Genomic DNA, 72,089 nt, shown 5'->3' with positions numbered 1-72,089 from the left:
CTTAGTAAAGTCATCACTCATGGTTCGCTCTCATAGCTTCTCCCATCATTCTTTTGCAGATGATATTAAATTAGTTTTCTCTATTCCACCCTCTGACAACCAGATACCCTTATGAATCACTGCATGTCTGGCAAGCATTTCTGCCCGTATAAACACATAATCTGAAGCCCAATTGATCAAAAACCAAGTTGTTGTTCATCCTGGCCAAGAACCACCCTTGCCAAGAACTCAACATCTCACCCACAAGGAAAGCCAAAAATATTGGTGTCACACTGGACAACGGCCTATAATCAAAAATACTCCCCTTTTCAGCAGTAATTGATTCTCACTAGGTTGTATTTTGCACAGGAAGCACTTCTCTAGCAGGTTCTAGTCAAAACACATGCTTGTCGTCTGTTGATCTCGGTGGTCTCAAATGTGATCCAAAAGTACTTTTGTAAGTCGCTTTGGATAAACTAAATGGATAAACGAAATAAACGAAATGCCTTAAATGTAACTGGTATATTTCCACAACATGTTAAAAAGATGAAGTGATACACTAGCTCCAATGACTTATAAACTGTTGGGGAAATTTACTTATAAAAGTAATGTGTTTAAATATTATGTTACTTTGTATAAAAAATGAATTAATGATTAATGTTTTACGTTACTTTTGTGTTACTTTTTCTCACCTGGGCTAGGCTTGCCTGCTTGTTTTTTTCTTTTTATTTTTAAGTTTTGGCAAATGTTACAAAAAAAGTAAAAAATAAATTAAAAAAATATATTTTTCTAAAGTAATTTATGCTTAGTATGGTGGAATGGGACCATTGAAAGTCAACAGCAAAGACACTGGTTAATGAAATAAGATTAAATACGTAAAGTATATGTATTTAACATTTAATTATTGCAGTTTTGCATAATATTCTGAGTTTGCATATGTTTTTTTCATTTTGAGAAATACTGAATTTTGTGCTAAAATTTGTTTTGTGCAAGTGAGATGAGTAAATGCATGCTCATATTTAGTCTAGAACTACAATAAGCATCACACAGCGCACACAACGCCTCTGCACTTGCTCCCAATTTCTCTCAACATGGGGACAAGAGAGGTCTCGGTCAAAAAATGGGAAAACAAAGTAACTTAAAAATTTAAAAGCAATGTGTTACTTTACTCGTCACTTGAAAAAAGTCATCTGAATACATAGCACGTTACTTGTAATGTGTTACCCCCAATACTGCTTATAGAATACATTTACTGAACTTCCCTGCAAATAAATGAAGTGCAATAGTGTGCTTTATTTGTGCTTAATTACTGTTTATGTGTAATCTAATTGTACTTCTGCAGACATTTTGCACAATTTTTTTTAAATGTCTCAATACGTTGTGACTTTCTGATTGTTAATTTTTAATTGGACATTCTTATTTTTGTTGATAAATGGGTTTCAAAAATTCACCCTGGAACAACTCATACAAACATTTAATTGAATTTGTCAATTTGTCAAGTTTTATTGCATGTTTATTATGTAACTGGCTTCTTAATTATGTTTATAACAGATCGGCCAAGTTTCTCCTCAGAGCAATGTAAAGAATGATAAAAAGAAGAGGTTTTACGAAGAACTGTTTATCACTACATATTGACAATATAACTGAAAAATTTAAGATTGATGTGCCTTCAGTGCATGACATTTTGTGTATAATACTGTTTTTCACTGCAGTTGCATGTATAAATTACCCTGGCAGTGTCTAAGACTGCATGATCTGAAGCATTTGATCTCGTACGTGATCTTGTGTTACAAGATCTTATATATATTTTTTTTTTATTAAAAACAATAACTTGTTACTTAATAATTGCACAGCAAAGCTGAAGTCATCATGATGTCACATTGATTTTACATGTTTTGTTTTTTACATTTCAGAAGCTTGACACAACGTGCTCATGCTGCAGAATAAATGATGCATTAAAGGCACAATACTGCAATTCTCTGAACTAGTACATGAATAATGCATTGCTATTTCAGATAAAGTACAAAATTCCAAGCAGGCCTATTTTTAATGTCTCTGAAAGCTTAAAAAAGACTGAGCATAAAGATTTTCCAGTTTTAAGTTCTTCAAAGATTTTCTAGCATTTAAATATGTTCAGTAATTTCTATTTACAGGTGAACTATGTCATTTCTGTGCGACTAGAGGTATCAAACAAAATAACTGCAAAAATAATTACTGTTTTCAAACAAAATTGCTTGGCTTCCCCTTACACTTAGTTATTTAAGAGATATAGATTTTTGGCAGAGGAAGTCTTGGATTATTTTTGGCCAGGGCTGCCAACTCTCAAGCATTCAGCGTGAAACTCATGCAATATATACTGTTCTCACGCCACATATCCATTTTCTCACGCAGTGAAAAAAACAAGCAGAGAGGACACTGACAATGTGCCGACAGACAAGACAGAGCAGGAAACAAACCGCTTTTATGTGCACGTGAACCAACTATCTCCTCTTAACTACAGTAGTTATAGCATGGAATAAACATCAGAGAGGCTATGTTGAAAGATACAGTGCATCTTACTGAAATGTATCTTCTCATGTTATCCCTCAATCAGTGTTTCATCTGCGGGAAGACATCAAAACAGCTTGTAAATAATGTCATGTAACCAGTCACGTTTCAAAAGCGGACACTCAACTGAGACTGCCCTGCTCTGGGTAATTGAAGCTCTGAGATTGGCAAGAGCAGCTTCCAAATCCTCAGTACTCATCCTGCTGGATCTGTCTGCTGCGTTTGACACAGTTAACCACCAGATCCTTCTGTCAATCCTAAAGACGAGGGGCATCTCGGGAAGCGCACTCTAATGGTTCAAGTCATACCTCTCAGGTAGGTCCTTCAGGGTGTCGTGGAGGGGTGAAGTGTCTAAGGCGCAACACCTAGCTACTGTGGTACCTCAGGGCTCAGTGCTTGGACCACTTCTCTTCTCCATCTACATGACATCACTAGGATCTGTCATTCAGAAACATGGCTTTTCCTATCACTGTTACGCTAATGACACACAACTCTACCTCTCATTCCAGCCTGATGATCCGACGGCAGCTGCTCGCCTCTCAGCCTGCCTGACAGACATTTCTGGCTGGATGAAGGACCGCCACCTTCAACTAAAACTTGCGAAGACGGAGGTGCTTGTGGTCCCGGCCAAACCAACACTTCTTCGCAACTTCTCCATTCAGCATGGTTCATCAACCGTAACTCCATCAAGGTCAGCCAGGAACCTTGGAGTTGTGATTGATGATCAATTGAACTTCACAGACCACATTGCTAGAACTGTCCAGTCCTGCAGATTTGCCTTATACAAAATTAGGAGGATCAGGCCCTTCCTATCAGAGCATGCTACACAACTCCTTGTCCAAGTGCTTGTTCTATCCAGACTGGACTATTGTAATGCTCTCCTGGCTGGTCTTCCAGCTTGCACTGTCAAACCTCTGCAACTGATCCAGAATGCTGCAGCAAGAGTGGTCTTTACTGAGCCGAAGAGAGCACACCTCACTCCTCTCCTCACTAAATTGCATAGGTTGCCAGTTGCCGCTCGCATCAAATTCAAGTCACTGACGTTTGCCTACAGAGCAACCACTTGCTCTGCTCCCCCTTCAGACCTACGTGCCATCCAGAAACTTGCGCTCTGCAGGTGAACGTCGTCTTGTGGTGCCATCTCAAAGAGGCACAAAATCTTTTTTTCTCTGACCTTTACCTTGACTGTTCCCTGCTGGTGGAATGATCTGCCCCACTCAACTCGGGCTGCTGAGTCCGTAGCCATTTTCAAGAAACGGCTGAAGACGCATCTTTTTCGGCAACACTTGATCCATCACTTTTCTCTTCTATTATATATCTATTTATAAAAAAATAAAAAATAAAACACTTAAATATTGTCCTATTGTTAGTTTAACTGCTTCTATTGTTCTCATTTGCAAGTTGCTTTGGATAAAAGCGTCTGCTAAATGAATAAATGTAAATGTAATGTTACATTTACCTCAGGAAAGCCATTCAATGACCATAGAATATTTAGCTAGAAAAATATTTATTATTTTGCACAATATATGCACTATATTACATATTCATTCTATTTTTACTCGAATAGCATTTCAATATATAGCCTATACTGTATATATAACTTTATTTTTTATATAATGTTATATATTCCGATCCATTCCTCCAATATAATTTTCACTCCAAGCTGAACTCAAAAGTTAATTATTATCATATAGCAGTGTTCAAATGAATATAAAATGTAAAAAGCAACTGATCTGCATCCTCACAACAGCTCAATAACTACCTGGTGATAGTAACACCATTTAGCCTTAACTATATTCACAATATAATTATTTGATTCACCGCTCATTCATACAGCATTATAATCAATTTGATCCAATAAAATATAATAAAAACATTTGAGAGCAAAGGAGAATTGTTATTTAAAGAAAATCTGACTGTTGGTCAGCAAATAAAAGAGTTTAAACTCTCAATACACTTGTATATTTAATACATTGTACATCTGAACATTTCATATCTGCAAAACATGAGAGAAAGGTTGCTTCACAACTCATCAGTAATTGTAGAAGCGCAGTTTCACTAACTTTACTCGCAAGCTCTCAGAATCATGAGAATACATGTCATTTAAAATAACTCTAAAATGTGGAATGTAGTATGGTAAAAAAATAAGAAAAGAAAAGAAAAGAAAAGAAAAGAAAAGAAAAGAAAAGAAAAGAAAAGAAAAGAAAAGAAAAGAAAAGAAAAGAAAGAAGGTAGGCTAAAGATTAAGTAGGTGTGTCCAAACATTAGACTTGTGAGAACTGCATTTACAGAAATCACCAGAGACATAAGTTTCTAGTCTTATCTTCCATCACTTTCATTATTCGTCTCGTGTCTCAATGCCTGTTGGCGGTCTATGGATGTAAATCAAGTTTGCATTCTCCTTTATGAATAACATTGAATCACCACAGCATCTGTGATGCAAATGAGCCTGCAGATTCATAAAGTGTCATATGTAAATATCAGCATGGTTAAATGGTCATAAATCCACTGCAGCAGTTTCAAAATTTATGGTCAATTGGGATTGCGCGTGCAATTGCTTCTTTGAAGGTGCTGATAGACAGTTGTCCAGAAGGATTACTTTATTGGATTTTTTTTAAGGAATACTGTATTTTGCTTGTCTGCTACACTGGAAATATACAGATCCCCAACATCACTTGTTTTTGCATGTCATTTGTGTTTCTGAGTGTGCTTAGCTTTCTATTTTGGTATATGTGACTGGTTTCTGAAGTTTGATTTTGAATAGAGCATTTTTTTTATGTTCTCAGTGTCTAATTTCCATCCATCCATCCATACACACACACACACACACACACACACACACACACACACACACACACACACACACACACACACACGCACACACACACACACACACACACACACACACACACACATACACACACACATATATATATATACACATATACACTGAACAAAATTATAAACACAACACTTTTGTTTTTGCCCCCATTTTTCATGAGCTGAACTCAAAGATCTAAGACTTTTTCTATGTACACAAAAGGCCTACATCTCTCAAATATTGTTCACAAACCTGTCTAAATCTGTGTTAGTGAGCACTTTTCCTTTGCCGAGATTATCTACCCACCTCACAGGTGTGGCATATCAAGATGCTGATTAGACAGCATGATTATTGCACAGGTGTGCCTTAGGCTGGCCACAATAAAAGGCCACTCTAAAATGTGCAGTTTTACTGTATTGTGGGGTTCCCCCCGGACTGTTGGTCCACTCCTCTTCAATGGCTGTGCGAAGTTGCTGGATATTGGCAGGATCTGGAACACGCTGTCGTATACGCCGATCCAGAGAATCCTAAACATGCTCAATGGGTGACATGTCCAATGAGTATCCTGGCCTGGAGTATGCAAGAACTGGGATGTTTTCAGCTTCCAGGAATTGAGCACAGATGCTTGCAACATGGGGCCGTGCATTATCATGCTGCAACATGAGGTGATGGTCGTGTATGAATGGCACAACAATGGGCCTCAGGATCTCGTCACGGTATCTCTGTGCATTCAAAATGCCATCAATAAAATGCACTTGTGTTCGCTGTCCATAACATACTCCTGCCCATCGAGACCCTGATGAGGACAACGAGCATGCAGATGAGCTTCCCTAAGGCGGTTTCTGACAGTTTGTGCAGAAATTCTTTGGTTATGCAAACCGATTGTTGCAGCAGCTGTCCGGGTGGCTGGTCTCAGAAGATCTTGGAGGTGAAGATGCTGGATGTGGAGGACCTGGGCTGGTGTGGTTACACGTGGTCTGTGGTTGTGAGGGCGGTTGGATGTACTGCCAAATTCTCTGAAAGACCTTTGGAGCTGCTGCAACAATCAGTTTGCATAACCAAAGAATTTCTGTACAAACTGTCAGAAACCATCTCAGGAAAGCACATCTGCCTGCTCGTTGTCCTCATCAGGGTCTCGACCTGACTGCAGTTTGTCGTCGTAACCGACCTGAGTGGGCACATTTTTCAAGAAACATCCTCCTTGCTCATCCAAAAACAAACTCCAGCATATTCAGTTGTCAGACACGGATTCTACGGTCAGATAAAACTTAAAAAGTGCCCCATGCCCAAGGTTACATATGCCGCTGGAACAGAATCCGACAGCACTGTGTTCAGCTGTCGAAATCTGTTCACCCACCCTGATGATGAGAGATGTTCATGTATTGGCTTAAAATATGCTTATTCTATTATGTGTGTGGATAGAGCTTAACCAGCATCAATTTGATAAATAATAGAACCTCAGAGTGTCAGAAAAATGGGGGGAACAGAATCCGACAGCAAACAAACCAGCTGTCGGAATCCGTTCCCCCACTCCCATAATGAGAGGAGTTGATGTAATGGCTTAAAAAATGCTGAATCTATTTTGTGTGGATGCAGCTTAACTGCCATCAGTTTAAAGAATTTTTTTTTTTTTTTTTTTTTGCCTTTTATTATGATAAAACAGTTTAGGATCAGGAAAGTTGGACGAGCCAGGACTTGAACTCGGGTCGCCCACAGCTCAAAAAAAATTAATGTCTGTGCACTGCCCACTAGGCTAATGAGAATAGTTCTTCAGGTGTATTTAATACACATTAGAACCTCATTGTGTAAGAAACATAGGGGGAACAGAATCCGACGGCAAACTAACCAGCTGTCGGAATCCGTTCCCCCACTCCCATTATGAGAGGTGTTGATGTAATGGCTTGAAAAATGCTGATTCTATTTTGTGTGGATGGAGCTTAACTGGCATCAGTTTAAAGAATATTTTTTTGCCTTTTATTATGATAAGACAGTAGGATCAAGAAAGTTGGACGAGCCGGGACTTGAACTCGGGTCACCCAAAGCTCAAAAATAATAATTGTTTGTGCACTGTCCACTTGGCTAATGAGACTTGTTCTTCAGGTGTATTTAATACACATTAGAACCTCATTGTGTAAGAAACATAGGCGGAACAGAATCCGACGGCAAAATGTCCAGCTGTCGAAATCCGGTCCCCCAACCCGATAATGAGAGATGTTGATGTACTGGCTTAAAATATGCTTATTCTATTCTGTGTGTGGATGAAGCTTAACCACCATCAATTTGATAAATAACAGAACCTCAGTGTGTCAGAAATATGGGGGGAACAGAATCCGACGGCAAACAAACCAGCTGTCGGAATCCGTTCCCCCACTCCCATAATGAGAGCTGTTGATGTAATGGCTTAAAAAATGCTGATTCTATTTTGTGTGTGAATGGAGCTTAACTGGCATCAGTTTAAAGAATATTTTTGTTGCCTTTTATTATTATAAGACAGTAGGATCAAGAAACTTGGACGAGCCGGGACTTGAACTCTCGTTGCCCAAAGCTCAAAAATATGAATGTCTGTGCACTGTCCACTAGGTTAATTAGGCTGGTTGTTAACTTCTATTAAATACATATTAGAACCATATTGTGTAAGAAACATAGGGGGAACAGAATCCGACGGCAAATTGTTCAGCTGTCGAAATCCGTTCCCCCACCCCAATGATGAGAGCTGTTGATGTATTGGCTTAAAATATGCTTATTCTGTTCGGTGTGTGGATGGAGTTTAACCAGCATCAATTTGATAAATAATAGAACCTCAATGTGTCAGAAATATGGGGGGAACAGAATCCAACGGCAAACAAACCAACTGTCGGAATCCGTTCCCCCACTCCCATAATGAGAGGTGTTGATGTAATGGCTTAAAAAATGCTGATTCTATTTTGTGTGGATGGAGCTTAACTGGCATCAGCTTAAAGATTTTTTTTTTTTTTTTTTGCCTTTTATTATGATAAGACATTTTTGGATCAGGAAAGTTGGACGAGCCAGGACTTGAACTCGGGTCGCCCAAAGCAAAAAAAAAAAAGTATGACTGTGCGCTGTCCACTAGGCTAATTAGGTTAGTTATTAGCTTCTATTTCATATATATTAAAATCTCATTGTGTAAGAAACATAGGGGGAACAGAATCCGACAGCAAATTGTCCAGCTGTCGAAATCCGTTACCCCACTCTGATGATGAGAGATGTTGATGTATTGGCTTAAAATATGCTTATTCTATTCTGTGTGTGGATGGAGCTTAACCAGCATCAATTTGATAAATAATAGAACCTCAGTGTGTCAGAAATATGGGGGGAACAGAATCCGACAGCAAACAAACCAGATGTCGGAATCTGTTCCCCCACTCCCATAATGAGAGGTGTTGATGTAATGGCTTAAAAAATGCTGATTCTATTTTGTGTGTGGATGGAGCTCAACTTGCATCAGTTTAAAGAATTTTTTTTGCCTTTTATTATGATAAGACAGTAGGATCAAGAAAGTTGGACAAGCCGGGATTTGAACTCGGGTCGCCCAAAGCTCAAAAATAATAATTGTTTGTGCACTGTCCACTTGGCTAATGAGACAAGTTCTTCAAGTGTATTTAATACACATTAGAACCTCATTGTGTAAGAAACATAGGGGGAACAGAATCCGACGGCAAATTGTCCAGCTGTCAAAATCCGTTCCCCCACCCCGATGATGAGAGATGTTGATGTATTGGCTTAAAATATGATTATTCTATTCTGTGTGTGGATGAAGCTTAACCACCATCAATTTGATAAACAACAGAACCTCAGTGTGTCAGAAATATGAGGGGAACAGAATCCGACAGCAAACAAACCAGCTGTCGGAATCCGTTCCCCCACTCCCATAATGAGAGCTGTTGATGTAATGGCTTAAAAAATGCTGATTCTATTTTGTGTGTGAATGGAGCTTAACTGGCATCAGTTTAAAGAATATTTTTGTTGCCTTTTATTATTATAAGACAGTAGGATCAAGAAACTTGGACGAGCCGGGACTTGAACTCGGGACTTGAACCTCATTGTGTAAGAAACATGGGGGAACAGAATCCGACGGCAAATTGTCCAACTGTCGAAATCCGTTCCCCCACCCCGATGATGAGAGATGTTGATGTATTGGCGTAAAATATGCTTATTCTATTCTGTGTGTGGATGGAGCTTAACCAGCATCAATTTGATAAATATTAGGACCTCAGTGTATCAGAAATATGGGGGGAACAGAATGCAACGGCAAACAAACCAGCTGTGGGAATCCGTTCCCCCACTCCCATAATGAGAGATGTTGATGTAATGGCTTAAAAATGCTGATTTTATTTTTGTTTGTGGATGGAACTTAACTTGCATCAGTTTATAGAATATATTTGTTTGCCTTTTATTATGATAAGACAGTTTACTATCAAGAAAGTTTGACGAAACGGGACTTGAACTCGGGTCGCCCAAAGCTAAAAAAAAGATTGCTAGGGCACTGACCACTTGGCTATTGAGCTGTGTAATTAGCTGTAAAGTGATAAATATTAGAACCTCATTGTGTAAGAAACATAGGGGGAACAGAATTCGACGGCAAAAAAAACAGCTGTCGGAATCCGTTCCCCCTCTCCCATTATGAGAGGTGTTGATGTAATGGCTTAAAAAATGATGATTTTATTTTTGTTTGTGGATGGAGCTTAACTTGCATCAGTTTAAAGAATATATTTGTTTGCCTTTTATTATGATAGGACAGTATACTATCAAGAAAGTTTGACGAAACAGGACTTGAACTCGGGTCGCCCAAAGCTTAAAAAAAAGATTGCCAGGGCACTGACCACTTGGCTATTGGGCTGTGTAATTAGCTGTAAAGTGATAAGTATTAGAACCTCATTGTGTAAGAAACATAGGGGGAACAGAATTCGACGGCAAAAAAAACAGCTGTCGGAATCCGTTCCCCCTCTCCCATTATGAGAGGTGTTGATGTAATGGCTTAAAAAATGATGATTTTATTTTTGTGTGTGGATGGAGCTTAACTTGCATCAGTTTAAATAATATATTTTTTGCCTTTTATTATGATAGGACAGTATACTATCAAGAAAGTTTGACGAAACGGGACTTGAACTCGGGTTGACCAAAGCTAAAAAAAAAATATTGTCAGGACACTGACCACTTGGCTATTGGCCTCTGTATTTAGCTGTAAAGTGATAAATATTAGAACCTCATTGTGTAAGAAACATAGGGGGAACAGAATTCGACGGCAAAAAAAACAGCTGTCGAAATCCGTTCCCCCACTCCCATTATGAGAGATGTTGATGTAATGGCTTAAAAATGCTGATTTTTATTTTTTTTGTGTGTGTGGAGCTTAACTTGCATCAGTTTATAGAATATATTTGTTTGCCTTTTATTATGATAGGACAGTATACTATCAAGAAAGTTTGACGAAACGGGACTTGAACTCGGGTTGACCAAAGCTAAAAAAAAAATATTGTCAGGACACTGACCACTTGGCTATTGGGCTGTGTATTTAGCTGTAAAGTGATAAATATTAGAACCTCATTGTGTAAGAAACATAGGGGGAACAGAATTCGACGGCAAAAAAAACAGCTGTCGAAATCCGTTCCCCCACTCCCATTATGAGAGATGTTGATGTAATGGCTTAAAAATGCTGTTTTTATTTTTGTTTGTGGATGGAGCTTAACTTGCATCAGTTTAAAAAATATATTTGTTTGCCTTTTATTATGATAAGACAGTATACTATCAAGAAAGTTTGACGAAACGGGACTTGAACTCGGGTCGCCCAAAGCTAAAAAAAAGATTGCCAGGGCACTGACCACTTGGCTATTGGGCTGTGTAATTGGCTGTAAAGTGAAAAATATTAGAACCTCATTGTGTAAGAAACATAGGGGGAACAGAATTCGACGGCAAAAAAAACAGCTGTCGGAATCCGTTCCCCCTCTCCCATTATGAGAGATGTTGATGTAATGGTTTAAAAATGCTGATTTTATTTTTGTTTGTGGATGGAGCTTAACTTGCATCAGTTTATAGAATATATTTGTTTGCCTTTTATCATAATAAGACAGTATACTATCAAGAAAGTTTGACGAAACGGGACTTGAACTCGGGTCGCCCAAAGCTAAAAAAAAGATTGCCAGGGAACTGACCACTTGGCTATTGGGCTGTGTCATTAGCTGTAAAGTGATAAGTATTAGAACCTCATTGTGTAAGAAACATAGGGGGAACAGAATTCGACGGCAAAAAAAAACAGCTGTCGGAATCCGTTCCCCCACTCCCATTATGAGAGGTGTTGATGTATTGGCTTAAAAATGCTGATTTTATTTTTTTTTTTGTGGATGGAGCTTAACTTGCATCAGTTTAAAGAATATATTTGTTTGCCTTTTATTATGACAGGACAGTATACTATCAATAAAGTTTGACGAAACGGGACATGAACTCGGGTCGCCCAAAGCTAAAAAAAAGATTGCCAGGGCACTGACCACTTGGCTATTGGGCTGTGTAATTAGCCGTAAAGTGAAAAATATTAGAACCTCATTGTGTAAGAAACATAGGGGGAACAGAATTCGACGGCAAAAAAAACAGCTGTCGAAATCCGTTCCCCCACTCCCATTATGAGAGATGTTGATGTAATGGCTTAAAAATGCTGATTTTATTTATTTTTTTTTGTGGATGGAGCTTAACTTGCATCAGTTTATAGAATATATTTGTTTGCCTTTTATTATGATAGGACAGTATACTATCAATAAAGTTTGACGAAACGGGACATGAACTCGGGTCGCCCAAAGCTAAAAAAAAGATTGCCAGGGAACTGACCACTTGGCTATTGGGCTGTGTCATTAGCTGTAAAGTGATAAGTATTAGAACCTCATTGTGTAAGAAACATAGGGGGAACAGAATTCGACGGCAAAAAAAAACAGCTGTCGGAATCCGTTCCCCCACTCCCATTATGAGAGGTGTTGATGTATTGGCTTAAAAAATGATGATTTTATTTTTGTGTGTGGATGGAGCTTAACTTGCATCAGTTTAAATAATATATTTTTGCCTTTTATTATGATAGGACAGTATACTATCAAGAAAGTTTGACGAAACGGGACTTGAACTCGGGTTGACCAAAGCTAAAAAAAAAAATATTGTCAGGGCACTGACCACTTGGCTATTGGACTGTATATTTAGCTGTAAAGTGATAAATATTAGAACCTCATTGTGTAAGAAACATAGGGGGAACAGAATTAGACGGCAAAAAAAAACAGCTGTCGAAATCCGTTCCCCCACTCCCATTATGAGAGATGTTGATGTAATGGCTTAAAAATGCTGATTTTATTTTTGTTTGTGGATGGAACTTAACTTAACAGCTGTCGGAATCCGTTCCCCCTCTCCCATTATGAGAGGTGTTGATGTAATGGCTTAAAAATGCTGATTTTATTTTTTTTTTGTGGATGGAGCTTAACTTGCATCAGTTTAAAGAATATATTTGTTTGCCTTTTATTATGATAGGACAGTATACTATCAAGAAAGTTTGACGAAACGGGACATGAACTCGGGTCGCCCAAAGCTAAAAAAAAGATTGCCAGGGCACTGACCACTTGGCTATTGGGCTGTGTAATTAGCCGTAAAGTGAAAAATATTAGAACCTCATTGTGTAAGAAACATAGGGGGAACAGAATTCGACGGCAAAAAAAAAAGCTGTCGAAATCCGTTCCCCCACTCCCATTATGAGAGATGTTGATGTAATGGCTTAAAAATGCTGATTTTATTTTTTTTTTTTTGTGGATGGAGCTTAACTTGCATCAGTTTATAGAATATATTTGTTTGCCTTTTATTATGATAGGACAGTATACTATCAAGAAAGTTTGACGAAACGGGACTTGAACTCGGGTCGCCCAAAGCTAAAAAAAAAATATTGTCATGACACTGACCACTTGGCTATTGGGCTGTGTATTTAGCTGTAAAGTGATAAATATTAGAACCCTTATTGTGTAAGAAACATAGGGGGAACAGAATTCGACGGCAAAAAAAAAAACAGCTGTCGAAATCCGTTCCCCCACTCCCATTATGAGAGATGTTGATGTAATGGCTTAAAATTGCTGATTTTATTTTTGTTTGTGGATGGAGCTTAACTTGCATCAGTTTAAAAAATATATTTGTTTGCCTTTTATTATGATAAGACAGTATACTATCAAGAAAGTTTGACGAAACGGGACTTGAACTTGGGTCGCCCAAAGCTAAAAAAAAAGATTGCCAGGGAACTGACCACTTGGCTATTGGGCTGTGTCATTAGCTGTAAAGTGATAAGTATTAGAACCTCATTGTGTAAGAAACATAGGGGGAACAGAATTCGACGGCAAAAAAAAAACAGCTGTCGAAATCCGTTCCCCCACTCCCATTATGAGAGATGTTGATGTAATGGCTTAAAAATGCTGATTTTATTTTTGTTTGTGGATGGAGCTTAACTTGCATCAGTTTAAAGAATATATTTGTTTGCCTTTTATTATGATAGGACAGTATACTATCAAGAAAGTTTGACGAAACGGGACTTGAACTCGGGTCGCCCAAAGCTAAAAAAAAGATTGCCAGGGAACTGACCACTTGGCTATTGGGCTGTGTAATTAGCTGTAAAGTGATAAGTATTAGAACCTCATTGTGTAAGAAACATAGGGGGAACAGAATTCGACGGCAAAAAAAACAGCTGTCGGAATCCGTTCCCCCTCTCCCATTATGAGAGGTGTTGATGTAATGGCTTAAAAATGCTGATTTTATTTTTTTTTTTGTGGATGGAGCTTAACTTGCATCAGTTTAAAGAATATATTTTTTGCCTTTTATTATGATAGGACAGTATACTATCAAGAAAGTTTGACGAAACGGGACTTGAACTCAGGTTGACCAAAGCTAAAAAAAATATTGTCAGGGCACTGACCACTTGGCTATTGGGCTGTATATTTAGCTGTAAAGTGATAAATATTAGAACCTCATTGTGTAAGAAACATAGGGGGAACAGAATTCGACGGCAAAAAAAACAGCTGTCGAAATCCGTTCCCCCACTCCCATTATGAGAGATGTTGATGTAATGGCTTAAAAATGCTGTTTTTATTTTTGTTTGTGGATGGAGCTTAACTTGCATCAGTTTAAAAAATATATTTGTTTGCCTTTTATTATGATAAGACAGTATACTATCAAGAAAGTTTGACGAAACGGGACTTGAACTCGGGTCGCCCAAAGCTAAAAAAAAGATTGCCAGGGCACTGACCACTTGGCTATTGGGCTGTGTAATTGGCTGTAAAGTGAAAAATATTAGAACCTCATTGTGTAAGAAACATAGGGGGAACAGAATTCGACGGCAAAAAAAACAGCTGTCGGAATCCGTTCCCCCTCTCCCATTATGAGAGGTGTTGATGTAATGGCTTAAAAAATGATGATTTTATTTTTGTGTGTGGATGGAGCTTAACTTGCGTCAGTTTAAATAATATATTTTTTGCCTTTTATTATGATAGGACAGTATACTATCAAGAAAGTTTGACGAAACGGGACTTGAACTCGGGTCGCCCAAAGCTAAAAAAAAAATATTGTCAGGGCACTGACCACTTGGCTATTGGGCTGTATATTTAGCTGTAAAGTGATAAATATTAGAACCTCATTGTGTAAGAAACATAGGGGGAACAGAAATCGACGGCAAAAAAAACAGCTGTCGAAATCCGTTCCCCCACTCCCATTATGAGAGATGTTGATGTAATGGCTTAAAAATGCTGATTTTTATTTTGTGTGTGTGTGTGGAGCTTAACTTGCATCAGTTTATAGAATATATTTGTTTGCCTTTTATTATGATAGGACAGTATACTATCAAGAAAGTTTGACGAAACGGGACTTGAACTCGGGTCGCCCAAAGCTAAAAAAAAATTGCCAGGGAAATGACCACTTGGCTATTGGGCTGTGTAATTAGCTGTAAAGTGATAAGTATTAGAACCTCATTGTGTAAGAAACATAGGGGGAACAGAATTCGACGGCAAAAAAAACAGCTGTCGGAATCCGTTCCCCCTCTCCCATTATGAGAGGTGTTGATGTAATGGCTTAAAAAATGATGATTTTATTTTTGTGTGTGGATGGAGCTTAACTTGCATCAGTTTAAATAATATATTTTTTGCCTTTTATTATGATAGGACAGTATACTATCAAGAAAGTTTGACGAAACGGGACTTGAACTCGGGTTGACCAAAGCTAAAAAAAAAATTTTTTCAGGGCACTGACCACTTGGCTATTGGGCTGTACATTTAGCTGTAAAGTGATAAATATTAGAACCTCATTGTGTAAGAAACATAGGGGGAACAGAATTAGACGGCAAAAAAAACAGCTGTCGAAATCCGTTCCCCCACTCCCATTATGAGAGATGTTGATGTAATGGCTTAAAAATGCTGATTTTTTTTTTGTTTGTGGATGGAGCTTAACTTGCATCAGTTTAAAGAATATATTTGTTTGCCTTTTATTATGATAGGACAGTATACTATCAAGAAAGTTTGACGAAACGGGACTTGAACTCGGGTCGCCCAAAGCTAAAAAAAAGATTGCCAGGGAACTGACCACTTGGCTATTGGACTGTGTAATTAGCTGTAAAGTGATAAGTATTAGAACCTCATTGTGTAAGAAACATAGGGGGAACAGAATTCGACGGCAAAAAAAACAGCTGTCGGAATCCGTTCCCCCTCTCCCATTATGAGAGGTGTTGATGTAATGGCTTAAAAATGCTGATTTTATTTTTTTTTTTGTGGATGGAGCTTAACTTGCATCAGTTTAAAGAATATATTTGTTTGCCTTTTATTATGATAGGACAGTATACTATCAAGAAAGTTTGACGAAACGGGACTTGAACTCGGGTCGCCCAAAGCTAAAAAAAAGATTGCAAGGGAACTGACCACTTGGCTATTGGGCTGTGTAATTAGCTGTAAAGTGATAAGTATTAGAACCTCATTGTGTAAGAAACATAGGGGGAACAGAATTCGACGGCAAAAAAAACAGCTGTCGGAATCCGTTCCCCCTCTCCCATTATGAGAGGTGTTGATGTAATGGCTTAAAAATGCTGATTTTATTTTTTTTTTTGTGGATGGAGCTTAACTTGCATCAGTTTAAAGAATATATTTGTTTGCCTTTTATTATGATAGGACAGTATACTATCAAGAAAGTTTGACGAAACGGGACTTGAACTCGGGTCGCCCAAAGCTAAAAAAAAGATTGCCAGGGCACTGACCACTTGGCTATTGGGCTGTGTAATTAGCCGTAAAGTGAAAAATATTAGAACCTCATTGTGTAAGAAACATAGGGGGAACAGAATTCGAGGGCAAAAAAAAACAGCTGTCGAAATCCATTCCCCCACTCCCATTATGAGAGATGTTGATGTAATGGCTTAAAAATGCTGATTTTATTTTTGTTTGTGGATGGAGCTTAACTTGCATCAGTTTAAAAAATATATTTGTTTGCCTTTTATTATGATAAGACAGTATACTATCAAGAAAGTTTGACGAAACGGGACTTGAACTCGGGTCGCCCAAAGCTAAAAAAAAGATTGCCAGGGCACTGACCACTTGGCTATTGGGCTGTATAATTAACTGTAAAGTGAAGTATATTAGAACCTAATTGTGTAAGAAACATATAGGGAACAGAATTCGACGGCAAAAAAAAACAGCTGTCGAAATCCGTTCCCCCACTCCCATTATGAGAGATGTTGATGTAATGGTTTAAAAATGCTGATTTTATTTTTGTTTGTGGATGGAGCTTAACTTGCATCAGTTTATAGAATATATTTGTTTGCCTTTTATCATAATAAGACAGTATACTATCAAGAAAGTTTGACGAAACGGGACTTGAACTCGGGTCGCCCAAAGCTAAAAAAAAGATTGCCAGGGAACTGACCACTTGGCTATTGGGCTGTGTCATTAGCTGTAAAGTGATAAGTATTAGAACCTCATTGTGTAAGAAACATAGGGGGAACAGAATTCGACGGCAAAAAAAAACAGCTGTCGGAATCCGTTCCCCCACTCCCATTATGAGAGGTGTTGATGTATTGGCTTAAAAATGCTGATTTTATTTTTTTTTTTGTGGATGGAGCTTAACTTGCATCAGTTTAAAGAATATATTTGTTTGCCTTTTATTATGACAGGACAGTATACTATCAATAAAGTTTGACGAAACGGGACATGAACTCGGGTCGCCCAAAGCTAAAAAAAAGATTGCCAGGGCACTGACCACTTGGCTATTGGGCTGTGTAATTAGCCGTAAAGTGAAAAATATTAGAACCTCATTGTGTAAGAAACATAGGGGGAACAGAATTCGACGGCAAAAAAAACAGCTGTCGAAATCCGTTCCCCCACTCCCATTATGAGAGATGTTGATGTAATGGCTTAAAAATGCTGATTTTATTTATTTTTTTTTGTGGATGGAGCTTAACTTGCATCAGTTTATAGAATATATTTGTTTGCCTTTTATTATGATAGGACAGTATACTATCAAGAAAGTTTGACGAAACGGGACTTGAACTCGGGTCGCCCAAAGCTAAAAAAAAAATATTGTCAGGACACTGACCACTTGGCTATTGGGCTGTGTATTTAGCTGTAAAGTGATAAATATTAGAACCCTTATTGTGTAAGAAACATAGGGGAAACAGAATTCGACGGCAAAAAAAAAAACAGCTGTCGAAATCCGTTCCCCCACTCCCATTATGAGAGATGTTGATGTAATGGCTTAAAATTGCTGATTTTATTTTTGTTTGTGGATGGAGCTTAACTTGCATCAGTTTAAAAAATATATTTGTTTGGCTTTTATTATGATAAGACAGTATACTATCAAGAAAGTTTGACGAAACGGGACTTGAACTCGGGTCGCCCAAAGCTAAAAAAAAGATTGCCAGGGAACTGACCACTTGGCTATTGGGCTGTGTCATTAGCTGTAAAGTGATAAGTATTAGAACCTCATTGTGTAAGAAACATAGGGGGAACAGAATTCGACGGCAAAAAAAAAACAGCTGTCGAAATCCGTTCCCCCACTCCCATTATGAGAGATGTTGATGTAATGGCTTAAAAATGCTGATTTTATTTTTGTTTGTGGATGGAGCTTAACTTGCATCAGTTTAAAGAATATATTTGTTTGCCTTTTATTATGATAGGACAGTATACTATCAAGAAAGTTTGACGAAACGGGACTTGAACTCGGGTCGCCCAAAGCTAAAAAAAAGATTGCCAGGGCACTGACCACTTGGCTATTGGGCTCTTTATTTAGCTGTAAAGTGATAAGTATTAGAACCTCATTGTGTAAGAAACATAGGGGGGACAGAATTCGACTGCAAAAAAAACAGCTGTCGGAATCCGTTCCCCCTCTCCCATTATGAGAGGTGTTGATGTAATGGCTTAAAAAATGATGATTTTATTTTTGTTTGTGGATGGAGCTTAACTTGCATCAGTTTAAAAAATATATTTGTTTGCCTTTTATTATGATAAGACAGTATACTATCAAGAAAGTTTGACGAAACGGGACTTGAACTCGGGTTGCCCAAAGCTAAAAAAAAGATTGCCAGGGCACTGACCACTTGGCTATTGGGCTGTATAATTAACTGTAAAGTGAAGTATATTAGAACCTAATTGTGTAAGAAACATAGAGGGAACAGAATTCGACGGCAAAAAAAAACAGCTGTCGAAATCCGTTCCCCCACTCCCATTATGAGAGATGTTGATGTAATGGCTTAAAAATGCTGATTTTATTTTTGTTTGTGGATGGAGCTTAACTTGCATCAGTTTATAGAATATATTTGTTTGCCTTTTATCATGATAAGACAGTATACTATCAAGAAAGTTTGACGAAACGGGACTTGAACTCGGGTCGCCCAAAGCTAAAAAAAAGATTGCCAGGGAACTGACCACTTGGCTATTGGGCTGTGTCATTAGCTGTAAAGTGATAAGTATTAGAACCTCATTGTGTAAGAAACATAGGGGGAACAGAATTCGACGGCAAAAAAAAACAGCTGTCGGAATCCGTTCCCCCACTCCCATTATGAGAGGTGTTGATGTATTGGCTTAAAAAATGATGATTTTATTTTTGTGTGTGGATGGAGCTTAACTTGCATCAGTTTAAATAATATATTTTTGCCTTTTATTATGATAGGACAGTATACTATCAAGAAAGTTTGACGAAACGGGACTTGAACTCGGGTTGACCAAAGCTAAAAAAAAAAATATTGTCAGGGCACTGACCACTTGGCTATTGGACTGTATATTTAGCTGTAAAGTGATAAATATTAGAACCTCATTGTGTAAGAAACATAGGGGGAACAGAATTAGACGGCAAAAAAAAACAGCTGTCGAAATCCGTTCCCCCACTCCCATTATGAGAGATGTTGATGTAATGGCTTAAAAATGCTGATTTTATTTTTGTTTGTGGATGGAACTTAACTTAACAGCTGTCGGAATCCGTTCCCCCTCTCCCATTATGAGAGGTGTTGATGTAATGGCTTAAAAATGCTGATTTTATTTTTTTTTTGTGGATGGAGCTTAACTTGCATCAGTTTAAAGAATATATTTGTTTGCCTTTTATTATGATAGGACAGTATACTATCAAGAAAGTTTGACGAAACGGGACATGAACTCGGGTCGCCCAAAGCTAAAAAAAAGATTGCCAGGGCACTGACCACTTGGCTATTGGGCTGTGTAATTAGCCGTAAAGTGAAAAATATTAGAACCTCATTGTGTAAGAAACATAGGGGGAACAGAATTCGACGGCAAAAAAAAAAGCTGTCGAAATCCGTTCCCCCACTCCCATTATGAGAGATGTTGATGTAATGGCTTAAAAATGCTGATTTTATTTTTTTTTTTTTGTGGATGGAGCTTAACTTGCATCAGTTTATAGAATATATTTGTTTGCCTTTTATTATGATAGGACAGTATACTATCAAGAAAGTTTGACGAAACGGGACTTGAACTCGGGTCGCCCAAAGCTAAAAAAAAAATATTGTCATGACACTGACCACTTGGCTATTGGGCTGTGTATTTAGCTGTAAAGTGATAAATATTAGAACCCTTATTGTGTAAGAAACATAGGGGGAACAGAATTCGACGGCAAAAAAAAAAACAGCTGTCGAAATCCGTTCCCCCACTCCCATTATGAGAGATGTTGATGTAATGGCTTAAAATTGCTGATTTTATTTTTGTTTGTGGATGGAGCTTAACTTGCATCAGTTTAAAAAATATATTTGTTTGCCTTTTATTATGATAAGACAGTATACTATCAAGAAAGTTTGACGAAACGGGACTTGAACTTGGGTCGCCCAAAGCTAAAAAAAAAGATTGCCAGGGAACTGACCACTTGGCTATTGGGCTGTGTCATTAGCTGTAAAGTGATAAGTATTAGAACCTCATTGTGTAAGAAACATAGGGGGAACAGAATTCGACGGCAAAAAAAAAACAGCTGTCGAAATCCGTTCCCCCACTCCCATTATGAGAGATGTTGATGTAATGGCTTAAAAATGCTGATTTTATTTTTGTTTGTGGATGGAGCTTAACTTGCATCAGTTTAAAGAATATATTTGTTTGCCTTTTATTATGATAGGACAGTATACTATCAAGAAAGTTTGACGAAACGGGACTTGAACTCGGGTCGCCCAAAGCTAAAAAAAAGATTGCCAGGGAACTGACCACTTGGCTATTGGGCTGTGTAATTAGCTGTAAAGTGATAAGTATTAGAACCTCATTGTGTAAGAAACATAGGGGGAACAGAATTCGACGGCAAAAAAAACAGCTGTCGGAATCCGTTCCCCCTCTCCCATTATGAGAGGTGTTGATGTAATGGCTTAAAAATGCTGATTTTATTTTTTTTTTTGTGGATGGAGCTTAACTTGCATCAGTTTAAAGAATATATTTTTTGCCTTTTATTATGATAGGACAGTATACTATCAAGAAAGTTTGACGAAACGGGACTTGAACTCAGGTTGACCAAAGCTAAAAAAAATATTGTCAGGGCACTGACCACTTGGCTATTGGGCTGTATATTTAGCTGTAAAGTGATAAATATTAGAACCTCATTGTGTAAGAAACATAGGGGGAACAGAATTCGACGGCAAATAAAAACAGCTGTCGAAATCCGTTCCCCCACTCCCATTATGAGAGATGTTGATGTAATGGCTTAAAAATGCTGTTGTTTTTTTTTTTTTGTGGATGGAGCTTAACTTGCATCAGTTTATAGAATATATTTGTTTGCCTTTTATTATGATAGGACAGTATACTATCAAGAAAGTTTGACGAAACGGGACTTGAACTCGGGTCGCCCAAAGCCAAAAAGAAGATTGCCAGGGCACTGACCACTTGGCTGTTGGGCTGTGTAATTAGCTGTAAAGTGATAAGTATTAGAACCTCATTGTGTAAGAAACATAGGGGGAACAGAATTCGACGGCAAAAAAAACAGCTGTCGGAATCCGTTCCCCCTCTCCCATTATGAGAGGTGTTGATGTAATGGCTTAAAAAATTATGATTTTATTTTTGTGTGTGGATGGAGCTTAACTTGCATCAGTTTAAATAATATATTTTTTGCCTTTTATTATGATAGGACAGTATACTATCAAGAAAGTTTGACGAAACGGGACTTGAACTCGGGTTGACCAAAGCTAAAAAAAAAATATTGTCAGGGCACTGACGACTTGGCTATTGGGCTCTGTATTTAGCTGTAAAGTGATCAATATTAGAACCTCATTGTGTAAGAAACATAGGGGGAACAGAATTCGACGGCAAAAAAAACAGCTGTCGAAATCCGTTCCCCCACTCCCATTATGAGAGATGTTGATGTAATGGCTTAAAAATGCTGATTTTATTTTTGTTTGTGGATGGAGCTTAACTTGCATCATTTTAAAGAATATATTTTTTTGCCTTTTATTATGATAGGACAGTATACTATCAAGAAAGTTTGACGAAACGGGACTTGAACTCGGGTTGCCCAAAGCTAAAAAAAAGATTGCCAGGGCACTGACCACTTGGCTATTTGGCTGTGTAATCAGCTGTAAAGTGAAAAATATTAGAACCTCATTGTGTAAGAAACATAGGGGGAACAGAATTCGACGGCAAAAAAAACAGCTGTCGGAATCCGTTCCCCCACTCCCATTATGAGAGATGTTGATGTAATGGCTTAAAAATGCTGATTTTATTTTTGTTTGTGGATGGAGCTTAACTTGCATCAGTTTAAAGAATATATTTGTTTGCCTTTTATTATGATAGGACAGTATACTATCAAGAAAGTTTGACGAAACGGGACTTGAACTCGGGTCGCCCAAACCTAAAAAAAATATTGCCAGGGAACTGACCACTTGGCTATCGGGCTGTGTAATTAGCTGTAAAGTGATAAGTATTAGAACCTCATTGTGTAAGAAACATAGGGGGAACAGAATTCGACGGCAAAAAAAAAACAGCTGTCGAAATCCGTTCCCCCACTCCCATTATGAGAGATGTTGATGTAATGGCTTAAAAATGCTGATTTTATTTTTGTTTGTGGATGGAGCTTAACTTGCATAAGTTTAAAGAATATATTTGTTTGCCTTTTATTATGATAGGACAGTATACTATCAAGAAAGTTTGACGAAACGGGACTTGAACTCGGGTCGCCCAAAGCTAAAAAAAAGATTGCCAGGGAACTGACCACTTGGCTATTGGGCTGTGTAATTAGCTGTAAAGTGATAAGTATTAGAACATCATTGTGTAAGAAACATAGGGGGAACAGAATTCGACGGCAAAAAAAACAGCTGTCGGAATCCGTTCCCCCTCTCCCATTATGAGAGGTGTTGATGTAATGGCTTAAAAATGCTGATTTTATTTTTTTTTTTGTGGATGGAGCTTAACTTGCATCAGTTTAAAGAATATATTTTTTGCCTTTTATTATGATAGGACAGTATACTATCAAGAAAGTTTGACGAAACGGGACTTGAACTCGGGTTGACCAAAGCTAAAAAAAAAATATTGTCAGGGCACTGACCACTTGGCTATTGGGCTCTTTATTTAGCTGTAAAGTGATAAATATTAGAACCTCATTGTGTAAGAAACATAGGGGGAACAGAATTCGACGGCAAAAAAAACAGCTGTCGAAATCCGTTCCCCCACTCCCATTATGAGAGATGTTGATGTAATGGCTTAAAAATGCTGATTTTATTTTTGTTTGTGGATGGAGCTTAACTTGCATCAGTTTAAAGAATATATTTGTTTGCCTTTTATTATGATAGGACAGTATACTATATCAAGAAAGTTTGACGAAACGGGACTTGAACTCAGGTTGACCAAAGCTAAAAAAAATATTGTCAGGGCACTGACCACTTGGCTATTGGGCTGTATATTTAGCTGTAAAGTGATAAATATTAGAACCTCATTGTGTAAGAAACATAGGGGGAACAGAATTCGACGGCAAAAAAAACAGCTGTCGAAATCCGTTCCCCCACTCCCATTATGAGAGATGTTGATGTAATGGCTTAAAAATGCTGATTTTTTTTTTTTTTTTGTGGATGGAGCTTAACTTGCATCAGTTTATAGAATATATTTGTTTGCCTTTTATTATGATAGGACAGTATACTATCAAGAAAGTTTGACGAAACGGGACTTGAACTCGGGTCGCCCAAAGCCAAAAAGAAGATTGCCAGGGCACTGACCACTTGGCTATTGGGCTGTGTAATTAGCTGTAAAGTGATAAGTATTAGAACCTCATTGTGTAAGAAACATAGGGGGAACAGAATTCGACGGCAAAAAAAACAGCTGTCGGAATCCGTTCCCCCTCTCCCATTATGAGAGGTGTTGATGTAATGGCTTAAAAAATTATGATTTTATTTTTGTGTGTGGATGGAGCTTAACTTGCATCAGTTTAAATAATATATTTTTTGCCTTTTATTATGATAGGACAGTATACTATCAAGAAAGTTTGACGAAACGGGACTTGAACTCGGGTTGACCAAAGCTAAAAAAAAAATATTGTCAGGGCACTAACGACTTGGCTATTGGGCTCTGTATTTAGCTGTAAAGTGATAAATATTAGAACCTCATTGTGTAAGAAACATAGGGGGAACAGAATTCGACGGCAAAAAAAACAGCTGTCGAAATCCGTTCCCCCACTCCCATTATGAGAGATGTTGATGTAATGGCTTAAAAATGCTGATTTTATTTTTGTTTGTGGATGGAGCTTAACTTGCATCATTTTAAAGAATATATTTTTTTGCCTTTTATTATGATAGGACAGTATACTATCAAGAAAGTTTGACGAAACGGGACTTGAACTCGGGTCGCCCAAAGCTAAAAAAAAGATTGCCAGGGCACTGACCACTTGGCTATTTGGCTGTGTAATCAGCTGTAAAGTGAAAAATATTAGAACCTCATTGTGTAAGAAACATAGGGGGAACAGAATTCGACGGCAAAAAAAACAGCTGTCGGAATCCGTTCCCCCACTCCCATTATGAGAGATGTTGATGTAATGGCTTAAAAATGCTGATTTTATTTTTGTTTGTGGATGGAGCTTAACTTGCATCAGTTTAAAGAATATATTTGTTTGCCTTTTATTATGATAGGACAGTATACTATCAAGAAAGTTTGACGAAACGGGACTTGAACTCGGGTCGCCCAAACCTAAAAAAAATATTGCCAGGGAACTGACCACTTGGCTATTGGGCTGTGTAATTAGCTGTAAAGTGATAAGTATTAGAACCTCATTGTGTAAGAAACATAGGGGGAACAGAATTCGACGGCAAAAAAAACAGCTGTCGGAATCCGTTCCCCCTCTCCCATTATGAGAGGTGTTGATGTAATGGCTTAAAAATGCTGATTTTTTTTTTTTTTTTGTGGATGGAGCTTAACTTGCATCAGTTTAAATAATATATTTGTTTGCCTTTTATTATGATAGGACAGTATACTATCAAGAAAGTTTGACGAAACGGGACTTGAACTCGGGTCGCCCAAAGCTAAAAAAAATATTGCCAGGGCACTGACCACTCGGCTATTGGGCTGTGTAATTAGCTGTAAAGTGATAAGTATTAGAACCTCATTGTGTAAGAAACATAGGGGGAACAGAATTCGACGGCAAAAAAAACAGCTGTCGGAATCCATTCCCCCTCTCCCATTATGAGAGGTGTTGCTGTAATGGCTTAAAAAATGATGATTTTATTTTTGTTTGTGGATGGAGCTTAACTTGCATCAGTTAAAATAATATATTTGTTTGCCTTTTATTATGATAGGACAGTATACTATCAAGAAAGTTTGACGAAACGGGACTTGAACTCGGGTTGACCAAAGCTAAAAAAAAAATATTGTCAGGGCACTGACCACTTGGCTATTGGGCTCTTTATTTAGCTGTAAAGTGATAAATATTAGAACCTCATTGTGTAAGAAACATAGGGGGAACAGAATTCGACGGCAAAAAAAACAGCTGTCGAAATCTGTTCCCCCACTCCCATTATGAGAGATGTTGATGTAATGGCTTAAAAATGCTGATTTTATTTTTGTTTGTGGATGGAGCTTAACTTGCATCAGTTTAAAGAATATATTTGTTTGCCTTTTATTATGATAGGACAGTATACTATATCAAGAAAGTTTGACGAAACGGGACTTGAACTCGGGTCGCCCAAAGCTTAAAAAAAGATTGCCAGGGCACTGACCACTTGGCTATTGGGCTGTGTCATTAGCTGTAAAGTGATAAGTATTAGAACCTCATTGTGTAAGAAACATAGGGGGAACAGAATTCGACGGAAAAAAAACAGCTGTCGGAATCCGTTCCCCCTCTCCCATTATGAGAGGTGTTGATGTAATGGCTTAAAAATGCTGATTTTTTTTTTTTTTTTTTGTGGATGGAGCTTAACTTGCATCAGTTTAAAGAATATATTTGTTTGCCTTTTATTATGATAGGACAGTATACTATCAAGAAAGTTTGACGAAACGGGACTTGAACTCGGGTCGCCCAAAGCTAAAAAAAAGATTGCCAGGGAACTGACCACTCGGCTATTGGGCTGTGTAATTAGCTGTAAAGTGATAAGTATTAGAACCTCATTGTGTAAGAAACATAGGGGGAACAGAATTCGACGGCAAAAAAAACAGCTGTCGGAATCCGTTCCCCCTCTCCCATTATGAGAGGTGTTGCTGTAATGGCTTAAAAAATGATGATTTTATTTTTGTTTGTGGATGGAGCTTAACTTGCATCAGTTTAAATAATATATTTGTTTGCCTTTTATTATGATAGGACAGTATACTATCAAGAAAGTTTGATGAAACGGGACTTGAACTCGGGTCGCCCAAAGCTAAAAAAAAATTGCCAGGGAACTGACCACTTGGCTATTGGGCTGTGTAATTAGCTGTAAAGTGATAAGTATTAGAACCTCATTGTGTAAGAAACATAGGGGGAACAGAATTCGACGGCAAAAAAAACAGCTGTCGGAATCCGTTCCCCCTCTCCCATTATGAGAGGTGTTGATGTAATGGCTTAAAAAATTATGATTTTATTTTTGTGTGTGGATGGAGCTTAACTTGCATCAGTTTAAATAATATATTTTTTGCCTTTTATTATGATAGGACAGTATACTATCAAGAAAGTTTGACGAAACGGGACTTGAACTCGGGTCGCCCAAAGCTAAAAAAAAGATTGCCAGGGCACTGACCACTTGGCTATTGGGCTGCATGTTCAGCTGTAAAGAAATAAATATTAGAACCTCATTGTGTAAGAAACATAGGGGGAACAGAATTCGACGGCAAAAAAAAACAGCTGTCGAAATCCGTTCCCCCACTCCCATTATGAGAGATGTTGATGTAATGGCTTAAAAATGCTGATTTTATTTTTGTTTGTGGATGGAGCTTAACTTGCATCAGTTTAAAGAATATATTTGTTTGACTTTTATTATGATAGGACAGTATACTATCAAGAAAGTTTGACGAAACGGGACTTGAACTCGGGTCGCCCAAAGCTAAAAAAAAGATTGCCAGGGCACTGACGACTTGGCTATTGGGCTCTGTATTTAGCTGTAAAGTGATAAATATTAGAACCTCATTGTGTAAGAAACATAGGGGGAACAGAATTCGACGGCAAAAAAAACAGCTGTCGAAATCCGTTCCCCCACTCCCATTATGAGAGATGTTGATGTAATGGCTTAAAAATGCTGATTTTATTTTTGTTTGTGGATGGAGCTTAACTTGCATCATTTTAAAGAATATATTTGTTTGACTTTTATTATGATAGGACAGTATACTATCAAGAAAGTTTGACGAAACGGGACTTGAACTCGGGTCGCCCAAAGCTAAAAAAAAAATATTGTCAGGGCACTGACGACTTGGCTATTGGGCTCTTTATTTAGCTGTAAAGTGATAAATATTAGAACCTCATTGTGTAAGAAACATAGGGGGAACAGAATTCGACGGCAAAAAAAACAGCTGTCGAAATCCGTTCCCCCACTCCCATTATGAGAGATGTTGATGTAATGGCTTAAAAATGCTGATTTTATTTTTGTTTGTGGATGGAGCTTAACTTGCATCATTTTAAAGAATATATTTTTTTGCCTTTTATTATGATAGGACAGTATACTATCAAGAAAGTTTGACGAAACGGGACTTGAACTCGGGTCGCCCAAAGCTAAAAAAAAGATTGCCAGGGCACTGACCACTTGGCTATTTGGCTGTGTAATTAGCTGTAAAGTGAAAAATATTAGAACCTCATTGTGTAAGAAACATAGGGGGAACAGAATTCGACGGCAAAAAAAACAGCTGTCGGAATCCGTTCCCCCACTCCCATTATGAGAGATGTTGATGTAATGGCTTAAAAATGCTGATTTTATTTTTGTTTGTGGATGGAGCTTAACTTGCATCAGTTTAAAGAATATATTTGTTTGCCTTTTATTATGATAGGACAGTATACTATCAAGAAAGTTTGACGAAACGGGACTTGAACTCGGGTCGCCCAAAGCTAAAAAAAAGATTGCCAGGGCACTGACCACTTGGCTATTGGGCTGTGTCATTAGCTGTAAAGTGATAAGTATTAGAACCTCATTGTGTAAGAAACATAGGGGGAACAGAATTCGACGGCAAAAAAAACAGCTGTCGGAATCCGTTCCCCTTCTCCCATTATGAGAGGTGTTGATGTAATGGCTTAAAAATGATGATTTTTTTTTTTTTTTTTGTGGATGGAGCTTAACTTGCATCAGTTTAAAGAATATATTTGTTTGCCTTTTATTATGATAGGACAGTATACTATCAAGAAAGTTTGACGAAACGGGACTTGAACTCGGGTCGCCCAAAGCTAAAAAAAAGATTGCCAGGGAACTGACCACTCGGCTATTGGGCTGTGTAATTAGCTGTAAAGTGATAAGTATTAGAACCTCATTGTGTAAGAAACATAGGGGGAACAGAATTCGACGGCAGAAAAAACAGCTGTCGGAATCCGTTCCCCCTCTCCCATTATGAGAGGTGTTGCTGTAATGGCTTAAAAAATGCTGATTTTATTTTTGTTTGTGGATGGAGCTTAACTTGCATCAGTTTAAATAATATATTTGTTTGCCTTTTATTATGATAGGACAGTATACTATCAAGAAAGTTTGATGAAACGGGACTTGAACTCGGGTCGCCCAAAGCTAAAAAAAAAATGCCAGGGAACTGACCACTTGGCTATTGGGCTGTGTAATTAGCTGTAAAGTGATAAGTATTAGAACCTCATTGTGTAAGAAACATAGGGGGAACAGAATTCGACGGCAAAAAAAACAGCTGTCGGAATCCGTTCCCCCTCTCCCATTATGAGAGGTGTTGATGTAATGGCTTAAAAAATTATGATTTTATTTTTGTGTGTGGATGGAGCTTAACTTGCATCAGTTTAAATAATATATTTTTTGCCTTTTATTATGATAGGACAGTATACTATCAAGAAAGTTTGACGAAACGGGACTTGAACTCGGGTCGCCCAAAGCTAAAAAAAAGATTGCCAGGGCACTGACCACTTGGCTATTGGGCTGCATGTTCAGCTGTAAAGAAATAAATATTAGAACCTCATTGTGTAAGAAACATAGGGGGAACAGAATTCGACGGCAAAAAAAACAGCTGTCGAAATCCGTTCCCCCACTCCCATTATGAGAGATGTTGATGTAATGGCTTAAAAATGCTGATTTTATTTTTGTTTGTGGATGGAGCTTAACTTGCATCAGTTTAAAGAATATATTTGTTTGACTTTTATTATGATAGGACAGTATACTATCAAGAAAGTTTGACGAAACGGGACTTGAACTCGGGTCGCCCAAAGCTAAAAAAAAGATTGCCAGGGCACTGACGACTTGGCTATTGGGCTCTGTATTTAGCTGTAAAGTGATAAATATTAGAACCTCATTGTGTAAGAAACATAGGGGGAACAGAATTCGACGGCAAAAAAAACAGCTGTCGAAATCCGTTCCCCCACTCCCATTATGAGAGATGTTGATGTAATGGCTTAAAAATGCTGATTTTATTTTTGTTTGTGGATGGAGCTTAACTTGCATCATTTTAAAGAATATATTTGTTTGACTTTTATTATGATAGGACAGTATACTATCAAGAAAGTTTGACGAAACGGGACTTGAACTCGGGTCGCCCAAAGCTAAAAAAAAAATATTGTCAGGGCACTGACGACTTGGCTATTGGGCTCTTTATTTAGCTGTAAAGTGATAAATATTAGAACCTCATTGTGTAAGAAACATAGGGGGAACAGAATTCGACGGCAAAAAAAACAGCTGTCGAAATCCGTTCCCCCACTCCCATTATGAGAGATGTTGATGTAATGGCTTAAAAATGCTGATTTTATTTTTGTTTGTGGATGGAGCTTAACTTGCATCATTTTAAAGAATATATTTTTTTGCCTTTTATTATGATAGGACAGTATACTATCAAGAAAGTTTGACGAAACGGGACTTGAACTCGGGTCGCCCAAAGCTAAAAAAAAGATTGCCAGGGCACTGACCACTTGGCTATTTGGCTGTGTAATTAGCTGTAAAGTGAAAAATATTAGAACCTCATTGTGTAAGAAACATAGGGGGAACAGAATTCGACGGCAAAAAAAACAGCTGTCGGAATCCGTTCCCCCACTCCCATTATGAGAGATGTTGATGGAATGGCTTAAAAATGCTGATTTTATTTTTGTTTGTGGATGGAGCTTAACTTGCATCAGTTTAAAGAATATATTTGTTTGCCTTTTATTATGATAGGACAGTATACTATCAAGAAAGTTTGACGAAACGGGACTTGAACTCGGGTCGCCCAAAGCTAAAAAAAATATTGCCAGGGCACTGACCACTCGGCTATTGGGCTGTGTAATTAGCTGTAAAGTGATAAGTATTAGAACCTCATTGTGTAAGAAACATAGGGGGAACAGAATTCGACGGCAAAAAAAACAGCTGTCGGAATCCATTCCCCCTCTCCCATTATGAGAGGTGTTGCTGTAATGGCTTAAAAAATGATGATTTTATTTTTGTTTGTGGATGGAGCTTAACTTGCATCAGTTTAAATAATATATTTGTTTGCCTTTTATTATGATAGGACAGTATACTATCAAGAAAGTTTGACGAAACGGGACTTGAACTCGGGTCGCCCAAAGCTAAAAAAAAATTGCCAGGGAACTGACCACTTGGCTATTGGGCTGTGTCATTAGCTGTAAAGTGATAAGTATTAGAACCTCATTGTGTAAGAAACATAGGGGGAACAGAATTCGACAGCAAAAAAAACAGCTGTCGGAATCCGTTCCCCCTCTCCCATTATGAGAGGTGTTGCTGTAATGGCTTAAAAAATGATGATTTTATTTTTGTTTGTGGATGGAGCTTAACTTGCATCAGTTTAAATAATATATTTTTTGCCTTTTATTATGATAGGACAGTATACTATCAAGAAAGTTTGACGAAACGGGACTTGAACTCGGGTTGACCAAAGCTAAAAAAAAAATATTGTCAGGGCACTGACCACTTGGCTATTGGGCTCTTTATTTAGCTGTAAAGTGATAAATATTAGAACCTCATTGTGTAAGAAACATAGGGGGAACAGAATTCGACGGCAAAAAAAACAGCTGTCGGAATCCGTTCCCCCTCTCCCATTATGAGAGGTGTTGATGTAATGGCTTAAAAAATGATGATTTTATTTTTGTTTGTGGATGGAGCTTAACTTGCATCAGTTTAAATAATATATTTGTTTGCCTTTTATTATGATAGTACAGTATACTATCAAGAAAGTTTGACGAATCGGGACTTGAACTCGGGTTGACCAAAGCTAAAAAAAAAATATTGTCAGGGCACTGACCACTTGGCTACTGGGATGTGTATTTAGCTGTAAAGTGATAAATATTAGAACCTCATTGTGTAAGAAACATAGGGGGAACAGAATTCGACGGCAAAAAAAACAGCTGTCGAAATCCGTTCCCCCATTCCCATTATGAGAGATGTTGATGTAAGGCTTAACAATGCTGATTTTATTTTTGTTTGTGGATGGAGCTTAACTTGCATCAGTTTAAAGAATATATTTGTTTGCCTTTTATTATGATAGGACAGTATACTATCAAGAAAGTTTGACGAAACGGGACTTGAACTCGGGTCGCCCAAAGCTAAAAAAAAGATTGCCAGGGAACTGACCACTTGGCTATTGGGCTGTGTAATTAGCTGTAAAGTGATAAGTATTAGAACCTCATTGTGTAAGAAACATGGGGGGAACAGAATTCGACGGCAAAAAAAACAGCTGTCGGAATCCGTTCCCCCTCTCCCATTATGAGAGGTGTTGATGTAATGGCTTAAAAAATGATGATTTTATTTTTGTGTGTGGATGGAGCTTAACTTGCATCAGTTTAAAGAATATATTTGTTTGCCTTTTATTATGATAGGACAGTATACTATCAAGAAAGTTTGACGAAACTGGACTTGAACTCGGGTTGACCAAAGCTAAAAAAAAAAATATTGTCAGGGCACTGACCACTTGGCTACTGGGCTGTGTATTTAGCTGTAAAGTGATAAATATTAGAACCTCATTGTGGAAGAAACATAGGGGGAACAGAATTCGACGGCAAAAAAAACAGCTGTCGAAATCCGTTCCCCCATTCCCATTATGAGAGATGTTGATGTAAGGCTTAAAAATGCTGATTTTATTTTTGTTTGTGGATGGAGCTTAACTTGCATCAGTTTAAAGAATATATTTGTTTGCCTTTTATTATGATAGGACAGTATACTATCAAGAAAGTTTGACGAAACGGGACTTGAACTCGGGTCGCCCAAAGCTAAAAAAAATATTGCCAGGGCACTGACCACTCGGCTATTGGGCTGTGTAATTAGCTGTAAAGTGATAAGTATTAGAACCTCATTGTGTAAGAAACATAGGGGGAACAGAATTCGACGGCAAAAAAAACAGCTGTCGGAATCCATTCCCCCTCTCCCATTATGAGAGGTGTTGCTGTAATGGCTTAAAAAATGATGATTTTATTTTTGTTTGTGGATGGAGCTTAACTTGCATCAGTTTAAATAATATATTTGTTTGCCTTTTATTATGATAGGACAGTATACTATCAAGAAAGTTTGACGAAACGGGATTTGAACTCGGGTCGCCCAAAGCTAAAAAAAAATTGCCAGGGAACTGACCACTTGGCTATTGGTCTGTGTCATTAGCTGTAAAGTGATAAGTATTAGAACCTCATTGTGTAAGAAACATAGGGGGAACAGAATTCGACAGCAAAAAAAACAGCTGTCGGAATCCGTTCCCCCTCTCCCATTATGAGAGGTGTTGCTGTAATGGCTTAAAAAATGATGATTTTATTTTTGTTTGTGGATGGAGCTTAACTTGCATCAGTTTAAATAATATATTTTTTGCCTTTTATTATGATAGGACAGTATACTATCAAGAAAGTTTGACGAAACGGGACTTGAACTCGGGTTGACCAAAGCTAAAAAAAAAATATTGTCAGGGCACTGACCACTTGGCTATTGGGCTCTTTATTTAGCTGTAAAGTGATAAATATTAGAACCTCATTGTGTAAGAAACATAGGGGGAACAGAATTCGACGGCAAAAAAAACAGCTGTCGGAATCCGTTCCCCCTCTCCCATTATGAGAGGTGTTGATGTAATGGCTTAAAAAATGATGATTTTATTTTTGTTTGTGGATGGAGCTTAACTTGCATCAGTTTAAATAATATATTTGTTTGCCTTTTATTATGATAGTACAGTATACTATCAAGAAAGTTTGACGAAACGGGACTTGAACTCGGGTTGACCAAAGCTAAAAAAAAAATATTGTCAGGGCACTGACCAATTGGCTACTGGGATGTGTATTTAGCTGTAAAGTGATAAATATTAGAACCTCATTGTGTAAGAAACATAGGGGGAACAGAATTCGACGGCAAAAAAACAGCTGTCGAAATCCGTTCCCCCATTCCCATTATGAGAGATGTTGATGTAAGGCTTAACAATGCTGATTTTATTTTTGTTTGTGGATGGAGCTTAACTTGCATCAGTTTAAAGAATATATTTGTTTGCCTTTTATTATGATAGGACAGTATACTATCAAGAAAGTTTGACGAAACGGGACTTGAACTCGGGTCGCCCAAAGCTAAAAAAAAGATTGCCAGGGAACTGACCACTTGGCTATTGGGCTGTGTAATTAGCTGTAAAGTGATAAGTATTAGAACCTCATTGTGTAAGAAACATAGGGGGAACAGAATTCGACGGCAAAAAAAACAGCTGTCGGAATCCGTTCCCCCTCTCCCATTATGAGAGGTGTTGATGTAATGGCTTAAAAAATGATGATTTTCTTTTTGTGTGTGGATGGAGCTTAACTTGCATCAGTTTAAAGAATATATTTGTTTGCCTTTTATTATGATAGGACAGTATACTATCAAGAAAGTTTGACGAAACGGGACTTGAACTCGGGTTGACCAAAGCTAAAAAAAAAAATATTGTCAGGGCACTGACCACTTGGCTATTGGGCTGTGTATTTAGCTGTAAAGTGATAAATATTAGAACCTCATTGTGGAAGAAACATAGGGGGAACAGAATTCGACGGCAAAAAAAACAGCTGTCGAAATCCGTTCCCCCATTCCCATTATGAGAGATGTTGATGTAAGGCTTAAAAATGCTGATTTTATTTTTGTTTGTGGATGGAGCTTAACTTGCATCAGTTTAAATAATATATTTTTTGCCTTTTATTATGATAGGACAGTATACTATCAAGAAAGTTTGACGAAACGGGACTTGAACTCGGGTTGACCAAAGCTAAAAAAAAAATATTGTCAGGACACTGACCACTTGGCTATTGGGCTGTGTACTCACCTGTAAAGTGATATATATGAGAACCTCATTGTGTAAGAAACATAGGGGGAACAGAATTCGACGGCAAAAAAAACAGCTGTCAGAATCCGTTCCCCCTCTCCCATTATGAGAGGTGTTGATGTAATGGCTTAAAAAATGATGATTTTATTTTTGTGTGTGGATGGAGCTTAACTTGCATCAGTTTAAATAATATATTTTTTTTCCTTTTATTAGGACAGTATACTATCAAGAAAGTTTGACGAAACGGGACTTGAACTCGGGTCGCCCAAAGCTAAAAAAAAGATTGCCAGGGCACTGACCACTTGGCTATTGGGCTGCATGTTCAGCTGTAAAGAAATAAATATTAGAACCTCATTGTGTAAGAAACATAGGGGGAACAGAATTCGACGGCAAAAAAAACAGCTGTCGAAATCCGTTCCCCCACTCCCATTATGAGAGATGTTGATGTAATGGCTTAAAAATGCTGATTTTATTTTTGTTTGTGGATGGAGCTTAACTTGCATCAGTTTAAAGAATATATTTGTTTGACTTTTATTATGATAGGACAGTATACTATCAAGAAAGTTTGACGAAACGGGACTTGAACTCGGGTCGCCCAAAGCTAAAAAAAAGATTGCCAGGGCACTGACCACTTGGCTATTGGGCTGTGTAATTAGCTGTAAAGTGATAAGTATTAGAACCTCATTGTGTAAGAAACATAGGGGGAACGGAATTCGACGGCAAAAAAAACAGCTGTCGGAATCCGTTCCCCCTCTCCCATTATGAGAGGTGTTGCTGTAATGGCTTAAAAAAATATGATTTTATTTTTGTTTGTGGATGGAGCTTAACTTGCATCAGTTTAAATAATATATTTTTTGCCTTTTATTATGATAGGACAGTATACTATCAAGAAAGTTTGACGAAACGGGACTTGAACTCGGGTCGCCCAAAGCTAAAAAAAAGATTGCCAGGGCACAGACGACTTGGCTATTGGGCTCTGTATTTAGCTGTAAAGTGATAAATATTAGAACCTCATTGTTCTAATAGAACCTCAAAAAATCTCTATTCTCTGTGGTTAACACTATTTTAAAGCCACCTGAATGTTCTAACTGGCATATAAACTCCACAGAATTGTGTGAAGCATTTATGCTCTTTTTTAATAAGAAAATTGAACACATCCACCAGCAATTGGTTTCACCAAACCCTGATCGGAACAAAACTCATTCTAGCTTTGCGCCATCTCCCTTATTTTCATTTTCTACTTTTAAAATTCCAACAGTTGGGGACATTTGTTCCATTGTACAAAAATCTAAATCTGTCACATGTCAACTGGATCCATTACCGACTCACTTGGTTCAAGCTGGTTTATCATTTCTTTCCTCTTTAATCACTGATATTATGCATACATCACTTCTTACTGGTACTGTCCCTACTGCACTTAAAACTGCTGTTATAACACCTATTCTTAAGAAACCTGGGACTGACACAAAGAATTTTGCTAATTTTCGACCTATTTCAAATCTGCCGTTTTTGTCAAAAATTCTGGAAAAAATTGTTGCTCTTCAGCTTCGCGAACATCTCTCTTGCAATAGTTTATATGAGCAGTTACAATCAGGGTTTCGTGCTTTCCACAGTGTTGAAACTGCACTTGTAAAGATTTCTAATGATCTATTACTAGCGGCTGATGCTGGTCTTCTATCAATACTTGTACTACTTGACCTTAGTGCAGCGTTTGACACCATTTCACATCCCATACTTCTGAGCAGGCTGGAATCTATTGGAATTACTGGTATGGCTTTAAGCTGGTTTCGTTCTTATCTCACAGATCGCATTCAATTTGTACAACTTAAACAGTTTAAATCAAAACCCACTTATGTTGTCACTGGTGTTCCCCAGGGCTCTGTTTTAGGACCTCTTCTGTTTATTATTTATCTTTTACCTATTGGCAGCATTTTTAGGAAATATGATATCCATTTTCATTGTTATGCCGACGACACCCAACTTTACCTGTCTTCTAAACCTTCTTCAAAGTTTCCCTCTTCTGCTCTTGGTGAGTGCTTAAGTGAATTAAAAAATTGGTTTTCAAGTAATTTTCTAAAATTGAACAGCAGTAAAACAGAAATTCTTCTTGTTGGTTCAAAAAATACATTAAGTAAGTCGAATATCTCTTCTGTGGAAATAGATAACTGTTCTGTTCCTCTGTCGAATCAGGTCAAAAGTTTGGGTGTCATTTTTGACACAACTCTGTCTTTTGAATCTCACATTAATAGAGTTACCCGTTCTGCATTCTTCCATATTCGCAATATAAATCGTCTGCGCCCGGTCCTTTCACTCAAGAGTACTGCTACGCTTGTGCATGCTCTTGTAACATCAAGAATAGACTATTGTAATGCTTTGTTTTATGGGCTTCCCTCCAAATCTCTTCATAAATTACAGTTGGTACAAAACGCTGCAGCTCGAGTCATTACCAAAACTTCCACCTTTGAACACATTTCTCCTGTTTTACAGATGTTGCATTGGCTTCCAGTTAAATTCCGTGTGAATTTTAAAATTTTACTTTTAACTTACAAAGCACTTAATAACTTGGCTCCTTCATATCTTCAAGATCTTCTTCATATACATACTCCTTCCCGCACTCTAAGATCTGCTTCTGCACTTTCACTTGTTCTGCCACGCACTCGGACAACTTCTATGGGTTCACGAGCTTTTGGCTATGCTGCTCCCCATTTATGGAACTCTCTTCCAGTAGAAGTTCGCAACAGTTCTAGTCTCTCAGTTTTTAAATCTCGTCTTAAAACGTATCTGTTTAGGCAGGCTTTTATGTGATTTAATGTTTTTGCTGTACTGGTTTGATTGTTTAATGTCTTTTTTATGAATTTTGTAAGGTGTCCTTGAGTGCCATGAAAGGCGCCTCTAAATAAAATGTATTATTATTATTATTATTATTGTGTAAGAAACATAGGGGGAACAGAATTCGACGGCAAAAAAAACAGCTGTCGAAATCTGTTCCCCCACTCCCATTATGAGAGATGTTGATGTAATGGCTTAAAAATGCTGATTTTATTTTTGTTTGTGGATGGAGCTTAACTTGCATCAGTTTAAAGAATATATTTGTTTGCCTTTTATTATGATAGGACAGTATACTATATCAAGAAAGTTTGACGAAACGGGACTTGAACTCGGGTCGCCCAAAGCTAAAAAAAAATTGCCAGGGAACTGACCACTTGGCTATTGGGCTGTGTCATTAGCTGTAAAGTGATAAGTATTAGAACCTCATTGTGTAAGAAACATAGGGGGAACAGAATTCGACAGCAAAAAAAACAGCTGTCGAAATCTGTTCCCCCACTCCCATTATGAGAGATGTTGATGTAATGGCTTAAAAATGCTGATTTTATTTTTGTTTGTGGATGGAGCTTAACTTGCATCAGTTTAAAGAATATATTTGTTTGCCTTTTATTATGATAGGACAGTATACTATATCAAGAAAGTTTGACGAAACGGGACTTGAACTCGGGTCGCCCAAAGCTAAAAAAAAGATTGCCAGGGCACTGACCACTTGGCTATTGGGCTGTGTCATTAGCTGTAAAGTGATAAGTATTAGAACCTCATTGTGTAAGAAACATAGGGGGAACAGAATTCGACGGCAAAAAAAACAGCTGTCGGAATCCGTTCCCCCTCTCCCATTATGAGAGGTGTTGATGTAATGGCTTAAAAATGCTGATTTTTTTTTTTTTTTTGTGGATGGAGCTTAACTTGCATCAGTTTAAAGAATATATTTGTTTGCCTTTTATTATGATAGGACAGTATACTATCAAGAAAGTTTGACGAAACGGGACTTGAACTCGGGTCGCCCAAAGCTAAAAAAAAGATTGCCAGGGAACTGACCACTCGGCTATTGGGCTGTGTAATTAGCTGTAAAGTGATAAGTATTAGAACCTCATTGTGTAAGAAACATAGGGGGAACAGAATTCGACGGCAGAAAAAACAGCTGTCGGAATCCGTTCCACCTCTCCCATTATGAGAGGTGTTGCTGTAATGGCTTAAAAAATGCTGATTTTATTTTTGTTTCTGGATGGAGCTTAACTTGCATCAGTTTAAATAATATATTTGTTTGCCTTTTATTATGATAGGACAGTATACTATCAAGAAAGTTTGACGAAACGGGACTTGAACTCGGGTCGCCCAAAGCTAAAAAAAAAATGCCAGGGAACTGACCACTTGGCTATTGGGCTGTGTAATTAGCTGTAAAGTGATAAGTATTAGAACCTCATTGTGTAAGAAACATAGGGGGAACAGAATTCGACGGCAAAAAAAACAGCTGTCGGAATCCGTTCCCCCTCTCCCATTATGAGAGGTGTTGATGTAATGGCTTAAAAAATTATGATTTTATTTTTGTGTGTGGATGGAGCTTAACTTGCATCAGTTTAAATAATATATTTTTTGCCTTTTATTATGATAGGACAGTATACTATCAAGAAAGTTTGACGAAACGGGACTTGAACTCGGGTCGCCCAAAGCTAAAAAAAAGATTGCCAGGGCACTGACCACTTGGCTATTGGGCTGCATGTTCAGCTGTAAAGAAATAAATATTAGAACCTCATTGTGTAAGAAACATAGGGGGAACAGAATTCGACGGCAAAAAAAACAGCTGTCGAAATCCGTTCCCCCACTCCCATTATGAGAGATGTTGATGTAATGGCTTAAAAATGCTGATTTTATTTTTGTTTGTGGATGGAGCTTAACTTGCATCAGTTTAAAGAATATATTTGTTTGACTTTTATTATGATAGGACAGTATACTATCAAGAAAGTTTGACGAAACGGGACTTGAACTCGGGTCGCCCAAAGCTAAAAAAAAGATTGCCAGGGCACTGACGACTTGGCTATTGGGCTCTGTATTTAGCTGTAAAGTGATAAATATTAGAACCTCATTGTGTAAGAAACAAAGGGGGAACAGAATTCGACGGCAAAAAAAACAGCTGTCGAAATCCGTTCCCCCACTCCCATTATGAGAGATGTTGATGTAATGGCTTAAAAATGCTGATTTTATTTTTGTTTGTGGATGGAGCTTAACTTGCATCATTTTAAAGAATATATTTGTTTGACTTTTATTATGATAGGACAGTATACTATCAAGAAAGTTTGACGAAACGGGACTTGAACTCGGGTCGCCCAAAGCTAAAAAAAAAATATTGTCAGGGCACTGACGACTTGGCTATTGGGCTCTTTATTTAGCTGTAAAGTGATAAATATTAGAACCTCATTGTGTAAGAAACATAGGGGGAACAGAATTCGACGGCAAAAAAAACAGCTGTCGAAATCCGTTCCCCCACTCCCATTATGAGAGATGTTGATGTAATGGCTTAAAAATGCTGATTTTATTTTTGTTTGTGGATGGAGCTTAACTTGCATCATTTTAAAGAATATATTTTTTTGCCTTTTATTATGATAGGACAGTATACTATCAAGAAAGTTTGACGAAACGGGACTTGAACTCGGGTCGCCCAAAGCTAAAAAAAAGATTGCCAGGGCACTGACCACTTGGCTATTTGGCTGTGTAATTAGCTGTAAAGTGAAAAATATTAGAACCTCATTGTGTAAGAAACATAGGGGGAACAGAATTCGACGGCAAAAAAAACAGCTGTCGGAATCCGTTCCCCCACTCCCATTATGAGAGATGTTGATGTAATGGCTTAAAAATGCTGATTTTATTTTTGTTTGTGGATGGAGCTTAACTTGCATCAGTTTAAAGAATATATTTGTTTGCCTTTTATTATGATAGGACAGTATACTATCAAGAAAGTTTGACGAAACGGGACTTGAACTCGGGTCGCCCAAAGCTAAAAAAAATATTGCCAGGGCACTGACCACTCGGCTATTGGGCTGTGTAATTAGCTGTAAAGTGATAAGTATTAGAACCTCATTGTGTAAGAAACATAGGGGGAACAGAATTCGACGGCAAAAAAAACAGCTGTCGGAATCCATTCCCCCTCTCCCATTATGAGAGGTGTTGCTGTAATGGCTTAAAAAATGATGATTTTATTTTTGTTTGTGGATGGAGCTTAACTTGCATCAGTTTAAATAATATATTTGTTTGCCTTTTATTATGATAGGACAGTATACTATCAATAAAGTTTGACGAAACGGGACTTGAACTCGGGTCGCCCAAAGCTAAAAAAAAATTGCCAGGGAACTGACCACTTGGCTATTGGGCTGTGTCATTAGCTGTAAAGTGATAAGTATTAGAACCTCATTGTGTAAGAAACATAGGGGGAACAGAATTCGACAGCAAAAAAAACAGCTGTCGAAATCCGTTCCCCCTCTCCCATTATGAGAGGTGTTGCTGTAATGGCTTAAAAAATGATGATTTTATTTTTGTTTGTGGATGGAGCTTAACTTGCATCAGTTTAAATAATATATTTTTTGCCTTTTATTATGATAGGACAGTATACTATCAAGAAAGTTTGACGAAACGGGACTTGAACTCGGGTTGACCAAAGCTAAAAAAAAAATATTGTCAGGGCACTGACCACTTGGCTATTGGGCTCTTTATTTAGCTGTAAAGTGATAAATATTAGAACCTCATTGTGTAAGAAACATAGGGGGAACAGAATTCGACGGCAAAAAAAACAGCTGTCGGAATCCGTTCCCCCTCTCCCATTATGAGAGGTGTTGATGTAATGGCTTAAAAAATGATGATTTTATTTTTGTTTGTGGATGGAGCTTAACTTGCATCAGTTTAAATAATATATTTGTTTGCCTTTTATTATGATAGTACAGTATACTATCAAGAAAGTTTGACGAAACGGGACTTGAACTCGGGTTGACCAAAGCTAAAAAAAAAATATTGTCAGGGCACTGACCACTTGGCTACTGGGATGTGTATTTAGCTGTAAAGTGATAAATATTAGAACCTCATTGTGTAAGAAACATAGGGGGAACAGAATTCGACGGCAAAAAAAACAGCTGTCGAAATCCGTTCCCCCATTCCCATTATGAGAGATGTTGATGTAAGGCTTAACAATGCTGATTTTATTTTTGTTTGTGGATGGAGCTTAACTTGCATCAGTTTAAAGAATATATTTGTTTGCCTTTTATTATGATAGGACAGTATACTATCAAGAAAGTTTGACGAAACGGGACTTGAACTCGGGTCGCCCAAAGCTAAAAAAAAGATTGCCAGGGAACTGACCACTTGGCTATTGGGCTGTGTAATTAGCTGTAAAGTGATAAGTATTAGAACCTCATTGTGTAAGAAACATAGGGGGAACAGAATTCGACGGCAAAAAAAACAGCTGTCGGAATCCGTTCCCCCTCTCCCATTATGAGAGGTGTTGATGTAATGGCTTAAAAAATGATGATTTTATTTTTGTGTGTGGATGGAGCTTAACTTGCATCAGTTTAAAGAATATATTTGTTTGCCTTTTATTATGATAGGACAGTATACTATCAAGAAAGTTTGACGAAACGGGACTTGAACTCGGGTTGACCAAAGCTAAAAAAAAAAATATTGTCAGGGCACTGACCACTTGGCTATTGGGCTGTGTATTTAGCTGTAAAGTGATAAATATTAGAACCTCATTGTGGAAGAAACATAGGGGGAACAGAATTCGACGGCAAAAAAAACAGCTGTCGAAATCCGTTCCCCCATTCCCATTATGAGAGATGTTGATGTAAGGCTTAAAAATGCTGATTTTATTTTTGTTTGTGGATGGAGCTTAACTTGCATCAGTTTAAAGAATATATTTGTTTGCCTTTTATTATGATAGGACAGTATACTATCAAGAAAGTTTGACGAAACGGGACTTGAACTCGGGTCGCCCAAAGCTAAAAAAAATATTGCCAGGGCACTGACCACTCGGCTATTGGGCTGTGTAATTAGCTGTAAAGTGATAAGTATTAGAACCTCATTGTGTAAGAAACATAGGGGGAACAGAATTCAACGGCAAAAAAAACAGCTGTCGGAATCCATTCCCCCTCTCCCATTATGAGAGGTGTTGCTGTAATGGCTTAAAAAATGATGATTTTATTTTTGTTTGTGGATGGAGCTTAACTTGCATCAGTTTAAATAATATATTTGTTTGCCTTTTATTATGATAGGACAGTATACTATCAAGAAAGTTTGACGAAACGGGACTTGAACTCGGGTCGCCCAAAGCTAAAAAAAAATTGCCAGGGAACTGACCACTTGGCTATTGGGCTGTGTCATTAGCTGTAAAGTGATAAGTATTAGAACCTCATTGTGTAAGAAACATAGGGGGAACAGAATTCGACAGCAAAAAAAACAGCTGTCGGAATCCGTTCCCCCTCTCCCATTATGAGAGGTGTTGCTGTAATGGCTTAAAAAATGATGATTTTATTTTTGTTTGTGGATGGAGCTTAACTTGCATCAGTTTAAATAATATATTTTTTGCCTTTTATTATGATAGGACAGTATACTATCAAGAAAGTTTGACGAAACGGGACTTGAACTCGGGTTGACCAAAGCTAAAAAAAAAATATTGTCAGGGCACTGACCACTTGGCTATTGGGCTCTTTATTTAGCTGTAAAGTGATAAATATTAGAACCTCATTGTGTAAGAAACATAGGGGGAACAGAATTCGACGGCAAAAAAAACAGCTGTCGGAATCCGTTCCCCCTCTCCCATTATGAGAGGTGTTGATGTAATGGCTTAAAAAATGCTGATTTTATTTTTGTTTGTGGATGGAGCTTAACTTGCATCAGTTTAAATAATATATTTGTTTGCCTTTTATTATGATAGTACAGTATACTATCAAGAAAGTTTGACGAAACGGGACTTGAACTCGGGTTGACCAAAGCTAAAAAAAAAATATTGTCAGGACACTGACCACTTGGCTATTGGGCTGTGTACTCACCTGTAAAGTGATATATATAAGAACCTCATTGTGTAAGAAACATAGGGGGAACAGAATTCGACGGCAAAAAAAACAGCTGTCGGAATCCGTTCCCCCTCTCCCATTATGAGAGATGTTGATGTAATGGCTTAAAAAATGATGATTTTATTTTTGTGTGTGGATGGAGCTTAACTTGCATCAGTTTAAATAATATATTTTTTTTCCTTTTATTAGGACAGTATACTATCAAGAAAGTTTGACGAAACGGGACTTGAACTCGGGTCGCCCAAAGCTAAAAAAAAGATTGCCAGGGCACTGACCACTTGGCTATTGGGCTGCATGTTCAGCTGTAAAGAAATAAATATTAGAACCTCATTGTGTAAGAAACATAGGGGGAACAGAATTCGACGGCAAAAAAAACAGCTGTCGAAATCCGTTCCCCCACTCCCATTATGAGAGATGTTGATGTAATGGCTTAAAAATGCTGATTTTATTTTTGTTTGTGGATGGAGCTTAACTTGCATCAGTTTAAAGAATATATTTGTTTGACTTTTATTATGATAGGACAGTATACTATCAAGAAAGTTTGACGAAACGGGACTTGAACTCGGGTCGCCCAAAGCTAAAAAAAAGATTGCCAGGGCACTGACCACTTGGCTATTGGGCTGTGTAATTAGCTGTAAAGTGATAAGTATTAGAACCTCATTGTGTAAGAAACATAGGGGGAACAGAATTCGACGGCAAAAAAAACAGCTGTCGGAATCCGTTCCCCCTCTCCCATTATGAGAGGTGTTGCTGTAATGGCTTAAAAAAATATGATTTTATTTTTGTTTGTGGATGGAGCTTAACTTGCATCAGTTTAAATAATACATTTGTTTGCCTTTTATTATGATAGGACAGTATACTATCAAGAAAGTTTGACGAAACGGGACTTGAACTCGGGTCGCCCAAAGCTAAAAAAAAGATTGCCAGGGCACTGACCACTTGGCTATTGGGCTCTGTATTTAGCTGTAAAGTTATAAATATTAGAACCTCATTGTGTAAGAAACATAGGGGGAACAGAATTCGACGGCAAAAAAAACAGCTGTCGAAATCCGTTCCCCCACTCCCATTATGAGAGATGTTGATGTAATGGCTTAAAAATGCTGATTTTATTTTTGTTTGTGGATGGAGCTTAACTTGCATCATTTTAAAGAATATATTTTTTTGCCTTTTATTATGATAGGACAGTATACTATCAAGAAAGTTTGACGAAACGGGACTTGAACTCGGGTCGCCCAAAGCTAAAAAAAAGATTGCCAGGGCACTGACCACTTGGCTATTTGGCTGTGTAATTAGCTGTAAAGTGAAAAATATTAGAACCTCATTGTGTAAGAAACATAGGGGGAACAGAATTCGACGGCAAAAAAAACAGCTGTCGGAATCCGTTCCCCCACTCCCATTATGAGAGATGTTGATGTAATGGCTTAAAAATGCTGATTTTATTTTTGTTTGTGGATGGAGCTTAACTTGCATCAGTTTAAAGAATATATTTGTTTGCCTTTTATTATGATAGGACAGTATACTATCAAGAAAGTTTGACGAAACGGGACTTGAACTCGGGTCGCCCAAAGCTAAAAAAAAAATGCCAGGGAACTGACCACTTGGCTATTGGGCTGTGTCATTAGCTGTAAAGTGATAAGTATTAGAACCTCATTGTGTAAGAAACATAGGGGGAACAGAATTCGACAGCAAAAAAAACAGCTGTCGGAATCCGTTCCCCCTCTCCCATTATGAGAGGTGTTGCTGTAATGGCTTAAAAAATGATGATTTTATTTTTGTTTGTGGATGGAGCTTAACTTGCATCAGTTTAAATAATATATTTTTTGCCTTTTATTATGATAGGACAGTATACTATCAAGAAAGTTTGACGAAACGGGACTTGAACTCGGGTTGACCAAAGCTAAAAAAAAAATATTGTCAGGGCACTGACCACTTGGCTATTGGGCTCTTTATTTAGCTGTAAAGTGATAAATATTAGAACCTCATTGTGTAAGAAACATAGGGGGAACAGAATTCGACGGCAAAAAAAACAGCTGTCGGAATCCGTTCCCCCTCTCCCATTATGAGAGGTGTTGATGTAATGGCTTAAAAAATGATGATTTTATTTTTGTTTGTGGATGGAGCTTAACTTGCATCAGTTTAAATAATATATTTGTTTGCCTTTTATTATGATAGGACAGTATACTATCAAGAAAGTTTGACGAAACGGGACTTGAACTCGGGTTGACCAAAGCTAAAAAAAAAATATTGTCAGGGCACTGACCACTTGGCTACTGGGCTGTGTAATTAGCTGTAAAGTGATAAGTATTAGAACCTCATTGTGTAAGAAACATAGGGGGAACAGAATTCGACGGCAAAAAAAACAGCTGTCGGAATCCGTTCCCCCTCTCCCATTATGAGAGGTGTTGATGTAATGGCTTAAAAAATGATGATTTTATTTTTGTGTGTGGATGGAGCTTAACTTGCATCAGTTTAAATAATATATTTTTTGCCTTTTATTATGATAGGACAGTATACTATCAAGAAAGTTTGACGAAACGGGACTTGAACTCGGGTTGACCAAAGCTAAAAAAAAATATTGTCAGGGCACTGACCACTTGGCTATTGGTCTGTGTATTTAGCTGTAAAGTGATAAATATTAGAACCTCATTGTGGAAGAAACATAGGGGGAACAGAATTCGACGGCAAAAAAAACAGCTGTCGAAATCCGTTCCCCCATTCCCATTATGAGAGATGTTGATGTAAGGCTTAAAAATGCTGATTTTATTTTTGTTTGTGGATGGAGCTTAACTTGCATCAGTTTAAATAATATATTTTTTGCCTTTTATTATGATAGGACAGTATACTATCAAGAAAGTTTGACGAAACGGGACTTGAACTCGGGTTGACCAAAGCTAAAAAAAAAATATTGTCAGGACACTGACCACTTGGCTATTGGGCTGTGTACTCACCTGTAAAGTGATATATATACGAACCTCATTGTATAAGAAACATAGGGGGAACAGAATTCGACGGCAAAAAAAACAGCTGTCGGAATCCGTTCCCCCTCTCCCATTATGAGAGGTGTTGATGTAATGGCTTAAAAAAATGATGATTTTATTTTTGTGTGTGGATGGAGCTTAACTTGCATCAGTTTAAATAATATATTTTTTTACCTTTTATTAGGACAGTATACTATCAAGAAAGTTTGACGAAACGGGACTTGAACTCGGGTTGACCAAAGCTAAAAAAAAAAATATTGTCAGGGCACTGACCACTTGGCTATTGGGCTGTGTATTTAGCTGTAAAGTGATAAATATTAGAACCTCATTGTGTAAGAAACATAGGGGGAACAGAATTCGACGGCAAAAAAAACAGCTGTCGAAATCCGTTCCCCCATTCCCATTATGAGAGATGTTGATGTAAGGCTTAAAAATGCTGATTTTATTTTTGTTTGTGGATGGAGCTTAACTTGCATCAGTTTAAAGAATATATTTGTTTGCCTTTTATTATGATAGGACAGTATACTATCAAGAAAGTTTGACGAAACGGGACTTGAACTCGGGTCGCCCAAAGCTAAAAAAAATATTGCCAGGGCACTGACCACTCGGCTATTGGGCTGTGTAATTAGCTGTAAAGTGATAAGTATTAGAACCTCATTGTGTAAGAAACATAGGGGGAACAGAATTCAACGGCAAAAAAAACAGCTGTCGGAATCCATTCCCCCTCTCCCATTATGAGAGGTGTTGCTGTAATGGCTTAAAAAATGATGATTTTATTTTTGTTTGTGGATGGAGCTTAACTTGCATCAGTTTAAATAATATATTTGTTTGCCTTTTATTATGATAGGACAGTATACTATCAAGAAAGTTTGACGAAACGGGACTTGAACTCGGGTCGCCCAAAGCTAAAAAAAAATTGCCAGGGAACTGACCACTTGGCTATTGGGCTGTGTCATTAGCTGTAAAGTGATAAGTATTAGAACCTCATTGTGTAAGAAACATAGGGGGAACAGAATTCGACAGCAAAAAAAACAGCTGTCGGAATCCGTTCCCCCTCTCCCATTATGAGAGGTGTTGCTGTAATGGCTTAAAAAATGATGATTTTATTTTTGTTTGTGGATGGAGCTTAACTTGCATCAGTTTAAATAATATATTTTTTGCCTTTTATTATGATAGGACAGTATACTATCAAGAAAGTTTGACGAAACGGGACTTGAACTCGGGTTGACCAAAGCTAAAAAAAAAATATTGTCAGGGCACTGACCACTTGGCTATTGGGCTCTTTATTTAGCTGTAAAGTGATAAATATTAGAACCTCATTGTGTAAGAAACATAGGGGGAACAGAATTCGACGGCAAAAAAAACAGCTGTCGGAATCCGTTCCCCCTCTCCCATTATGAGAGGTGTTGATGTAATGGCTTAAAAAATGCTGATTTTATTTTTGTTTGTGGATGGAGCTTAACTTGCATCAGTTTAAATAATATATTTGTTTGCCTTTTATTATGATAGTACAGTATACTATCAAGAAAGTTTGACGAAACGGGACTTGAACTCGGGTTGACCAAAGCTAAAAAAAAAATATTGTCAGGACACTGACCACTTGGCTATTGGGCTGTGTACTCACCTGTAAAGTGATATATATAAGAACCTCATTGTGTAAGAAACATAGGGGGAACAGAATTCGACGGCAAAAAAAACAGCTGTCGGAATCCGTTCCCCCTCTCCCATTATGAGAGATGTTGATGTAATGGCTTAAAAAATGATGATTTTATTTTTGTGTGTGGATGGAGCTTAACTTGCATCAGTTTAAATAATATATTTTTTTTCCTTTTATTAGGACAGTATACTATCAAGAAAGTTTGACGAAACGGGACTTGAACTCGGGTCGCCCAAAGCTAAAAAAAAGATTGCCAGGGCACTGACCACTTGGCTATTGGGCTGCATGTTCAGCTGTAAAGAAATAAATATTAGAACCTCATTGTGTAAGAAACATAGGGGGAACAGAATTCGACGGCAAAAAAAACAGCTGTCGAAATCCGTTCCCCCACTCCCATTATGAGAGATGTTGATGTAAGGCTTAAAAATGCTGATTTTATTTTTGTTTGTGGATGGAGCTTAACTTGCATCAGTTTAAAGAATATATTTGTTTGCCTTTTATTATGATAGGACAGTATACTATCAAGAAAGTTTGACGAAACGGGACTTGAACTCGGGTCGCCCAAAGCTAAAAAAAATATTGCCAGGGCACTGACCACTCGGCTATTGGGCTGTGTAATTAGCTGTAAAGTGATAAGTATTAGAACCTCATTGTGTAAGAAACATAGGGGGAACAGAATTCAACGGCAAAAAAAACAGCTGTCGGAATCCATTCCCCCTCTCCCATTATGAGAGGTGTTGCTGTAATGGCTTAAAAAATGATGATTTTATTTTTGTTTGTGGATGGAGCTTAACTTGCATCAGTTTAAATAATATATTTGTTTGCCTTTTATTATGATAGGACAGTATACTATCAAGAAAGTTTGACGAAACGGGACTTGAACTCGGGTCGCCCAAAGCTAAAAAAAAATTGCCAGGGAACTGACCACTTGGCTATTGGGCTGTGTCATTAGCTGTAAAGTGATAAGTATTAGAACCTCATTGTGTAAGAAACATAGGGGGAACAGAATTCGACAGCAAAAAAAACAGCTGTCGGAATCCGTTCCCCCTCTCCCATTATGAGAGGTGTTGCTGTAATGGCTTAAAAAATGATGATTTTATTTTTGTTTGTGGATGGAGCTTAACTTGCATCAGTTTAAATAATATATTTTTTGCCTTTTATTATGATAGGACAGTATACTATCAAGAAAGTTTGACGAAACGGGACTTGAACTCGGGTTGACCAAAGCTAAAAAAAAAATATTGTCAGGGCACTGACCACTTGGCTATTGGGCTCTTTATTTAGCTGTAAAGTGATAAATATTAGAACCTCATTGTGTAAGAAACATAGGGGGAACAGAATTCGACGGCAAAAAAAACAGCTGTCGGAATCCGTTCCCCCTCTCCCATTATGAGAGGTGTTGATGTAATGGCTTAAAAAATGCTGATTTTATTTTTGTTTGTGGATGGAGCTTAACTTGCATCAGTTTAAATAATATATTTGTTTGCCTTTTATTATGATAGTACAGTATACTATCAAGAAAGTTTGACGAAACGGGACTTGAACTCGGGTTGACCAAAGCTAAAAAAAAAATATTGTCAGGACACTGACCACTTGGCTATTGGGCTGTGTACTCACCTGTAAAGTGATATATATAAGAACCTCATTGTGTAAGAAACATAGGGGGAACAGAATTCGACGGCAAAAAAAACAGCTGTCGGAATCCGTTCCCCCTCTCCCATTATGAGAGATGTTGATGTAATGGCTTAAAAAATGATGATTTTATTTTTGTGTGTGGATGGAGCTTAACTTGCATCAGTTTAAATAATATATTTTTTTTCCTTTTATTAGGACAGTATACTATCAAGAAAGTTTGACGAAACGGGACTTGAACTCGGGTCGCCCAAAGCTAAAAAAAAGATTGCCAGGGCACTGACCACTTGGCTATTGGGCTGCATGTTCAGCTGTAAAGAAATAAATATTAGAACCTCATTGTGTAAGAAACATAGGGGGAACAGAATTCGACGGCAAAAAAAACAGCTGTCGAAATCCGTTCCCCCACTCCCATTATGAGAGATGTTGATGTAATGGCTTAAAAATGCTGATTTTATTTTTGTTTGTGGATGGAGCTTAACTTGCATCAGTTTAAAGAATATATTTGTTTGACTTTTATTATGATAGGACAGTATACTATCAAGAAAGTTTGACGAAACGGGACTTGAACTCGGGTCGCCCAAAGCTAAAAAAAAGATTGCCAGGGCACTGACCACTTGGCTATTGGGCTGTGTAATTAGCTGTAAAGTGATAAGTATTAGAACCTCATTGTGTAAGAAACATAGGGGGAACAGAATTCGACGGCAAAAAAAACAGCTGTCGGAATCCGTTCCCCCTCTCCCATTATGAGAGGTGTTGCTGTAATGGCTTAAAAAAATATGATTTTATTTTTGTTTGTGGATGGAGCTTAACTTGCATCAGTTTAAATAATACATTTGTTTGCCTTTTATTATGATAGGACAGTATACTATCAAGAAAGTTTGACGAAACGGGACTTGAACTCGGGTCGCCCAAAGCTAAAAAAAAGATTGCCAGGGCACTGACCACTTGGCTATTGGGCTCTGTATTTAGCTGTAAAGTTATAAATATTAGAACCTCATTGTGTAAGAAACATAGGGGGAACAGAATTCGACGGCAAAAAAAACAGCTGTCGAAATCCGTTCCCCCACTCCCATTATGAGAGATGTTGATGTAATGGCTTAAAAATGCTGATTTTATTTTTGTTTGTGGATGGAGCTTAACTTGCATCATTTTAAAGAATATATTTTTTTGCCTTTTATTATGATAGGACAGTATACTATCAAGAAAGTTTGACGAAACGGGACTTGAACTCGGGTCGCCCAAAGCTAAAAAAAAGATTGCCAGGGCACTGACCACTTGGCTATTTGGCTGTGTAATTAGCTGTAAAGTGAAAAATATTAGAACCTCATTGTGTAAGAAACATAGGGGGAACAGAATTCGACGGCAAAAAAAACAGCTGTCGGAATCCGTTCCCCCACTCCCATTATGAGAGATGTTGATGTAATGGCTTAAAAATGCTGATTTTATTTTTGTTTGTGGATGGAGCTTAACTTGCATCAGTTTAAAGAATATATTTGTTTGCCTTTTATTATGATAGGACAGTATACTATCAAGAAAGTTTGACGAAACGGGACTTGAACTCGGGTCGCCCAAAGCTAAAAAAAATATTGCCAGGGCACTGACCACTCGGCTATTGGGCTGTGTAATTAGCTGTAAAGTGATAAGTATTAGAACCTCATTGTGTAAGAAACATAGGGGGAACAGAATTCGACGGCAAAAAAAACAGCTGTCGGAATCCATTCCCCCTCTCCCATTATGAGAGGTGTTGCTGTAATGGCTTAAAAAATGATGATTTTATTTTTGTTTGTGGATGGAGCTTAACTTGCATCAGTTTAAATAATATATTTGTTTGCCTTTTATTATGATAGGACAGTATACTATCAAGAAAGTTTGACGAAACGGGACTTGAACTCGGGTCGCCCAAAGCTAAAAAAAAAATGCCAGGGAACTGACCACTTGGCTATTGGGCTGTGTCATTAGCTGTAAAGTGATAAGTATTAGAACCTCATTGTGTAAGAAACATAGGGGGAACAGAATTCGACAGCAAAAAAAACAGCTGTCGGAATCCGTTCCCCCTCTCCCATTATGAGAGGTGTTGCTGTAATGGCTTAAAAAATGATGATTTTATTTTTGTTTGTGGATGGAGCTTAACTTGCATCAGTTTAAATAATATATTTTTTGCCTTTTATTATGATAGGACAGTATACTATCAAGAAAGTTTGACGAAACGGGACTTGAACTCGGGTTGACCAAAGCTAAAAAAAAAATATTGTCAGGGCACTGACCACTTGGCTATTGGGCTCTTTATTTAGCTGTAAAGTGATAAATATTAGAACCTCATTGTGTAAGAAACATAGGGGGAACAGAATTCGACGGCAAAAAAAACAGCTGTCGGAATCCGTTCCCCCTCTCCCATTATGAGAGGTGTTGATGTAATGGCTTAAAAAATGATGATTTTATTTTTGTTTGTGGATGGAGCTTAACTTGCATCAGTTTAAATAATATATTTGTTTGCCTTTTATTATGATAGGACAGTATACTATCAAGAAAGTTTGACGAAACGGGACTTGAACTCGGGTTGACCAAAGCTAAAAAAAAAATATTGTCAGGGCACTGACCACTTGGCTACTGGGCTGTGTAATTAGCTGTAAAGTGATAAGTATTAGAACCTCATTGTGTAAGAAACATAGGGGGAACAGAATTCGACGGCAAAAAAAACAGCTGTCGGAATCCGTTCCCCCTCTCCCATTATGAGAGGTGTTGATGTAATGGCTTAAAAAATGATGATTTTATTTTTGTGTGTGGATGGAGCTTAACTTGCATCAGTTTAAATAATATATTTTTTGCCTTTTATTATGATAGGACAGTATACTATCAAGAAAGTTTGACGAAACGGGACTTGAACTCGGGTTGACCAAAGCTAAAAAAAAAATATTGTCAGGGCACTGACCACTTGGCTATTGGTCTGTGTATTTAGCTGTAAAGTGATAAATATTAGAACCTCATTGTGGAAGAAACATAGGGGGAACAGAATTCGACGGCAAAAAAAACAGCTGTCGAAATCCGTTCCCCCATTCCCATTATGAGAGATGTTGATGTAAGGCTTAAAAATGCTGATTTTATTTTTGTTTGTGGATGGAGCTTAACTTGCATCAGTTTAAATAATATATTTTTTGCCTTTTATTATGATAGGACAGTATACTATCAAGAAAGTTTGACGAAACGGGACTTGAACTCGGGTTGACCAAAGCTAAAAAAAAAATATTGTCAGGACACTGACCACTTGGCTATTGGGCTGTGTACTCACCTGTAAAGTGATATATATACGAACCTCATTGTATAAGAAACATAGGGGGAACAGAATTCGACGGCAAAAAAAACAGCTGTCGGAATCCGTTCCCCCTCTCCCATTATGAGAGGTGTTGATGTAATGGCTTAAAAAAATGATGATTTTATTTTTGTGTGTGGATGGAGCTTAACTTGCATCAGTTTAAATAATATATTTTTTTACCTTTTATTAGGACAGTATACTATCAAGAAAGTTTGACGAAACGGGACTTGAACTCGGGTCGCCCAAAGCTAAAAAAAAGATTGCCAGGGCACTGACCACTTGGCTATTGGGCTGCATGTTCAGCTGTAAAGAAATAAATATTAGAACCTCATTGTGTAAGAAACATAGGGGGAACAGAATTCGACGGCAAAAAAAACAGCTGTCGAAATCCGTTCCCCCACTCCCATTATGAGAGATGTTGATGTAATGGCTTAAAAATGCTGATTTTATTTTTGTTTGTGGATGGAGCTTAACTTGCATCAGTTTAAAGAATATATTTGTTTGACTTTTATTATCATAGGACAGTATACTATCAAGAAAGTTTGACGAAACGGGACTTGAACTCGGGTCGCCCAAAGCTAAAAAAAAGATTGTCAGGACACTGACCACTTGGCTATTGGGCTGTGTAATTAGCTGTAAAGTGATAAGTATTAGAACCTCATTGTGTAAGAAACATAGGGGGAACAGAATTCGACAGCAAAAAAAACAGCTGTCGGAATCCGTTCCCCCTCTCCCATTATGAGAGGTGTTGCTGTAATGGCTTAAAAAATGATGATTTTATTTTTGTTTGTGGATGGAGCTTAACTTGCATCAGTTTAAATAATATATTTTTTGCCTTTTATTATGATAGGACAGTATACTATCAAGAAAGTTTGACGAAACGGGACTTGAACTCGGGTTGACCAAAGCTAAAAAAAAAATATTGTCAGGGCACTGACCACTTGGCTATTGGGCTCTTTATTTAGCTGTAAAGTGATAAATATTAGAACCTCATTGTGTAAGAAACATAGGGGGAACAGAATTCGACGGCAAAAAAAACAGCTGTCGGAATCCGTTCCCCCTCTCCCATTATGAGAGGTGTTGATGTAATGGCTTAAAAAATGATGATTTTATTTTTGTTTGTGGATGGAGCTTAACTTGCATCAGTTTAAAGAATATATTTGTTTGCCTTTTATTATGATAGGACAGTATACTATCAAGAAAGTTTGACGAAACGGGACTTGAACTCGGGTTGACCAAAGCTAAAAAAAAAATATTGTCAGGGCACTGACCACTTGGCTACTGGGCTGTGTATTTAGCTGTAAAGTGATAAATATTAGAACCTCATTGTGTAAGAAACATAGGGGGAACAGAATTCGACGGCAAAAAAAACAGCTGTCGAAATCCGTTCCCCCATTCCCATTATGAGAGATGTTGATGTAAGGCTTAACAATGCTGATTTTATTTTTGTTTGTGGATGGAGCTTAACTTGCATCAGTTTAAAGAATATATTTGTTTGCCTTTTATTATGATAGGACAGTATACTATCAAGAAAGTTTGACGAAACGGGACTTGAACTCGGGTCGCCCAAAGCTAAAAAAATGATTGCCAGGGAACTGACCACTTGGCTATTGGGCTGTGTAATTAGCTGTAAAGTGATAAGTATTAGAACCTCATTGTGTAAGAAACATAGGGGGAACAGAATTCGACGGCAAAAAAAACAGCTGTCGGAATCCGTTCCCCCTCTCCCATTATGAGAGGTGTTGATGTAATGGCTTAAAAAATGATGATTTTATTTTTGTGTGTGGATGGAGCTTAACTTGCATCAGTTTAAAGAATATATTTGTTTGCCTTTTATTATGATAGGACAGTATACTATCAAGAAAGTTTGACGAAACGGGACTTGAACTCGGGTTGACCAAAGCTAAAAAAAAAAATATTGTCAGGGCACTGACCACTTGGCTATTGGGCTGTGTATTTAGCTGTAAAGTGATAAATATTAGAACCTCATTGTGGAAGAAACATAGGGGGAACAGAATTCGACGGCAAAAAAAACAGCTGTCGAAATCCGTTCCCCCATTCCCATTATGAGAGATGTTGATGTAAGGCTTAAAAATGCTGATTTTATTTTTGTTTGTGGATGGAGCTTAACTTGCATCAGTTTAAATAATATATTTTTTGCCTTTTATTATGATAGGACAGTATACTATCAAGAAAGTTTGACGAAACGGGACTTGAACTCGGGTTGACCAAAGCTAAAAAAAAAATATTGTCAGGACACTGACCACTTGGCTATTGGGCTGTGTACTCACCTGTAAAGTGATATATATAAGAACCTCATTGTGTAAGAAACATAGGGGGAACAGAATTCGACGGCAAAAAAAACAGCTGTCGGAATCCGTTCCCCCTCTCCCATTATGAGAGGTGTTGATGTAATGGCTTAAAAAATGATGATTTTATTTTTGTGTGTGGATGGAGCTTAACTTGCATCAGTTTAAATAATATATTTTTTTACCTTTTATTAGGACAGTATACTATCAAGAAAGTTTGACGAAACGGGACTTGAACTCGGGTCGCCCAAAGCTAAAAAAAAGATTGCCAGGGCACTGACCACTTGGCTATTGGGCTGCATGTTCAGCTGTAAAGAAATAAATATTAGAACCTCATTGTGTAAGAAACATAGGGGGAACAGAATTCGACGGCAAAAAAAACAGCTGTCGAAATCCGTTCCCCCACTCCCATTATGAGAGATGTTGATGTAATGGCTTAAAAATGCTGATTTTATTTTTGTTTGTGGATGGAGCTTAACTTGCGTCAGTTTAAAGAATATATTTGTTTGACTTTTATTATGATAGGACAGTATACTATCAAGAAAGTTTGACGAAACGGGACTTGAACTCGGGTCGCCCAAAGCTAAAAAAAAGATTGTCAGGACACTGACCACTTGGCTATTGGGCTGTGTAATTAGCTGTAAAGTGATAAGTATTAGAACCTCATTGTGTAAGAAACATAGGGGGAACAGAATTCGACGGCAAAAAAAACAGCTGTCGGAATCCGTTCCCCCTCTCCCATTATGAGAGGTGTTGCTGTAATGGCTTAAAAAAATATGATTTTATTTTTGTTTGTGGATGGAGCTTAACTTGCATCAGTTTAAATAATATATTTGTTTGCCTTTTATTATGATAGGACAGTATACTATCAAGAAAGTTTGACGAAACGGGACTTGAACTCGGGTCGCCCAAAGCTAAAAAAAAATTGCCAGGGAACTGACCACTTGGCTATTGGGCTGTGTCATTAGCTGTAAAGTGATAAGTATTAGAACCTCATTGTGTAAGAAACATAGGGGGAACAGAATTCGACGGCAAAAAAAACAGCTGTCGGAATCCGTTCCCCCTCTCCCATTATGAGAGGTGTTGATGTAATGGCTTAAAAAATGATGATTTTATTTTTGTTTGTGGATGGAGCTTAACTTGCATCAGTTTAAATAATATATTTGTTTGCCTTTTATTATGATAGGACAGAATACTATCAAGAAAGTTTGACGAAACGGGACTTGAACTCGGGTTGACCAAAGCTAAAAAAAAAATATTGTCAGGGCACTGACCACTTGGCTACTGGGCTGTGTATTTAGCTGTAAAGTGATAAATATTAGAACCTCATTGTGTAAGAAACATAGGGGGAACAGAATTCGACGGCAAAAAAAACAGCTGTCGGAATCCGTTCCCCCTCTCCCATTATGAGAGGTGTTGATGTAATGGCTTAAAAAATGATGATTTTCTTTTTGTGTGTGGATGGAGCTTAACTTGCATCAGTTTAAAGAATATATTTGTTTGCCTTTTATTATGATAGGACAGTATACTATCAAGAAAGTTTGACGAAACGGGACTTGAACTCGGGTTGACCAAAGCTAAAAAAAAAAATATTGTCAGGGCACTGACCACTTGGCTATTGGGCTGTGTATTTAGCTGTAAAGTGATAAATATTAGAACCTCATTGTGGAAGAAACATAGGGGGAACAGAATTCGACGGCAAAAAAAACAGCTGTCGAAATCCGTTCCCCCATTCCCATTATGAGAGATGTTGATGTAAGGCTTAAAAATGCTGATTTTATTTTTGTTTGTGGATGGAGCTTAACTTGCATCAGTTTAAATAATATATTTTTTGCCTTTTATTATGATAGGACAGTATACTATCAAGAAAGTTTGACGAAACGGGACTTGAACTCGGGTTGACCAAAGCTAAAAAAAAAATATTGTCAGGACACTGACCACTTGGCTATTGGGCTGTGTACTCACCTGTAAAGTGATATATATAAGAACCTCATTGTGTAAGAAACATAGGGGGAACAGAATTCGACGGCAAAAAAAACAGCTGTCGGAATCCGTTCCCCCTCTCCCATTATGAGAGATGTTGATGTAATGGCTTAAAAAATGATGATTTTATTTTTGTGTGTGGATGGAGCTTAACTTGCATCAGTTTAAATAATATATTTTTTTTCCTTTTATTAGGACAGTATACTATCAAGAAAGTTTGACGAAACGGGACTTGAACTCGGGTCGCCCAAAGCTAAAAAAAAGATTGCCAGGGCACTGACCACTTGGCTATTGGGCTGCATGTTCAGCTGTAAAGAAATAAATATTAGAACCTCATTGTGTAAGAAACATAGGGGGAACAGAATTCGACGGCAAAAAAAACAGCTGTCGAAATCCGTTCCCCCACTCCCATTATGAGAGATGTTGATGTAATGGCTTAAAAATGCTGATTTTATTTTTGTTTGTGGATGGAGCTTAACTTGCATCAGTTTAAAGAATATATTTGTTTGACTTTTATTATGATAGGACAGTATACTATCAAGAAAGTTTGACGAAACGGGACTTGAACTCGGGTCGCCCAAAGCTAAAAAAAAGATTGCCAGGGCACTGACCACTTGGCTATTGGGCTGTGTAATTAGCTGTAAAGTGATAAGTATTAGAACCTCATTGTGTAAGAAACATAGGGGGAACAGAATTCGACGGCAAAAAAAACAGCTGTCGGAATCCGTTCCCCCTCTCCCATTATGAGAGGTGTTGCTGTAATGGCTTAAAAAAATATGATTTTATTTTTGTTTGTGGATGGAGCTTAACTTGCATCAGTTTAAATAATATATTTGTTTGCCTTTTATTATGATAGGACAGTATACTATCAAGAAAGTTTGACGAAACGGGACTTGAACTCGGGTCGCCCAAAGCTAAAAAAAAGATTGCCAGGGCACTGACCACTTGGCTATTGGGCTCTGTATTTAGCTGTAAAGTTATAAATATTAGAACCTCATTGTGTAAGAAACATAGGGGGAACAGAATTCGACGGCAAAAAAAACAGCTGTCGAAATCCGTTCCCCCACTCCCATTATGAGAGATGTTGATGTAATGGCTTAAAAATGCTGATTTTATTTTTGTTTGTGGATGGAGCTTAACTTGCATCATTTTAAAGAATATATTTTTTTGCCTTTTATTATGATAGGACAGTATACTATCAAGAAAGTTTGACGAAACGGGACTTGAACTCGGGTCGCCCAAAGCTAAAAAAAAGATTGCCAGGGCACTGACCACTTGGCTATTTGGCTGTGTAATTAGCTGTAAAGTGAAAAATATTAGAACCTCATTGTGTAAGAAACATAGGGGGAACAGAATTCGACGGCAAAAAAAACAGCTGTCGGAATCCGTTCCCCCACTCCCATTATGAGAGATGTTGATGTAATGGCTTAAAAATGCTGATTTTATTTTTGTTTGTGGATGGAGCTTAACTTGCATCAGTTTAAAGAATATATTTGTTTGCCTTTTATTATGATAGGACAGTATACTATCAAGAAAGTTTGACGAAACGGGACTTGAACTCGGGTCGCCCAAAGCTAAAAAAAATATTGCCAGGGCACTGACCACTCGGCTATTGGGCTGTGTAATTAGCTGTAAAGTGATAAGTATTAGAACCTCATTGTGTAAGAAACATAGGGGGAACAGAATTCGACGGCAAAAAAAACAGCTGTCGGAATCCATTCCCCCTCTCCCATTATGAGAGGTGTTGCTGTAATGGCTTAAAAAATGATGATTTTATTTTTGTTTGTGGATGGAGCTTAACTTGCATCAGTTTAAATAATATATTTGTTTGCCTTTTATTATGATAGGACAGTATACTATCAAGAAAGTTTGACGAAACGGGACTTGAACTCGGGTCGCCCAAAGCTAAAAAAAAATTGCCAGGGAACTGACCACTTGGCTATTGGGCTGTGTCATTAGCTGTAAAGTGATAAGTATTAGAACCTCATTGTGTAAGAAACATAGGGGGAACAGAATTCGACAGCAAAAAAAACAGCTGTCGGAATCCGTTCCCCCTCTCCCATTATGAGAGGTGTTGCTGTAATGGCTTAAAAAATGATGATTTTATTTTTGTTTGTGGATGGAGCTTAACTTGCATCAGTTTAAATAATATATTTTTTGCCTTTTATTATGATAGGACAGTATACTATCAAGAAAGTTTGACGAAACGGGACTTGAACTCGGGTTGACCAAAGCTAAAAAAAAAATATTGTCAGGGCACTGACCACTTGGCTATTGGGCTCTTTATTTAGCTGTAAAGTGATAAATATTAGAACCTCATTGTGTAAGAAACATAGGGGGAACAGAATTCGACGGCAAAAAAAACAGCTGTCGGAATCCGTTCCCCCTCTCCCATTATGAGAGGTGTTGATGTAATGGCTTAAAAAATGATGATTTTATTTTTGTTTGTGGATGGAGCTTAACTTGCATCAGTTTAAATAATATATTTGTTTGCCTTTTATTATGATAGGACAGTATACTATCAAGAAAGTTTGACGAAACGGGACTTGAACTCGGGTTGACCAAAGCTAAAAAAAAAATATTGTCAGGGCACTGACCACTTGGCTACTGGGCTGTGTAATTAGCTGTAAAGTGATAAGTATTAGAACCTCATTGTGTAAGAAACATAGGGGGAACAGAATTCGACGGCAAAAAAAACAGCTGTCGGAATCCGTTCCCCCTCTCCCATTATGAGAGGTGTTGATGTAATGGCTTAAAAAATGATGATTTTATTTTTGTGTGTGGATGGAGCTTAACTTGCATCAGTTTAAATAATATATTTTTTGCCTTTTATTATGATAGGACAGTATACTATCAAGAAAGTTTGACGAAACGGGACTTGAACTCGGGTTGACCAAAGCTAAAAAAAAAATATTGTCAGGGCACTGACCACTTGGCTATTGGTCTGTGTATTTAGCTGTAAAGTGATAAATATTAGAACCTCATTGTGGAAGAAACATAGGGGGAACAGAATTCGACGGCAAAAAAAACAGCTGTCGAAATCCGTTCCCCCATTCCCATTATGAGAGATGTTGATGTAAGGCTTAAAAATGCTGATTTTATTTTTGTTTGTGGATGGAGCTTAACTTGCATCAGTTTAAATAATATATTTTTTGCCTTTTATTATGATAGGACAGTATACTATCAAGAAAGTTTGACGAAACGGGACTTGAACTCGGGTTGACCAAAGCTAAAAAAAAAATATTGTCAGGACACTGACCACTTGGCTATTGGGCTGTGTACTCACCTGTAAAGTGATATATATACGAACCTCATTGTATAAGAAACATAGGGGGAACAGAATTCGACGGCAAAAAAAACAGCTGTCGGAATCCGTTCCCCCTCTCCCATTATGAGAGGTGTTGATGTAATGGCTTAAAAAAATGATGATTTTATTTTTGTGTGTGGATGGAGCTTAACTTGCATCAGTTTAAATAATATATTTTTTTACCTTTTATTAGGACAGTATACTATCAAGAAAGTTTGACGAAACGGGACTTGAACTCGGGTCGCCCAAAGCTAAAAAAAAGATTGCCAGGGCACTGACCACTTGGCTATTGGGCTGCATGTTCAGCTGTAAAGAAATAAATATTAGAACCTCATTGTGTAAGAAACATAGGGGGAACAGAATTCGACGGCAAAAAAAACAGCTGTCGAAATCCGTTCCCCCACTCCCATTATGAGAGATGTTGATGTAATGGCTTAAAAATGCTGATTTTATTTTTGTTTGTGGATGGAGCTTAACTTGCATCAGTTTAAAGAATATATTTGTTTGACTTTTATTATCATAGGACAGTATACTATCAAGAAAGTTTGACGAAACGGGACTTGAACTCGGGTCGCCCAAAGCTAAAAAAAAGATTGTCAGGACACTGACCACTTGGCTATTGGGCTGTGTAATTAGCTGTAAAGTGATAAGTATTAGAACCTCATTGTGTAAGAAACATAGGGGGAACAGAATTCGACAGCAAAAAAAACAGCTGTCGGAATCCGTTCCCCCTCTCCCATTATGAGAGGTGTTGCTGTAATGGCTTAAAAAATGATGATTTTATTTTTGTTTGTGGATGGAGCTTAACTTGCATCAGTTTAAATAATATATTTTTTGCCTTTTATTATGATAGGACAGTATACTATCAAGAAAGTTTGACGAAACGGGACTTGAACTCGGGTTGACCAAAGCTAAAAAAAAAATATTGTCAGGGCACTGACCACTTGGCTATTGGGCTCTTTATTTAGCTGTAAAGTGATAAATATTAGAACCTCATTGTGTAAGAAACATAGGGGGAACAGAATTCGACGGCAAAAAAAACAGCTGTCGGAATCCGTTCCCCCTCTCCCATTATGAGAGGTGTTGATGTAATGGCTTAAAAAATGATGATTTTATTTTTGTTTGTGGATGGAGCTTAACTTGCATCAGTTTAAAGAATATATTTGTTTGCCTTTTATTATGATAGGACAGTATACTATCAAGAAAGTTTGACGAAACGGGACTTGAACTCGGGTTGACCAAAGCTAAAAAAAAAATATTGTCAGGGCACTGACCACTTGGCTACTGGGCTGTGTATTTAGCTGTAAAGTGATAAATATTAGAACCTCATTGTGTAAGAAACATAGGGGGAACAGAATTCGACGGCAAAAAAAACAGCTGTCGAAATCCGTTCCCCCATTCCCATTATGAGAGATGTTGATGTAAGGCTTAACAATGCTGATTTTATTTTTGTTTGTGGATGGAGCTTAACTTGCATCAGTTTAAAGAATATATTTGTTTGCCTTTTATTATGATAGGACAGTATACTATCAAGAAAGTTTGACGAAACGGGACTTGAACTCGGGTCGCCCAAAGCTAAAAAAATGATTGCCAGGGAACTGACCACTTGGCTATTGGGCTGTGTAATTAGCTGTAAAGTGATAAGTATTAGAACCTCATTGTGTAAGAAACATAGGGGGAACAGAATTCGACGGCAAAAAAAACAGCTGTCGGAATCCGTTCCCCCTCTCCCATTATGAGAGGTGTTGATGTAATGGCTTAAAAAATGATGATTTTATTTTTGTGTGTGGATGGAGCTTAACTTGCATCAGTTTAAAGAATATATTTGTTTGCCTTTTATTATGATAGGACAGTATACTATCAAGAAAGTTTGACGAAACGGGACTTGAACTCGGGTTGACCAAAGCTAAAAAAAAAAATATTGTCAGGGCACTGATCACTTGGCTATTGGGCTGTGTATTTAGCTGTAAAGTGATAAATATTAGAACCTCATTGTGGAAGAAACATAGGGGGAACAGAATTCGACGGCAAAAAAAACAGCTGTCGAAATCCGTTCCCCCATTCCCATTATGAGAGATGTTGATGTAAGGCTTAAAAATGCTGATTTTATTTTTGTTTGTGGATGGAGCTTAACTTGCATCAGTTTAAATAATATATTTTTTGCCTTTTATTATGATAGGACAGTATACTATCAAGAAAGTTTGACGAAACGGGACTTGAACTCGGGTTGACCAAAGCTAAAAAAAAAATATTGTCAGGACACTGACCACTTGGCTATTGGGCTGTGTACTCACCTGTAAAGTGATATATATAAGAACCTCATTGTGTAAGAAACATAGGGGGAACAGAATTCGACGGCAAAAAAAACAGCTGTCGGAATCCGTTCCCCCTCTCCCATTATGAGAGGTGTTGATGTAATGGCTTAAAAAATGATGATTTTATTTTTGTGTGTGGATGGAGCTTAACTTGCATCAGTTTAAAGAATATATTTTTTTACCTTTTATTAGGACAGTATACTATCAAGAAAGTTTGACGAAACGGGACTTGAACTCGGGTCGCCCAAAGCTAAAAAAAAGATTGCCAGGGCACTGACCACTTGGCTATTGGGCTGCATGTTCAGCTGTAAAGAAATAAATATTAGAACCTCATTGTGTAAGAAACATAGGGGGAACAGAATTCGACGGCAAAAAAAACAGCTGTCGAAATCCGTTCCCCCACTCCCATTATGAGAGATGTTGATGTAATGGCTTAAAAATGCTGATTTTATTTTTGTTTGTGGATGGAGCTTAACTTGCGTCAGTTTAAAGAATATATTTGTTTGACTTTTATTATGATAGGACAGTATACTATCAAGAAAGTTTGACGAAACGGGACTTGAACTCGGGTCGCCCAAAGCTAAAAAAAAGATTGTCAGGACACTGACCACTTGGCTATTGGGCTGTGTAATTAGCTGTAAAGTGATAAGTATTAGAACCTCATTGTGTAAGAAACATAGGGGGAACAGAATTCGACGGCAAAAAAAACAGCTGTCGGAATCCGTTCCCCCTCTCCCATTATGAGAGGTGTTGCTGTAATGGCTTAAAAAAATATGATTTTATTTTTGTTTGTGGATGGAGCTTAACTTGCATCAGTTTAAATAATATATTTGTTTGCCTTTTATTATGATAGGACAGTATACTATCAAGAAAGTTTGACGAAACGGGACTTGAACTCGGGTCGCCCAAAGCTAAAAAAAAATTGCCAGGGAACTGACCACTTGGCTATTGGGCTGTGTCATTAGCTGTAAAGTGATAAGTATTAGAACCTCATTGTGTAAGAAACATAGGGGGAACAGAATTCGACGGCAAAAAAAACAGCTGTCGGAATCCGTTCCCCCTCTCCCATTATGAGAGGTGTTGATGTAATGGCTTAAAAAATGATGATTTTATTTTTGTTTGTGGATGGAGCTTAACTTGCATCAGTTTAAATAATATATTTGTTTGCCTTTTATTATGATAGGACAGTATACTATCAAGAAAGTTTGACGAAACGGGACTTGAACTCGGGTTGACCAAAGCTAAAAAAAAAATATTGTCAGGGCACTGACCACTTGGCTACTGGGCTGTGTATTTAGCTGTAAAGTGATAAATATTAGAACCTCATTGTGTAAGAAACATAGGGGGAACAGAATTCGACGGCAAAAAAAACAGCTGTCGAAATCCGTTCCCCCATTCCCATTATGAGAGATGTTGATGTAAGGCTTAACAATGCTGATTTTATTTTTGTTTGTGGATGGAGCTTAACTTGCATCAGTTTAAAGAATATATTTGTTTGCCTTTTATTATGATAGGACAGTATACTATCAAGAAAGTTTGACGAAACGGGACTTGAACTCGGGTCGCCCAAAGCTAAAAAAATGATTGCCAGGGAACTGACCACTTGGCTATTGGGCTGTGTAATTAGCTGTAAAGTGATAAGTATTAGAACCTCATTGTGTAAGAAACATAGGGGGAACAGAATTCGACGGCAAAAAAAAACAGCTGTCGGAATCCGTTCCCCCTCTCCCATTATGAGAGGTGTTGATGTAATGGCTTAAAAAATTATGATTTTATTTTTGTGTGTGGATGGAGCTTAACTTGCATCAGTTTAAAGAATATATTTGTTTGCCTTTTATTATGATAGGACAGTATACTATCAAGAAAGTTTGACGAAACGGGACTTGAACTCGGGTTGACCAAAGCTAAAAAAAAAAATATTGTCAGGGCACTGACCACTTGGCTATTGGGCTGTGTATTTAGCTGTAAAGTGATAAATATTGGAACCTCATTGTGGAAGAAACATAGGGGGAACAGAATTCGACGGCAAAAAAAACAGCTGTCGAAATCCGTTCCCCCATTCCCATTATGAGAGATGTTGATGTAAGGCTTAAAAATGCTGATTTTATTTTTGTTTGTGGATGGAGCTTAACTTGCATCAGTTTAAATAATATATTTTTTGCCTTTTATTATGATAGGACAGTATACTATCAAGAAAGTTTGACGAAACGGGACTTGAACTCGGGTTGACCAAAGCTAAAAAAAAAATATTGTCAGGACACTGACCACTTGGCTATTGGGCTGTGTACTCACCTGTAAAGTGATATATATAAGAACCTCATTGTGTAAGAAACATAGGGGGAACAGAATTCGACGGCAAAAAAAACAGCTGTCGGAATCCGTTCCCCCTCTCCCATTATGAGAGGTGTTGATGTAATGGCTTAAAAAATGATGATTTTATTTTTGTGTGTGGATGGAGCTTAACTTGCATCAGTTTAAATAATATATTTTTTTACCTTTTATTAGGACAGTATACTATCAAGAAAGTTTGACGAAACGGGACTTGAACTCGGGTCGCCCAAAGCTAAAAAAAAGATTGCCAGGGCACTGACCACTTGGCTATTGGGCTGCATGTTCAGCTGTAAAGAAATAAATATTAGAACCTCATTGTGTAAGAAACATAGGGGGAACAGAATTCGACGGCAAAAAAAACAGCTGTCGAAATCCGTTCCCCCACTCCCATTATGAGAGATGTTGATGTAATGGCTTAAAAATGCTGATTTTATTTTTGTTTGTGGATGGAGCTTAACTTGCGTCAGTTTAAAGAATATATTTGTTTGACTTTTATTATGATAGGACAGTATACTATCAAGAAAGTTTGACGAAACGGGACTTGAACTCGGGTCGCCCAAAGCTAAAAAAAAGATTGTCAGGACACTGACCACTTGGCTATTGGGCTGTGTAATTAGCTGTAAAGTGATAAGTATTAGAACCTCATTGTGTAAGAAACATAGGGGGAACAGAATTCGACGGCAAAAAAAACAGCTGTCGGAATCCGTTCCCCCTCTCCCATTATGAGAGGTGTTGCTGTAATGGCTTAAAAAAATATGATTTTATTTTTGTTTGTGGATGGAGCTTAACTTGCATCAGTTTAAATAATATATTTGTTTGCCTTTTATTATGATAGGACAGTATACTATCAAGAAAGTTTGACGAAACGGGACTTGAACTCGGGTCGCCCAAAGCTAAAAAAAAATTGCCAGGGAACTGACCACTTGGCTATTGGGCTGTGTCATTAGCTGTAAAGTGATAAGTATTAGAACCTCATTGTGTAAGAAACATAGGGGGAACAGAATTCGACGGCAAAAAAAACAGCTGTCGGAATCCGTTCCCCCTCTCCCATTATGAGAGGTGTTGCTGTAATGGCTTAAAAAATGATGATTTTATTTTTGTTTGTGGATGGAGCTTAACTTGCATCAGTTTAAAGAATATATTTGTTTGCCTTTTATTATGATAGGACAGTATACTATCAAGAAAGTTTGACGAAACGGGACTTGAACTCGGGTTGACCAAAGCTAAAAAAAAAATATTGTCAGGGCACTGACCACTTGGCTATTGGGCTCTTTATTTAGATGTAAAGTGATAAATATTAGAACCTCATTGTGTAAGAAACATAGGGGGAACAGAATTCGACGGCAAAAAAAACAGCTGTCGAAATCTGTTCCCCCACTCCCATTATGAGAGATGTTGATGTAATGGCTTAAAAATGCTGATTTTATTTTTGTTTGTGGATGGAGCTTAACTTGCATCAGTTTAAAGAATATATTTGTTTGCCTTTTATTATGATAGGACAGTATACTATATCAAGAAAGTTTGACGAAACGGGACTTGAACTTGGGTCGCCCAAAGCTAAAAAAAAATTGCCAGGGCACTGACCACTTGGCTATTGGGCTGTGTCATTAGCTGTAAAGTGATAAGTATTAGAACCTCATTGTGTAAGAAACATAGGGGGAACAGAATTCGACGGCAAAAAAAACAGCTGTCGGAATCCGTTCCCCCTCTCCCATTATGAGAGGTGTTGATGTAATGGCTTAAAAAATGATGATTTTATTTTTGTTTGTGGATGGAGCTTAACTTGCATCAGTTTAAATAATATATTTGTTTGCCTTTTATTATGATAGGACAGTATACTATCAAGAAAGTTTGACGAAACGGGACTTGAACTCGGGTTGACCAAAGCTAAAAAAAAAATATTGTCAGGGCACTGACCACTTGGCTACTGGGCTGTGTATTTAGCTGTAAAGTGATAAATATTAGAACCTCATTGTGTAAGAAACATAGGGGGAACAGAATTCGACGGCAACAAAAACAGCTGTCGAAATCCGTTCCCCCATTCCCATTATGAGAGATGTTGATGTAAGGCTTAACAATGCTGATTTTATTTTTGTTTGTGGATGGAGCTTAACTTGCATCAGTTTAAAGAATATATTTGTTTGCCTTTTATTATGATAGGACAGTATACTATCAAGAAAGTTTGACGAAACGGGACTTGAACTCGGGTCGCCCAAAGCTAAAAAAAAGATTGCCAGGGAACTGACCACTTGGCTATTGGGCTGTGTAATTAGCTGTAAAGTGATAAGTATTAGAACCTCATTGTGTAAGAAACATAGGGGGAACAGAATTCGACGGCAAAAAAACAGCTGTCGGAATCCGTTCCCCCTCTCCCATTATGAGAGGGGTTGATGTAATGGCTTAAAAAATGATGATTTTATTTTTGTGTGTGGATGGAGCTTAACTTGCATCAGTTTAAAGAATATATTTGTTTGCCTTTTATTATGATAGGACAGTATACTATCAAGAAAGTTTGACGAAACGGGACTTGAACTCGGGTTGACCAAAGCTAAAAAAAAAAATATTGTCAGGGCACTGACCACTTGGCTATTGGGCTGTGTATTTAGCTGTAAAGTGATAAATATTAGAACCTCATTGTGGAAGAAACATAGGGGGAACAGAATTCGACGGCAAAAAAAAACAGCTGTCGAAATCCGTTCCCCCATTCCCATTATGAGAGATGTTGATGTAAGGCTTAAAAATGCTGATTTTATTTTTGTTTGTGGATGGAGCTTAACTTGCATCAGTTTAAATAATATATTTTTTGCCTTTTATTATGATAGGACAGTATACTATCAAGAAAGTTTGACGAAACGGGACTTGAACTCGGGTTGACCAAAGCTAAAAAAAAAATATTGTCAGGACACTGACCACTTGGCTATTGGGCTGTGTACTCACCTGTAAAGTGATATATATAAGAACCTCATTGTGTAAGAAACATAGGGGGAACAGAATTCGACGGCAAAAAAAACAGCTGTCGGAATCCGTTCCCCCTCTCCCATTATGAGAGGTGTTGATGTAATGGCTTAAAAAATGATGATTTTATTTTTGTGTGTGGATGGAGCTTAACTTGCATCAGTTTAAATAATATATTTTTTTACCTTTTATTAGGACAGTATACTATCAAGAAAGTTTGACGAAACGGGACTTGAACTCGGGTCGCCCAAAGCTAAAAAAAAGATTGCCAGGGCACTGACCACTTGGCTATTGGGCTGCATGTTCAGCTGTAAAGAAATAAATATTAGAACCTCATTGTGTAAGAAACATAGGGGGAACAGAATTCGACGGCAAAAAAACAGCTGTCGAAATCCGTTCCCCCACTCCCATTATGAGAGATGTTGATGTAATGGCTTAAAAATGCTGATTTTATTTTTGTTTGTGGATGGAGCTTAACTTGCATCAGTTTAAAGAATATATTTGTTTGACTTTTATTATGATAGGACAGTATACTATCAAGAAAGTTTGACGAAACGGGACTTGAACTCGGGTCGCCCAAAGCTAAAAAAAAGATTGCCAGGGCACTGACCACTTGGCTATTGGGCTGTGTAATTAGCTGTAAAGTGATAAGTATTAGAACCTCATTGTGTAAGAAACATAGGGGGAACAGAATTCGACGGCAAAAAAAACAGCTGTCGGAATCCGTTCCCCCTCTCCCATTATGAGAGGTGTTGCTGTAATGGCTTAAAAAATGATGATTTTATTTTTGTTTGTGGATGGAGCTTAACTTGCATCAGTTTAAATAATATATTTGTTTGCCTTTTATTATGATAGGACAGTATACTATCAAGAAAGTTTGACGAAACGGGACTTGAACTCGGGTCGCCCAAAGCTAAAAAAAAATTGCCAGGGAACTGACCACTTGGCTATTGGGCTGTGTCATTAGCTGTAAAGTGATAAGTATTAGAACCTCATTGTGTAAGAAATATAGGGGGAACAGAATTCGACAGCAAAAAAAACAGCTGTCGGAATCCGTTCCCCCTCTCCCATTATGAGAGGTGTTGCTGTAATGGCTTAAAAAATGATGATTTTATTTTTGTTTGTGGATGGAGCTTAACTTGCATCAGTTTAAATAATATATTTTTTGCCTTTTATTATGATAGGACAGTATACTATCAAGAAAGTTTGACAAAACGGGACTTGAACTCGGGTTGACCAAAGCTAAAAAAAAAAGATTGCCAGGGCACTGACCACTTGGCTATTGGGCTGTGTATTTAGCTGTAAAGTGATAAATATTAGAACCTCATTGTGTAAGAAACATAGGGGGAACAGAATTCGACGGCAAAAAAAACAGCTGTCGAAATCTGTTCCCCCACTCCCATTATGAGAGATGTTGATGTAATGGCTTAAAAATGCTGATTTTATTTTTGTTTGTGGATGGAGCTTAACTTGCATCAGTTTAAATAATATATTTGTTTGCCTTTTATTATGATAGGACAGTATACTATATCAAGAAAGTTTGACGAAACGGGACTTGAACTTGGGTCGCCCAAAGCTAAAAAAAAGATTGCCAGGGCACTGACCACTTGGCTATTGGGCTGTGTCATTAGCTGTAAAGTGATAAGTATTAGAACCTCATTGTGTAAGAAACATAGGGGGAACAGAATTCGACGGCAAAAAAAACAGCTGTCGGAATCCGTTCCCCCTCTCCCATTATGAGAGGTGTTGATGTAATAGCTTAAAAAATGATGATTTTATTTTTGTTTGTGGATGGAGCTTAACTTGCATCAGTTTAAATAATATATTTGTTTGCCTTTTATTATGATAGGACAGTATACTATCAAGAAAGTTTGACGAAACGGGACTTGAACTCGGGTTGACCAAAGCTAAAAAAAAAATATTGTCAGGGCACTGACCACTTGGCTACTGGGCTGTGTATTTAGCTGTAAAGTGATAAATATTAGAACCTCATTGTGTAAGAAACATAGGGGGAACAGAATTCGACGGCAAATAAAACAGCTGTCGAAATCCGTTCCCCCATTCCCTATATGAGAGATGTTGATGTAAGGCTTAACAATGCTGATTTTATTTTTGTTTGTGGATGGAGCTTAACTTGCATCAGTTTAAAGAATATATTTGTTTGCCTTTTATTATGATAGGACAGTATACTATCAAGAAAGTTTGACGAAACGGGACTTGAACTCGGGTCGCCCAAAGCTAAAAAAAAGATTGCCAGGGAACTGACCACTTGGCTATTGGGCTGTGCAATTAGCTGTAAAGTGATAAATATTAGAACCTCATTGTGTAAGAAACATAGGGGGAACAGAATTCGACGGCAAAAAAAACAGCTGTCGGAATCCGTTCCCCCTCTCCCATTATGAGAGGTGTTGATGTAATGGCTTAAAAAATGATGATTTTATTTTTGTGTGTGGATGGAGCTTAACTTGCATCAGTTTAAAGAATATATTTGTTTGCCTTTTATTATGATAGGACAGTATACTATCAAGAAAGTTTGACGAAACGGGACTTGAACTCGGGTTGACCAAAGCTAAAAAAAAAATATTGTCAGGGCACTGACCACTTGGCTACTGGGCTGTGTATTTAGCTGTAAAGTGATAAATATTAGAACCTCATTGTGTAAGAAACATAGGGGGAACAGAATTCGACGGCAAATAAAACAGCTGTCGAAATCCGTTCCCCCATTCCCATTATGAGAGATGTTGATGTAAGGCTTAACAATGCTGATTTTATTTTTGTTTGTGGATGGAGCTTAACTTGCATCAGTTTAAAGAATATATTTGTTTGCCTTTTATTATGATAGGACAGTATACTATCAAGAAAGTTTGACGAAACGGGACTTGAACTCGGGTCGCCCAAAGCTAAAAAAAAGATTGCCAGGGAACTGACCACTTGGCTATTGGGCTGTGTAATTAGCTGTAAAGTGATAAGTATTAGAACCTCATTGTGTAAGAAACATAGGGGGAACAGAATTCGACGGCAAAAAAAACAGCTGTCGGAATCCGTTCCCCCTCTCCCATTATGAGAGGTGTTGATGTAAAGGCTTAAAAAATGATGATTTTATTTTTGTGTGTGGATGGAGCTTAACTTGCATCAGTTTAAAGAATATATTTGTTTGCCTTTTATTATGATAGGACAGTATACTATCAAGAAAGTTTGACGAAACGGGACTTGAACTCGGGTTGACCAAAGCTAAAAAAAAAAATATTGTCAGGGCACTGACCACTTGGCTATTGGGCTGTGTATTTAGCTGTAAAGTGATAAATATTAGAACCTCATTGTGGAAGAAACATAGGGGGAACAGAATTCGACGGCAAAAAAAACAGCTGTCGAAATCCGTTCCCCCATTCCCATTATGAGAGATGTTGATGTAAGGCTTAAAAATGCTGATTTTATTTTTGTTTGTGGATGGAGCTTAACTTGCATCAGTTTAAATAATATATTTTTTGCCTTTTATTATGATAGGACAGTATACTATCAAGAAAGTTTGACGAAACGGGACTTGAACTCGGGTTGACCAAAGCTAAAAAAAAAATATTGTCAGGACACTGACCACTTGGCTATTGGGCTGTGTACTCACCTGTAAAGTGATATATATAAGAACCTCATTGTGTAAGAAACATAGGGGGAACAGAATTCGACGGCAAAAAAAACAGCTGTCGGAATCCGTTCCCCCTCTCCCATTATGAGAGGTGTTGATGTAATGGCTTAAAAAATGATGATTTTATTTTTGTGTGTGGATGGAGCTTAACTTGC

This window comes from Scardinius erythrophthalmus (assembly GCF_964197995.2).
Source record: "Scardinius erythrophthalmus genome assembly, chromosome: 21".
NCBI lineage: Eukaryota > Metazoa > Chordata > Actinopteri > Cypriniformes > Leuciscidae > Scardinius > Scardinius erythrophthalmus.
This window is presented reverse-complemented; position numbering follows the sequence as displayed.